General features: G+C 43.5%; 1 protein-coding gene and 1 long non-coding RNA gene across 2 annotated transcripts in view; both read right to left on the bottom strand.

Moving 5' to 3' along the window:
* Positions 1-993: 993 nt before the first annotated feature.
* Positions 994-16505, bottom strand: LOC143924108 (uncharacterized). Its single transcript, XR_013261821.1, has 4 exons — positions 16414-16505; positions 14609-14638; positions 3640-3850; positions 994-1085 (listed from the first exon to the last, which is right to left on the bottom strand). It is a non-coding gene; the product is annotated as an uncharacterized LOC143924108 (long non-coding RNA).
* Positions 16506-50466: 33961 nt separating this feature from the next.
* Positions 50467-60948, bottom strand: part of LOC143924107 (uncharacterized) — a 22956-nt gene continuing 12474 nt past the window's right edge. Inside the window, exons 3-4 of the mRNA XM_077448164.1 lie at positions 60170-60504; positions 50467-50765 (exon numbers count right to left, since the gene is read on the bottom strand). Of these exons, the coding sequence (XP_077304290.1) occupies positions 50730-50765; positions 60170-60504 (371 nt within the window). The 3' untranslated portion in view covers positions 50467-50729. The remainder of the gene's footprint in view (positions 50766-60169; positions 60505-60948) is intronic.

The following is a 60948-nucleotide window of genomic DNA, read 5'->3' as shown; positions in this document are numbered from 1 at the left end:
CAATAGATGGATTGAAATTCATCTAGTCCATGCAGACTTGGACAAATTTTGCTCCTTTATGGCCATTCCCATTAAGGAGAAGACAATCTAATGATTGACTTTTTTCAAGCCACCTTGTTGGAAAATTATTCTTCGATCTGCGCTGTATCCAATTGTTGTAGTGTTGATCAATGTATTCTGACAGGAGAGGAGTTCTCACTGTCAGAATACAGTAACACAGCGGAGAGGATTCCTCCATCCACCTTGATTGTATAGATGGGGGAATCCATTCAGTGTTTTCAATAAGCTTTCTGGCTAATCAAAAAAAAACTGATCCATTCATGGCCAGCTTTATTCTCCAGATGCAATAACTGTGTTGAGCAGATTAAAAATAATTCTTAAGCCCTGGTTCATGCCGTAGCGATTTGGCATGCGATTTGACATCGCATGCTGAATCGGCGGCCATTGCCAACAATGGCACAGTCTGAAACGGTGCAACGCCGACATTGACAAAAGTAGTTTTTGTAGTATTTTTGGAGACTTCGGGGTTGCGATTTCAATAGACAACTGTGCAGAAACCCATGTCTCTGAAATCGACCCCGAAGTCAGGACTAACAACATGTGGGTATGAAATCGATTTAATTCCCGCTGTCAATCTGAACCTAGGCTTAAAAAGAGTTGCATGTTTTTCTAAAACAAAAATTTCAGTTTCATCACATACAAGAATGCTGTTCTATAGTTTATAAGGGTATTTTGTCTTCCTCTTGATCAGCTAGGCCTTCAAAGCATGTACGTTATTTAAGTATTAGACTAGATGGATGCATGTTTTTTTTACCTATGTTGGTATGTTGACACTTCCCTGTGCATTGTTCATAAGACAGAATAATTAAAAAACACTAATAGACTGACCCACTCCTTATTGTTTTGTGGAAGAACCGGAGATATACATTTTTGTAGCACAATCTCAGCACTGGTGTCTTGGTGAAATGTAATAAGTCATTAGATGTTAAAAAATTTCAGTTTTTGATAGACTTTATTATTATATTTCAATAATTGAGTAAAATCATAATTGAAGGCGTCTTCATCATCTTGCTAGCATGGTTAACCTGTAATAAATTACAGAAAGGCTGGTCATATAAAGTAATAAATATTAATGGATTATTAAAAAAGGAAAATAATAAAAAATAAAAGTATATACATATATATATATAATTTATTCTTTATAAAGTTGCTGTAATCTTGAAAACTATTTTAGTATTCAAAATAATGATGAACACGTCCTCAACAAATCCCAACAACAAAGTGTGGGCTAGTAAACCCATGGTTCAAAATAAGTTTAAAAAGTCTGTAACTTAACCTCCCTGACAGTATAATTATGTCAGATTTTTAATGCTCAAAGCGGTACATTGTTTTGCATGGAAATTTTGCGTTTTATATTGTATGCCTGTAATTCTTAGGAATAACACACAATCTGTCCAAACAAGAGTCTAGTAGACATCCTGGGTATAGTAAAGTTTGAAAGATAAAACCATAAATTATAATATAATAAATAACTATAAATAATTATAACACATAATATGATAATAAATGTATTCAATAATGTAATCAAATCAAAAACACTGAAATTTGCTCAGTTGCAGAATGGTCGCTTTCGTTACTTTCAGTGTTGAGTAGTGGGGACAAGGTAAGTAACTTTGCCTGGATCCCAGGATGCGATCCCGAGTGTGGCTCAGTGTTACCACTTTTGGTACTGAAAATTCACCCTGAGCTACACTTGGGAATACCGCCAGTAATGCTATTAAATGAAACAGCAGGACTGATACAGAGTTCTAGGATTTCTGAAAACCAGGGCACTCTGACATGCAAATAGCGACCACCATCACTGGTACGGTTCACTTTTTTTTTTGCCAAACAAATGGTTCATCGCTGTGATATGCAGATTGACAGCCTCACTAACCAATACTAAAGCATTCATTATAGAAATTTTTATAGCGCTGACATGTTAATTCATATTAGTCCCTGCCCTCAAGAAGTTTGTAATCTAAGGTCCCTATTCCACATACACTACTGTGCAAATGTTTTAGACAGGAGTGAAAAATGCTGTAAATTAAGAATGTTTTCAGAAACAGAAGTGTTAATAGTTTACTTTTATCAATTAACAAAACAGAAAGTACTGTATATGAACAGACGAGAAATCCAATTCAAATCAATATTTGATGTGACCACCCTTGCCTTCAAAACAGCATGAATTTTTGCACACAGATATTGAAGGAACTGGGATGGTATATTGTTCCAAATATCCTGGAGAACTGACCACAGATCTTCTGTGCATGTAGGCTGCTTCAAACCTTCATGTAATCCCAGACATACAAGCTCATTATGCCTTTGTCTTGCAGGGTTTTTTTTTTGTCCCTCTCTCCTTTGCACTTCAAAGTATTCAAAACGCAAACATTGGCATTTGGAATGCTATTTTTTTTTTAAATTGGTGCCATTGGCAGCCCAATAAACCAGAAATGACGTTGTGACATCACTTCTGGGTTTTTACATTGGACACCTGATAAAAGCCATTTCTGGCTTCATTCGGGACACCACACAGCCGGCAGATGTGCCAGATGGTTGCTCCGGTCTCCCGTTGGGACAGGAGACCCGGGCTGAGTGGCGGAAGGCAGTGGGAGGGGGCTAGGATGTCCCCTCCCACTCCTTATGATAACGGCCAAGCGGTTCATTAACCACATCAGTTGTTATCATGAGAGAGCCAACCGCTAGCTCTAAAAACCGGTAACGGGGTGATGCCTGCAGCTGCATCACATTGCTCTAACCACTTCAAGCAAATGACGTACAGGTACGTGATTTTACATGAAGTTGTTGACCAGGCCATTTTTTTTTTATACTGCACTTTGTTACTTTAACTGACAATTGCACAGGAGTGTGACACTGAAACCAAATAAAATTTATGTCCTTTTTTTCCCACAAATAGAGATTTCTTTTGGTGGCATTTGATTACCTCTGCAGTTTTTATTTTTTGCACTATAAACAAAAAAAACTGTACATTTTGAAAAAAAAAACAAAAAAAAACAATATGTTTTACTTTCTGCTATAATACAGATCTGGAAAAAAAATGTATTAAAACAAATTTTTTCATCAATTTGGGCAAATATGTATTCGTCTACATATCTTTGGTAAAAAAATGCCAATAAGCGTATATTGATTGGTTTGCACAAAAGCTTTAGCATGTACAAACTACGGGATAGATTTATGGACTTTTAATTTATTTTCTTTTTTTACTAGCAATGACGCCAATCAGAGATTTTTAGCAGGACTGCGACATTGTGGCAGATAAATCTGACCCTAAGCGACTCTTTTTGGGGACCAGGGACACTAATACAGTGATCAGTGCTAAAGAAATTTGCACACTATTTATTGCACGAAATGGCATACTGGTATGTTGTTTCACACAATAGAGCCGCCCCGTCACAGTATATATACGGTGGGCAGTCTTTAAGTGGTTAAAAGCCCCAATCAAATAGAATGCAATAATGCTAGAGATGGTATTAAATCAAAATCCTTGAAGAAAATTAATTCCTTCTTTCCTTCCTTCCTTCCTTCCTTCCTTCCTTCCTTCCTTCCTTCCTTCCCCCATTTAGATATGGAAACACCCACCTGCACATTACAAAGGGTTAATGTTTTCCATGATGGTCATGGTGACCATGTGGGCCCGGTCCATGGTGGCCAGGAGGTTGGTGGTGAGGATCATGATGGCCATGATGTCCATGTGGAGGGGGATGATGGCCTCCATGAGGTGGTGCAACATGCCCTGGGTGGTGGTGTGGTCCAGGGTGTGGGTGACCTGGTGGATGACCATGGGGCGGTCCTGAAATAGAACATGGTATTTTTTTTGTTTTGCAGGTATCAAACACCTCTAATAATACATAATTTCTTGGACTTGTATGCATATTTTGCAGGCAATAACAAACACTGTGTTAATATCACTGTAACAATGTGAACTAACTAACTACTGCTAGTGCAAATTTACCTGTGCTTGAAGGATACCCACCAAAAAAAAAAGTATAGCATTTACAATTGTAACACAAGCCATATTGTAATTTATCGTTATTGAAAAAAATACCTTTCTTTTTTAATCTGCAATGCTGTAATTTTCTGTAAATGTCAAAGCAATATAGCAACTGGAGGCCTTCTGTACATAGTTGGTGAACAGAATTCCCCCAAAACTGTAATTTGCTGCTTGTGTGATTGGCTTACTGATTTTGCCAGAAGTCTACACTAAGAGACAGGTCACATTTTTAGCACCCTCTGCAACAAAAATACATTTTTTGGCGAGATACTCCCAAAGAGTTAAAGTATAACTAATGCCAAAACTGGTTTTTTCATTTTGTATAGAGTGGAGAGGGATTAGAACATCTGTCATGTTTTCAATGGCTACCTCTGCCTCCCATTAGGAACATTCACCTTCTCTATTTGTCCTGTTTACCATTATCATCATGGGATTTCACAACAATTGGAGATCTAGTCATATACATTACTGGGCTTTATACGGCAAAACAATTGTATAGAGTGCATCCAACTCTTAGGAGACAAACAAAATTAAAAAACAGCAATGGGAGGGCGCCAAGTGAGTGTGAGTTTAAAAGCAGTAACACTTTAACCACTTCCCGACCACCGCACGACGGTGTACGTCGGCAGAATGGCACGGGCAGGCAAATTGGCGTACAGGTACAGCCATTTGAAATTGCCGCCCTGCCATCGGGACCCCCGTGAGTCTGGTCGCGGGTCCCGTGGACTCGATCACCGCGGGGATATGCGCATTCGTCTCACGGGGAGGCTGAACGGGGAGATGCCGATGTAAACAGCATCTCCCCATTCCGCCTAGCAACAAGTGACACTGATCTCTGCTCCTTTGATTGGAGAAGAGATCAGTGTTCACTAACACACAGCCCAGTCCCCCACAGTTAGTTACACACCCCTAGGACACACTTAACCCCTACACTGCCACCCCCTGGTTAACCCCTTCACTGCCAGTGTCATTTACACAGGAATCAGTGCATTTGTATAGCACTGATTGCTGTATAAATAACAATGGTCCCAAAAATGTGTCAAAAATGTCTGATGTGTCTGCCATAATGTCGAAGTCACAATAAAAATCGCTGATCGCCGCCATTACTAGTAAAAAAAAAAAAATTATAATAAAAATGCCATAAAACTATCCCCTATTTTGTAAACGCATTTTGCACAAATCAATCAATAATCGCTTATTGCGTTTTTTTTAACCAAAAATATGTAGAAGAATACGTATCGGCCTAAACTGAGGAAAAAAATGTTTTTTTAATATATTTTTGGGGGATATTTATTATAGCAAAAAGTAAAAAATAATGCGTTTTTTTTAAATTGTCACTCTATTTTTGTTTCCTGACAGACTCCATGGCAGCAACGTGTGGGTTAAGTCCCGCCTCCACTACCCCATAGTACACTACTCCCATAAATCTTTGCTCCCTGCCCCTGGCCGTGTTCTTTTTTTGTCCTCCTCCGAAGGACCCAGAGGTGGTCTTTCTACCTGAAGATTTATCATCCCCACGATCGAGGTCGGCCAGTCTGAGACTCTGGGTCTGGAAAGTCGCATTACTCCGCTAAGCCCTAGCTATTAGCAGGGTATGGAGTGGGCAGTGGAAGAGGCACTGTGAAGAAGCCCATGTCCTGGCCACTGGCAGGCAGGCTGCGCATTGGTCGGATAGCCAGCTATTAGCAGGTGACCTGTTTTGCCCCCTGGAAAGTCCGGTGTCATCTTACCTTATCTTCGGCCGAGTGATCGATCGTGGTGGGAGTGGTGAGAGGTTCTATAAGTTCTTTATGGCAGCAGTTTTTGTATTTTTTATCTGTCTTCGTTTGTTTCTGTTTGTTTGTATGTGCAGGCATGGCGGCTGGTTCTTCCGCGCTCCAGCCGCCGTTCTACTTCCGGGTTTGCGTTTTCGGCCGTACTGCGCATGCGCGAACGCGGTTGAGATCGAGGCTTGGTTTCGCACATGCGCGATAGCGGCAAATTGCCGCTGTTTCGCGCATGCGCACAGGCACGGCGGTGACATCACAGGGGCGGGCTATTTAAACGGGGAATTAGTCTGCAAGCTTTGGGAATGCTTGCGGGCTGTTGCGGTGACTTCCCCCTGCCTCTGTGTTGCATCTACTGGTAAGTGGCATTCTGGGACAGGGTGGCTATCCCTTCCCTGTCCCTTGCACTGATTCCTTGTCATCTTTTCAGCGCGTATGGATATCGCTGAGGACATGGATTCTTTACCGCCTGTTTGTGGCCAGCCCTCTCACAAAAGGTATTTCTAATGTTCACCTGAAGGTTTGGTGGGGGAGGGGTATTTATCTGTTAGCTCTGTCCTGATGTCTTGTCTCTTGTGGTTTCTTGTCTTGTTCCTGTTTCAGCCCTTCCAGGTCAGAACAGCATCGCAGCTCTCATAGAGGGAGCGACTCCTCCAAGTCGCATCACCGGCACTCCTCTTCCAAATCTAAACATTATGGTTCCTCCTCAAGATCAGGACACCGTAGTGAAGAACGATCGCACTCCTCGAGGACTCAATCTAGTCACTCAGCTAGTGCCTGTTGGGGGTGCAGAGCTCTTGTACCGGCAGGAAAATCTTTATGCGATCCTTGCTACGCCAAGGCTTCCAATGAAAGGGGTGACGCGGATCAACAACTTAAAACCCTGGTGGAAAAAGTTGTTAAGGAGTCCCTCAGAAATATTGAGGGCCAGTCCTATGTTCCCCCGGCAGAGCCGCCACTTTCTCCAGGAAGGGAGACTCAGCTGCAGGATACTTGGGAATCCTCTGCGCATAGCCACCCCTCAGCTGCCATATCTGACAGTGACTCTGATGAAAGTGATCCCTGTGTGGGCTTTGATTTCGCTCTACTGCCTCCTCTGGTCAGAGCTGTTAGGCCGCGTACACACGCGGGGACTGTTCGCCCAACTTTGTCCGTCAAACAGTTTCGGCAAACAGTCCGCTCAAAATTAGCATGGACGGACATGGCCACACACGTCGAACGAACAGTTTGCTGAAACCGTGCGCGATGACGTGAACGGCACGTACGACGGGACGAAAAATACGACGTCCTATACACTGCATTATAACTTTCGGCGTGTAAATCCTTTCTGAGCATGCGCGGAACTTAGTTTGACGAACAAGCCTACAAACGAGGGGACTGTTCGCTGAAACAAAGTTTCAGCGGACAGTTTTTCGGAATTTCCGAAAAACCTTGTTCAGCGGACTGTTCGCTGAAACTGTCCGCTGAAAGCCCACACACGAGCGGACTGTTTGCCGAAACACTGTTCAGCGGACAAAGTTGGGCGAACAGTCCCCGCGTGTGTACGCGGCCTCAGAGAGACACTGAACTGGGAAGATTCTGTGGCTGCTCCTTCCAAACAAAGAAAATTCTTTAAGCAATTAAAGAAGGAACGGATTAATTTTCCTTTTATCTCTGAGCTAGGTGAAATTATCACAGATGAATGGGGCAAGGTGGAGAAGAAAAATTCCATGCTATCGAAGGTTTTGAAACTCTATCCTTTCAATGAAGAAGAGGTGAAGCATTTGGAGGCAGCGCCATTGGTAGACGCAGCAGTCATGAGGCTGGTGAAACATGTCACTCTTCCCTTAGAGGATACTGTGTCTTTTAAGGATGTTCTGGACAGACGGATTGATGCTGATTTGAAGAGAGTGTATCTCACAGCAGGAATGGCCTGTAAGCCAGCGCTAGCTCTGGCCGCTATGTCCAAAGCAATGGAGATATGGACAGATAGTGTAGATGAGACACTTAGGCCGCGTACACACGCGGGGACTGTTCGCCCAACTTTGTCCGCTGAACAGTGTTTCGGCGGACAGTCCGCCCGTGTGTGGGCTTTCAGCGGACAGTTTCAGCGAACAGTCTGCTGAACAAAGTTTTTCGGAAATTCCGAAAAACTGTCCGCTGAAACTTGGTTTCAGCGAACAGTCCCCTCGTGTGTAGGCTTGTTCGTCAAACTAAGTTCCGCGCATGCTCAGAAAGGATTTACACGCCGAAAGTTGTAATGCAGTGTATAGGACGTCGTATTTTCCGTCCCGTCGTACGTGCCGTTCACGTCATCGCGCATGGTTTCAGCAAACTGTTCGTTCGTCGTGTGTGGGCAAGTCCGTCCATGCTAATTTTGAGCGGACTGTTTGCTGAAACTGTTTGACGGACAAAGTTGAGCGAACAGTCCCCGCGTGTGTACGCGGCCTTAGAAATATCTCTGAAGATACAGCTAAGAGCTCGCCTATCCAAGAGCTTAGGCTGGCCTCCGCCTTTCTTGGGGAGGCCTCTATCGACATCATACGCCTGGTGGCTCGGGTGATGCTTTCTTCTGTTACGGCTAAACGGGCTCTTTGGCTCCGCCCTTGGCTGGCAGACCCAGCCTCAAAACAAGTATGGTGCCGCATCCCCTTTGAAGGGTCCTCCCTTTTCGGCAATAAGTTGGATGAGGCTATTACCCGAGCCACTGGTGGGAAGTCGGGGTTCCTCCCCCAGGTCCGGCGTTTGCAAGCCCAGAGAAGGTCTTTTCCAAAGAGACAGTACCAGGAACGAGCCAGGGAAGCTCGCAGTTACAGACCAGGCCGTGAATTTTCCAGGTCCTGGAAATCAAGACAATCCTCTTTTAAAAAATCTACAAAAAGTGATTTGAAGGGAGAGAGGGAACCAACTAAATCCTTTTGAGGTTGGGCCCGCTCAGACAGGGCAGGTGGGGGCTCGTCTTTTCCACTTTCGCCATGTCTGGGCGGCCTCGATCCAAGACTTCTGGACCGTCAAGACCGTCTCCTCAGGTCATGTTTGGACCTTCAAGGAATCTCCCAGACTCAGATGGGTCCCCACCTCTCTCCCGGCCTCAGACGAAAAAAGGCTAATTCTTCTAGCCTACGTGGAATCTTTGTTGGCTCAAGGCGCCATTATCCATGTTCCAGTCATTCAGCGAGGCATGGGAATCTACTCTCCTTTGTTTATGGTCCGGAAAAAGAGCGGGGCCTGGAGGCCGGTCATAGATCTAACCCACTTGAACAGTTTTATCAAAAAAGAAAAATTCAAGATGGAGTCATTATCCACAATTCAACAATCTGTCCAAGCAGGGGACTGGATGGTCTCCATAGACCTCAAGGACGCCTATTTTCATGTCCCAGTTGCAGAAAATTACCAGCAGTATCTCCGCTTCTCCGTGGGCGAAAGCCATTTTCAATTTACTTGCCTTCCCTTCGGGCTATCAACTTCTCCTCGTGTATTTTCAAAAGTACTGTTGGCAGTGGTAGCTCTTCTAAGAACCAAAGGGATTCGTCTACATCACTACCTAGACGACCTTCTGTTGTTGGCTCAAGACAAGGATCAACTTCTGGTACACAGAAAGCAGGTCATCTCCACCCTACAGGAATTCGGGTGGATCTTGAACTTGGAGAAGAGCCAGCTGGTCCCATCTCAGCGGCTGGTGTTCTTAGGGGCCCTATTCAACACTGTCAGAGGCACCATCTCATTACCAGAAGAGAAGTTGTCAGTGGTCAGGGACAGAATCCGTCCAGCCCTCTCTGCCTCTCATCTCCAGGCTCTCCAGTGCCTGAAAATTATAGGCACTATGGTAGCGACAATTCCGATGGTGAGGTGGGCACAGTGGAGGATGAGGCCCTTTCAGAAGGGTTTCCTTCATCAATGGTCAGGCAGCAAAACCCAGCTGATTCGGATCACCTTGTCCATGAGGAATTCCCTTCTGTGGTGGCTCCAACGGGAAAATCTCTGCAACTGCCATTCCATTCTCCCCATCTCATGGGTCACCATAACAACAGATGCCAGCAACAGGGGTTGGGGCGCCCACTGTCTGGCGGAAGTGGCTCAGGGCACCTGGATTCTCCCCTCCAGAGGGATGGTGTCGAACATCCTGGAGTTAAGGGCAGCCTTTCAAGCTCTGCTAGCCTTTCGGCATCTGATTTCAGGAGCCTCGGTCTCACTCAGGCTAGACAATACCACAGCAGTGGCATACATAAGAAGGCAAGGGGGTACCCGAAGTCTATCCCTTCTCCAGGAGGTGGAACCGATCATGACCTGGGCTCAGAGGAACCTGAAGGATCTGACAGCATCCTATGTCCCAGGGATTCAGAACGTTCAGGCAGACTTTCTTTCCCGGATACTTCTGGACAACAACGAGTGCTCTCTCCACGAGGAAGTGTTCAACTGGATCCTGACAATGGGGCTCTCCCCAGAAGTCGACCTGTTTGCCTCTCCTTGCAACAAAAAACTGGAGAGGTACTATTCAAGGTACAGGAATCCTCAAGCCTACGGGGTGGATGCCTTGACAGAGAAATGGTGGTTCCACAAGGCCTATGCCTTTCCCCCAACTCCTATTATTCATCAGTTCCTGAGGAGACTCAGGTCAGAGACTGCAGAAGTGATAGCCATAATCCCTTATTGGCCCAACAGACCCTGGTTTCCGCTTCCAATTCCTTTACCATCCAGGCCAGACCTTCTGTCCCAAGGGTCGAGATTACATCCTTGCCCGGATCACCTGCGCCTAAAGGCTTGGTTTTTGAAAGGGGACGGTTGAAGGCTTTAGGCTGTCCTGAAGAAGTCATTCCCACTCTTCTTAGTGCTCGAAGAAGCAGTACTAACCGGGTATATGAGAGAATTTGGGCGAAGTTTGCAGATCACTTGTCTTCAAGGTCCAGTTCCTGTAATACCCTGACAGTCCGGGACGTTTTAAGCTTCTTGCAATCAGGATTGGATATCTCCCTTTCGGTTAGTTCTCTCCGGGTCCAGGTATCAGCAATTTCAGCTTTTTCTGGAGTCGCATGGGCCAATCATCCCTTGGTCCAACAATTCTTCAAAGGAGCAGTCAGGCTTAGGCCACAAAGGAAGCCTAGATTCCCCAAATGGGACCTTCCATTGGTTCTAGATTTCTTCTCTCAACTTGACAAAACGCTCTCAATCAGAGAATTAACCCTTAAAACCTCTTTTCTGGTAGCCATAACTTCGGCAAAGAGAATCTCCGAAATTCAGAGCCTTTTCTCACCTTCTTTCCAGATAGGGTAGTCCTAATTCTGATGTTGGGGACAAATCCCAAGGTGACCTCTGTTTTCCATGAAAACCAGGAAATCACTCTTCCTACCTTCAATTCTGCTGGAAGTCAGGATCCACATCCACTCGATTTGGGAGTTACTCTAAAACAATATCTGGATATTACAGCTTCTTTTCGTCAATCTGACTTCCTCTTCGTGCTATTTAACGGGAAAAGTAGAGGCGCCAAGGCCTCCGTTAGATCCATCGCTGCTTGGGTGGTCCAGGCAATTCAATGGGCTTATAGAGAGAAGGGCTTGGCTCCTCCTGAGGCGGTTACAGCTCACTCTACCAGAAGTCTCTCAACCTCATGGGCGGCTTCGCGTCACGTTGCACCTGATGTAATCTGCAGAGCGGCCTCCTGGTCTTCAATTCATACTTTCATGTCTCACTATTGTGTTGAGCCAGCATCTTTATCCTCTGTTGATTTTGGTTTGAAAGTCCTGTCGGCCGACAGTGTTAAATAAATCTTTTGTTCAGCATTTTGCCCACCCGGGTGTGTTTGGCGAGTTTTTTCCCACACGTTGCTGCCATGGAGTCTGTCAGGAAAATGGAAAATTCCTATCAAAATACTTACCGTAATTTTCCTTTCCTGATGGACTCCATGGCAGCAGGAGTTCCCTCCCAAATGGCTGGAGTAGGCTAGTTACCGAACACGGCCAGGGGCAGGGAGCAAAGATTTATGGGAGTAGTGTCCTATGGGGTAGTGGAGGCGGGACTTAACCCACACGTTGCTGCCATGGAGTCCATCAGGAAAGGAAAATTACGGTAAGTATTTTGATAGGAATTTTCCATTTTATAGCGCAAAAAATAAAAACCGCAGGGGTGATCAAATACCACCAAAAGAAAGCTCTATTTGTGGGAAAAAAAAGGACGTCAATTTTGTTTGGGAGCCACGTCACACAACCACGCAATTTTCAGTTAAAGCGACGAAGTGCCGAATCGCAAAAAGTGTTCTGGTCTTAAGCCAGCAAACTGGTCCGGTCTGAAAGTGGTTAAAAACACTTACATCAAGGTGTCTTGTGAGCATCATACAGGGATAGTGAAGGTTGCCATGCAGGCAAGCAGCTGTCACGATCCGATGCAGGACCGCTGAAAACCAAGCTCAGACCCGCTGCTCGGGGATGCAACAGAGCCTGATGAAGCAGGCGGGGTCTTGGAAATGCGTTGCGGCCTGGCCCCTCACTCACTTGTGTGTGGGCTTGTGTTGGCTTTGTCAGTGGTGTGCAAGAGCTCCATACACTGCCGGTGTTACATCCCTGAGCGACGGGTCCGAGCTTGGTTTTCAGTGGTCCTCCATTGGATCGTGACAGGTGCTTGCCTGCATGGCAACCTGCACTATCCCTGTATGCTATTAATTAATTGTCACACATTCCAGCTCCTCCATAAGCGTTTCCTCATTGGCTGATGTTGTCAGGGCCGTGGCTAGACGCGCAATGCAGCTATTTATAAAGGTGATGACTTACGCAAACAGCGGCTACTGGCTGCCTTCCAGGGTACTAGAAATGCAACCACAGGCCCTGATGATGTCATCCCATGATGAAACGCAGAAATTGGAACGAATATTAGTCTTGAGTGATTGAGGCTATTTAATTCACATATTGTTGTGTATATACCAGTCATTTTTAGTTTGTTTCACTTTTTGTGTCATATACTTCAACACAGGGAATAGCGCACCATTTATATTATTGCTAGATTATCTTACCAGGTGGCATGGGAAAGGGACTGTCCATAGCCTCTGAGATAGAGGACTGGTGTAAATGGAACACGCAAATTCATAAAGGTGTTCTTAATGTTGCTTTGATTGAAGCAAGCTACAAAGTCCACGCCAGATGGTACTTAGCGCTGATGCCTCTGTCAAAGATGTACCCTGGGCACTTCAGCTTCCTGCTTCAGGGGTTGTGCCCATATAGGCTTTCCGCTACATATATGGTGGACATGTCCTAAAGTCCATCGTTTTTGGATAAGGGTTCACTCATTTATTTTCTCAATCACGATGGTTAATATCACTAAAGATGCATGTATCACTCTACTAAACAAGCCTGTTGAAATATCCCGTGACACACTCAGACCTTAATTTATTTCATGTTCCTAGTGACCAAAATTGCTATAGCGACAGCGTGGAAAAGCCCTGTTATAGCATTGCGCTAGTCAAAAGGAAACTCTTGTGAATTATGTTGAATGAAAAAATCATGAGTGTGTTACGGGATAACCAATCAATTTTTGACAAAATATGGTCCCCTTGGCTCACTTATTTACAGGTTCTGAATGAATGAAACTGACTTTATGGATGATCGATAGAGGATCCCCGGATGGACTTACCTTTTCTTTCTCCTCTTCTCTGTTCTATGACTCTTCTGATTCATACTAGCCTTGGCACTATGCTTCAATTACTTTTTTCCTTTTTCTTATTTTAGTTGGTCATGTTTGCACTTGGGGTTAGCTGGTCAATGGATAGTCTTCTGGAAGCTGTGGTCACTGGGGAAAGGCTTCCTAGATTTTTGGGGCCTTTTTACAGTGACTAAGCTTTAGTGAAATCATGATCTTAGGATCCGTATGTATCTTTTTTTCATACCCTGATTATCTGGATAATTGTCTGAATGGCTACCTCTCAATTTTTAGGACATTATTGATGTCTCATACTTAGTCTATAACTCATTGAAAGCTCTCTATGTTTATAGGTGCTTATGCTCATGTACCCACTTGTGGCCATGTGGAAGACCTAACCGAATACCAAATTCTTCTTTGGTCCCCCCCCCTTCCCATTTATGCCCCAATTTTGTTACATGTACAGAGCAAGTGAGGACTGTTCGCCACTCAGTTAAGGGATCATTCACTTCTTGTTTTCTTCAAAATATTAATAAAAATGATTGAAACAGAAAAGTATTTTATAACTCACTTATGTATAAGGGGTTATTGCTATCTGGTAAGCCTTTTACCCATCCGAAGAATATAGAGCACGGAGGTGGATACACTGTAGGACTTATTAGTACCGACTTTTTATTTTGTTAAAAGTTTTTTCACTGATAATTTCACTTGATTCACTATATGTTTGGATGATCACTTGCGTTAATTTTGTTTTTTTCTGATTATAGTATTATTTGAATGGATATTTACACAATATTGTTTGGCGATTTGTTTATAATATTTTAAATTAGTGCTGGTTTCTATCATTTTTAATCACCGCATTTAGATATTTTTTTTTTATTAAATAAGGCAGTCAGTATCTGACAGCATTTGACCTGGTATTTTACATTGTGATATGTTTTTGCTCACTCATTCTGAGCAGTTCTAAAGGCCATCTAATAAAAGTGCACAGGAATAGGAGAAATTTGTATGATAAACATGTCAGGAAAGAAAAGGTTTTTGTTAAACAAGAAATACAGATAATGGTATGAAGGAGTGGTTAGTTAATTAGTTGATTGACAAGAAGGAATTTAGGCAGTGTGTGAAAGGATCAGTACAGTCACACAACTTGTAACAGGGGTTACTCAAACTGGTTATTAGATGTCCTTACCATGATGTGAATGGTCCATGATGGCAAAACCTAATAAAAAGGACAGTTAATGGCATACATTGAATGTGTATTTTCATACGGACAATGAATACAGACTGAAAATACTGAAAGTAGTAAAAAATACATATATCAAAGATACTTCTTACTAATGTCGGGATATCAACCATACACAGTTATTTTAAAGAATCTGTACAATGTTGTAGTTTTAGATTTAGATTAGATTTAGATTTAGAGTAGGGAAGAGTTAAAACCCCTATTGAGTTATTCGCTTCTTGCCTTTGTCCCACTAGGGAAATTTTCCTTCATTCATTCATTCATTCCTTCTTTAGAAATGTTCATGTAAAGCAGAATATATATATACACACCCTTCCTGCCAAATATGACACCAAATGCTGCTTAATTGAAAAGGGATCACCGGAGGAGTTTTTGCATGAAACTAATCCCCAACATCAATACAGGACACAGTAGTGATGTAGTGTTCAGCAAGAGGAACCACAGAGTTCTGCAAGGTACATAGGAGATCATAATGGCTTGAAGTCTGCATTTCACAAAAAAACTCTCCTAGTGAATCAGTGGAGCTGTGTTTGGCAATGTTATTGGCAGTAGAGTACAGTGCTGGCCCTACCATGGGTCCCAGTGGGTCCATTGGACCCAGGCAGCACTTTGAGAAGGGCAGTAAATTGAACCATGGCCGCCTCTCCTTCTCTTCTATTTACCCAGTAAATTGACAACCTAGATTTTTTTTCCAGCAGTTTTGTGTGTCATGATGACAACTGCACCAGTGCCATTCTGCCTGCCTCAATACTACTCTAGCTTGCCCCTATACTGCCCTAGCCTGTCTATATACTACCCTAGCCTGTCTATATACTACCCTATACTGCCCAAGCCTGTCCATATTCTACCCTAGCTTGTCCATATGCTACCCTTGCTTGGCTATATACTACCATATCCTATCCATATACTACCCTAGCGTGCCCATTTACTACCCTAGCATGCCCATTTACTACCCTAGCCTGTCCATATGCTACCCTAGCTTGTCTATATATTGCCCTAGCTTGCCCCTATACTACCCTAGCCTGTCCATACACTACCCTAGCCTGCCCCTACACTACCCTAGCCTGCCCCTATACTACTCTATGCCCTATGCTACCCTACCTGTCCATATACTACCCTAGCCTGCCCCTTAGAATTGAGCATAATGGTATGTCATATCATTTTGCATATAGACAAGGTGCAGTTTGGAACAAAAAAAAAGACAAGGTGCGGTTGCAAATCTAACTTCCTGATAAATTACATTTTATCATAGACTATGATGGATGTGGGGGCCTTTCGGTGGGCTTGATTTTTTTTTGGGGGGGGGGGGGCAGCATTTTATTCTTGGACCCAGGCAGCACAATGTCATGGGCCAGCCCACGTATATATATTTGCTTTACAGATATATTTTTCAATGGGGACATTAAATTAAGCAACAAAATTGCTTTAAAATTGCTTTAAGCTCTGCTTTACATATAAATGCACAGGAACATTTTTATTAAGGCTAGTGAAATAAAAAATGAATATACTGAATACTGCAATTACATTGTATTGAACACATACAGTCATCATAAAACACTATTTTGGCAAAAATAATATTTAAATGTACAGTAAACCTTTCAATTTGTATAGTTAGACTGTACAAAAAACTACCCTTACAAGATTCTCCTATCACTATTCTTAACAATACAGATATAATGAAAATCTTAAAACCAGCGACTGAATATATGTTAATAATACAAAAGATGTACTTAAGTAACCCAAACACATACCTCTGAGGCGAATTGAACAGTCAAGATCTTATGACTGCGCTGTGAGATGAAATGTTTTATTTATAGGGGAAAAAAAGGGCATTGGGAGGAGCAATGTAAAATATCACATAGCAAGGAAACAGACCAAAACTGGTGACAGAGAAAGAGATTTCATTTACAACATTTTTTTTATATTATCAAAACAGCACACTCCCTTCAAATACAGATTCTAACTACAATCCCAGGTAGTCAAACTGCCAAGGAGAAAAATCAAATAGTCCGTTACCATGTACAAAGTTTAACAATTCAAGCATAGTAGCAGAATGCAGAAAATATTGCTTAGAGTTTAATCCAGTATCACACACACACACACACACACACACACACCCTTTTTTGTCGCTCGAATCAAGCAGATTTGGGCGTTTTTCTTCTTTTTACATTGGTGACCTTTTGCCCTGCACAAAATCGCGGCAAAACGCTGTAGAAAATGCAGCGAAATCGCGGTAAAAAACGCTGCACAATCGCGGTAAATTCGCGCGATTTTCTGCTTGAAAACGCTACGCTCAGGTGTGAATGCAGCCTTACAAAGACATAAGCTTTTAATGGTAGATATAAAAATAAAATTGTATCATTCACAACTTCCAGGAAAACTGAGATAGTGTTTGTTATGAGTTTGAAAGTATATCCACTTGAAGGGGCAAGAAAAAGAAACTGCGCTATGGTAAACAAAGAATTATGTACTAATTGTTCACAACAGAACCTTGTTCAGCTGCGGCTTAACTGTATCACATAACTACAGAAAAAACACATGAAAAATTATATAAGCCACGCTAAAACCATAAATACGACACAAAGTTTTAAAAGGTAAGAACCCAACGTGCATAAACTCAATAATGATGTACAAATAACAAATAGGCCTATTACACCCTATCTCATAGGAAATTAGGGAATACAGGATAAATAATAAACAGTGATCCAAAATAAACAATGTGATGAATACCCAATGGGTTGAAAATTATGTAAACGTGAAAAATTACAACAAAGTCTTTTTGAGTAAAAATATAGACGAATGAAGAATTATCAAATCTTCTACTGTGTGACTAGTGCTTGATCCACCACCATATAGCCAAAATCCCTTCTTACCAGAACTTCATGTCCCCCACTACAGAGGGTCACACAAAGCATATAAATATAGATTATCTCCCACTTCGGAAAGGATCCTAGCTGCTCTCCTCACTCCACCGTTGTCGTTACCAGGTTATTGGATGAGCATCCTCAACCATCTACCATGTATTAAAACATCTCGAGGGTATGCACCAATCACATGAAAATAAGATGAAGCTCCAATAGTGTAAAACCCTTTAATATGGATCCAAATATAAAAAATAAAAATGCACTTACAAAGCACAAAAGAAAGGTCAGCCTTAAGTCCGCTGCGCCGGTCGGACGCACAAGGACAAACCCGTCCTTCCTGGATACACACTCCTTCGCACGGGGTGACGTTAGCGCATCGCTCATCCCTACGCATTTTGTAAAAAGATTACGTCATCCAGGGGCACGCTGCGTCACCTCCATTTATACTGCCACTACCTCACCAAGCCTCGCTCTGGGCACTCGGCAATTCCCGCTCAAACCAAGCCTCATTTTCGGTAGCCAACCGGCTATTCAAACTTCCACTATAACAGCCCCTCCCATAATCCTCAATTCACCCAATCACTATGCTGGGCCATCGATAAGTTCCTCTTTACTCAAGCCTCGTTCCCACTTGAAGACCAGGCCTTTTCTGGCACTTTTTGTTAAAATCTGAATTTTTTGCAAGAAAATAACTTATAACCCCAAAACATTATATATACAGTATCTCACAAAAGTGAGTACACCCCTCACATTTTTGTAAATATTTTATTATATCTTTTCATGTAAAGTAGTGAGTGTACAGCTTGTATAAATGTGTAAATGTGTTGTCCCCTCTCTCTTCCACAGATAAGATGATTCAACTTCGATACCTTTACCAGATGTACTACACGCCAACTAGATTATGCCGAATGCATGAGAGAGACCCTGCAGTGTGTCGTAAATGTATGGGTGCGGAAGGGACTTTCATGGTATGGGAATTCCCTAGAATAAGACCTTTATGGTCTCAAGTGACTGAATTTACATCTGATAACTTTGACTTACCTAATATATGCTCTCCCCTACCCTGCCTCCTGGTGGTCTTTGACCAGGAGGAGATTAATGTTTACACTAAACTGTTCCTTAGGATTTTATACTTTGGAGTAAGAAAACGTATAGCCCGACGCTGTATCTATGGAGAACAGCTGACAGTAGGGATGTGGGTAAAAGTAGTGAATATGGATGTACTTTTATATAGGATGATGTATGAGGTCAGTGTGCCCCCAAGAAATTCAGGAAGGCATGGTTTAGATGGGTGGAATCCAAGAGCATACTGGAGGACGAAGGGGCCTAGAGTAGCAGCTATAACTAGGAGCATAATCCAAATGGCAGAGTTCCACCAGAGGGTGGGAGTATGAGCACAATGCACTGACTATACATATTGAAGTTAGAAGGATGTAGGGTATTTAAAGCTAAATCCCATTGCCCATGGTTTATAAAAATAAATGTTGGAACCCCTGGGGGAGGGGAGGGGGGTTCTGCCCTTAACAGAATAGGGGGTACCTCCTTCTCCTAAAGGACATTTTTTTTGTTTTTTTTTAAACTGTTTGGTTTCTACTGTTAGAACATAAAAAAGAAAGTGACTAGACTGAGTTACAGGGTAGGGCTGAGGATTCAGGACATTGTGGTCATAGACTGCTGATGGTTACATTATTATTATGAAATTTTGGAATTCATTGATGCCTATACATGATGTAATACCTACCTGATGTTTTGTATGTATAATTTTGGATATGCTAAATAAACAAAAATGTGTTGTCCCCTCAGAATAACTCAACACACAGCCATTAATGTCTAAATAGCTGACAAAAGTGAGTACACTCCAAAGGGAAAATATCCAAATTTGTCCCAATTAGCCATTTTCCCTCCCTGGTGTCATGCCACTTGTTAGTGTTACAAGGTCTCAGGTGTGAATGGGAAGCAGGTATGTTCAATTTGGTGTTATCGCTCTCACTCTCTCATACTGGTCTCTGTAAGTTCAACATGGCACCTCATGGCAAAGAACTCTCTGAGGATCTGAAAAAAAATTATTGTTCCTCTACATAAAGATGGCTAAGCTAAAAGAAGATTGCCAAGTCCCTGAAACTGAACTAAAGCACGGTGGCCAAGACCATACAGCGGTTTAACAGGACAGGTTCCATTCAGAACAGGACTCACCATGGTCGACCAAGGAAACTTAGAGCACAAGCTCAGCGTCATATCCAGAGGTTGTCTTTGTGAAATAGACATATGAGTGCTGCCAGCTCTGCTGCAGAGGTTGAAGGGGTGGGGGGTTAGCCTGTCAGGGCTCAGACCATACGCTGCACACTGCATCAAATTGGTCTGCAAGCCTCTTCTGAAGATAATGCACAAAAAAGCCCACAAACAGTTTGCTGAAGACAGGCAGACTAAAGATATGGATTACTGGAACCATGTCCTGTGGTCTGATGAGACCAAGATAAACGTATTTGATTCAGATGGTGTCAAGCGTGTCTGGCAGAAACCAGGTGAGGAGTACAAAAACAAGTGTGTCTTGCCTACAGTCAAGCATGGTGGTGGGAGTGTCATAGTCTGGGCCTGCATGAGTGCTACCAGCACTGGAGAGCTACAGTTCATTGAGGGAACCATGAATGCCAACATGTACTGTGACATACTGAAGCAGAGCATTATCCCCTCCCTTCAGAGATAGGGCAGTATTCAAACATGATAACGACCCCAAGCACACCTCCAAGAAACCACTGCCTTGCTAAAGAAGCTGAGTGTAAAGGTGATGGACTGGCCAAGCATGTTTGTGTGGGTCATGTGTGTATTTCTAAATGATTTGGCCTCAAAACACACCTACTTCGCGTGTACAGATTCACTTCTGGGCCAATTTATATTGTATCCTGCTTCAGTGTGTGTGTATATAAATATATATATCTATAGATATATCTATAGATATATATCTATAGATGTAGATTCTTCTATCCACCAGCAGAGAGAAGTTGGGTAGATGCCACACTCCCAATTCTGGAGGCATAGCAATAGTTTAGCACAGGGGTCTTCAAACTATGGCCCTCCAGTTCTGGAACTACAGTTCCCATCATGCCTAGTCATGTCTGTGAATGTCAGAGTTTTACAATGCCTCATGGCATGTGTAGTTCCACAACAGCTGGAGAGATTCCTGATCACTCTAGCATGTCTTGAAAAAAGGTGGTTTCTCGTGTGCCTTGTATAATCAGGGCCGTTTTTAAGGCAGGGAAAAAGGGGCAGCTGCCCTGGGCCCTGTCATTGTTGTGGGGCCCAAAGCAGCTGCCTCATACTTGGCAACTATCTCAGTTTAAATTCCTTGTCCCTTGAGGTTTTAGTCCCGTGCTGTGCCCTGATATATCAGTGTGAAGTTCTATTACTAATGCTGCCCAGATCTGCCCTATTGTTGTGTACAGATGACTCATCTGCAGACCCTGTGTTTATATGTAAATACTGACATTTATGTACATAGCGGTAGACCGGAAGGATTCACATGTAAATCGAGGCAGTATTCATATGTATATCATGCACCTCGAGGTCATTTCCACCATCACCTATAATGAATGCTGCCCACTGGGGAGGTAAAGGGGCACGCTTGAAAGTTCTGCCTACAACTGTGGTCATTAAAGAGGAAGTAAACCCTGATGAGTTTACTTCCTCTTTCATTCCCTGCAAAGGCAAAGCATAATGGACTACTATGCATCGCATAGTAGCCCATTATGTGTCACTTACCTGACACAGGAGCCAGCGAAGTCACCGCTGTCCCTTGTAGTTCCGAGCGTCCATCTTCTTGGTGGGTCTCCGTGGGTCTTGCTGCTCCGGCGCTGTGATTCGCCGGAGCAGCGATGACGTCACTCCCGCACATGGGCACAGGAGCCGAGACACACGGCATTGCGCGGCATCTTCGTCATCGACGATGCCAAGCTCAGTGCGCCTGTGCGCTGCTGCCTACGGCGCATGCGCCGTAGACAGTGGTGCCCGTCTTCAGGCAAATATCTCCTAAACCGTATAGGTTTGGGAGATATTTCTTGGACCTACAGGTAAGCCTTAATCTAGGCTTACCTGTAGGTCAAAGTGGTTTGTAAGGGTTTACAACCACTTTAAGCCTATCATCAGCCTGTTCTGCAAATGTAAGGTGGGTGCAAAGATGAGCAAAGGAGGCAGGTAGAGTTAAAGAAGGGGAGGGTAGGAGTGGAGAGGATGGGGGAGGTTTTGGGTGCAGAGGTTAGCATAGGTTTAAGGATGCAAAGGTGCACTGACAGGGTGGATAAAGATGTAGGTCATGTGTAGGGCAGCCCATTCATTTCAATGGGCTGCTCTATCTGCTACAAATGCAGAAGAAACTCCCAAACCCTTTTCCAAAATCAGTGAGCAGAATTGATGTACTGTAATCTCTAGCAACCAATCAACAAGCAAAAATTATAAAGAGAAAAATATAAAGTGCAGCGCTTGTTCAATAAATAATGGTTAAATAATCGCAAATGAAAAGTGCAAAAATGGTGACAATCCAAAACCAAAATAAAGTGGCATTCAAACGAAATCAATATTAACCACTTAAGGACCGCCGTATGCCAATGTACGTCATCAGAATGGCACGTACAGGCACAAGCACGTACATGTACGTGCTTGCCTTCCAGCGGGTGGGGGGTCCGATCGGACCCCCTCCCGCTGGATGTGGTGGTCCGTTTCGCTGCAGGAGCGATTCGGGATGAGGGGATGGCCGTTGGTTTCTGGCCATCCCCTCTCGATCGCTCCTGACGAATGAGAAGCTTCCTCCCCCTGTGTATAGTAAACACAGGCAGGGAGGAAGTGATGTCATTCTCCTCGGGCGGTCTTTTTGACCGGACTACGAGGGAAACACTGAAAGTAAGTGCACCAAACACTACACTAACATGTAGGCACACATAGGCACACAAATCCCCCCCCCCCCGATCCCCTAACCCTTTCGCCCCCTTTTGCCAGTGTCACTAAGTGATCGTTTTGCTGATCGCTGCATTAGTGTCACTGGTGCCGCTAAGTAGCTCGTTATTTTTTAGGTTCACCGCCAGGTTTTTATAGCGATCACCGTATAAGTGCCACTGGTGACGCTGGTTAGCCAGTTAGTTATTTAGGTTCCTCATCAGGTTTTTATATAGCGCCAGGGATCCCCATATACTACCTAATAAAGATTTTAACCCCCTGATTGCCCCTAGTTAACCCTTTCACCAGTGATCACCGTATAAGTGTTACGGGTGACTCTGGTTAGTTAGTTTGCTTTTTATAGCATCAGGGCACCCACCATTTATTACCCAATAAAGGTTTAACCCCCTGATCACCCGGCGGGTGATATCAATTAGGTTTTATGGTCAGGGTCTGCGTCGCCCCAGGCAGCGCTAGGTTAGTGCCAGTACCGCTAACACCCATGCGCAAAGCATACACCTCCCGTAGTGGTATAGAATCTGAACAGATCAATATCTGATCTTATCAGATATATACTAGCGTCCCCAGCAGTTTAGGGTTCCAAAAAAACGCATTGTTAGCGGGATCAGCCCAGATACCTGCTGGCACCTGCGTTTTGCCCCTCCACCCAAGTGCAGTATAGATCGATCACTGTCACTTACAAAACACTAAACACATAACTGCAGCGTTCACAGAGTCAGGCCTGATCTCTGCGATCGCTAACAGTTTTTTTTGGTAGCGTTTTATATTTAAATCCTGAAGGCGGTGCTTGGATTTCGGGGTCCTGTACGTGGCTAGACTCCCAAAAAGTCCCCCACATGTGGTATTCCCGTACTCGGGAGAAGCAGCAGAATTTATTTTGGGGTGTAATTTCACTTATCCCCATAGCATGTGTGAGCAATATATCATTTAGTGACAACTTTGTGCAAAAAAAAAAAAATTGTAATATTCCTGCAACTTGTGGCAAAATATAAAATATTTCATGGACTCAACATGCCTCTCAGTAAATAGCTTGGGGTGTCTACTTTCCAAAATGGGGTAATTTGGGGGGGGGGGGGGTTTGTGCTATTTTGGCATTTTATGGCCTTCGAAACTGTGATAGGTAGTGAGGAGTGAAATCAAAAATTTGCACCCTTAGAAATCCTGAAGGCAGTGATTGGTTTTCGGGGTGCCGTACGCGGCTAGACTCCGAAAAAGTTCCACATATGTGATATCCCTGTACTCAAGAGAAGCAGCGGAATATATTTTGTTGTGCAATTCCACATATAACTATGGCATGTGTGAGCAATATATCATTTTTTTTTTTTTTTTTTTTAGCAATATATCATTTAGTGACAACTTTTTGTAAACGTTTTTTTTTTTGTGTGTCATTATTCAATCACTTGGGACAAAAAAAAATATTCAATGGGCTCAACATGCCCCTCAGCAATTTCCTTGGGGTGTCTACTTTCCAAAATGGGGTCATTTGGGAGGGTTTTGTACTGCCCTGCCATTTTAGCACCTCAAGAAATTAAAAGCTGTGTAAATTCCAGAAAATGTACTCTAGTTTGTAGACGCTATAACTTTTGCGCAAACCAATAAATTTATGCTTATTGACATTTTTTTTACTAAAGACATGTGGCTGAATAAATTTTGCCCTAAATGTATGACTAAAATTGAACAAGCGCTGCACTTTATTTTTTTTCTTTGCATTTCTGTGCCCAGTATCTGGGTTATGGTGTTCAGCTGCTGTTAGTTGTTTAAATGTAACTGAGCGTGGATATTTACCTACTTACAAGCAGAAATTATGCACTGTAACCACTAGCAACAAGTCAGTGAGTGGTAATGATACACTGTAACCTCTGGCAACCAATCGCAATCGCTGTCTGATCTGATTCAGTAAACTGCATGGAGGGGGGGCCCAATCAATATTAAAGACGGCCCTGTGTATAATGCCCAATAAATATCGTTTGGAAAATACAAATGGGTCATGGCACATCTACATTCCAAATGTTGCACTTAAGATGGTCATGCACTATGCAATTTGATTTGTCAATCTCTGTACAACTCGATATTTGGGCATAATAGGTAACTTGAACAATTAATTAAAATGATAGGAAATCAAGGAAAACTAAGGCTCTTGCATTAAATTTAATTTATTTAAGATCTAACTGATTGCAGTGTATGGTCAACTTTAAAGATCAAGATCTAAAAATATTAATTTATTGGGTTTGTAATGTAATTGTTCTTTGTAATGTATTGAAAGATTTGGGTAAAAAAAAGAAAAAAAAACATATTTCAAAGATATATTAAAAGTGATAGGAATGAGATTAGCATCAAAAGGGTTAATTAACTGAGAACACCTACTAATTGCCTAACAAGACACATCCAATTAGATTAAATTAAATACTGTATTTATCGGCGTATAACACACACTTTTTTCCCCTTAAAATCAGGGGGACATCATGGGTGCGCGTTATATGCCGATCCTCCACTGACTGTGAGGGGAAGAGGAGCGAACGCCGCCGAGATACACATAGCCAAGTGTGCTGTGTACTCGGCTAGGCTCGGCTCCTCTCGGTTCCACTCGCAGTCACGCCCAGTCCCGCCATTGGACCTGCAAGCAGAGCCGAGAGGAGCCGAGCCTAGTCGAGTACACAGTACACTCGGCTATGTGTATCTCAGCGGCGCTAATTTTAAAAACGATTAGGCTGCAATGAGACAGGGCAAGGCTGGGTAAGGCTGGGCAAGGCTGTAATGAGACAGGGCAAGCCTGGGCAAGGCTGCAATGAGACAGGGCAAGGCTGGGCAAGGCTGCAATGAGACAGGGCAAGGCTGGGCAAGACTGCAATGAGACAGGGCAAGGCTGGGCAAGGCTGCATTGAGACAGGGCAAGGCTGGGCAAGGCTGCATTGAGACAGGGCAAGGCTGGGCAAGGCTGCAATGAGACAGGGCAAGCTTGAGCAAGGCTGCAATGAGACAGGGCAAGGCTGGGCAAGGCTGCATTGAGACAGGGCAAGGCTGGGCAAGGCTGCAATGAGACAGGGCAAGCTTGGGCAAGGCTGCAATGAGACAGGGCAAGGCTGGACAAGGCTGCAATGAGACAGGGCAAGGCTGGGCAAGGCTGCAATGAGAAAGGGCAAGGCTGCAATGAGACTGGGCAAGGCTGCAATGAGACTGACAATGATGGACAAGGCTGCAGATGGACACTGATAAGGCTGCATTGATGGGTATTTAAATGTAAGTTTTTTCCTTAAAATTCCCTCCTAAACATGGGGTGCGTGTTATACGCTGGCACATGTTATACGCCTGCGCGTGTTATACGCCGATAAATATGGTAATTGTATTGGGCGAGCGCTATTATCAATGAGAAAACTGCAGTTACCCTATTGCAAGTTGCAGTTTACATATGCGGGTATTTATTATCGCTATTTGCGCTTCAATGTGCGCCTGTTCGTATGTTCGATTAATTACTTTTCCAGCGCACCAATTAATGTATGAACTGGTACAGTGCCTTCTTCTATTCTGACGGAAAGTGTACACGCCATAAGGGTTCTTGCACACAGGCAGGCTCAGCCCATTCAGCATAATTGCCAGCATATTTCCTCCACCCAGGCAGCCAAGGTACAATAAAATGCATACTTATTTCACTGCCATTGATCCAACTAATTTCTTATGTAAGGAAGTAGGGATGTGGTTTTGTCTCACACCTACCATGGGTTCAAGGTGGACTCTGCCTGTTCAAATATTGAAGTCCCGATGGATCATTGCAGAAATTCACCAGACTGAATTATGTGCACCCATAAGTCACTGCCCGGCCTTTGACCAAATATCAACTCATTAGTGCCAATAAGGGGGCTTATGGATAAGCCCATCCTCTCACTCAAAAGGGTGAGGTCACCGGCGCAGTCATATTAAGAATGTGCTTTAATGGTGATACAGAATTAATAGGGAGTGCTGTTGACATACTGCATAAGGAGATTTTGTCAGGTCTATTAAAACAGATGTAAACCCTTGCTGAATATCATATAGTTAGCAAAATGCTGTGTATCTTAGAGAATGGGGGGGGGGGGGGGTGTAATGCTGCTGAAACCATAATGCTGCTGAAATCCTCCAGTCTATCTGCAGCATGCACTACAATAATAACAGACTGCATGTGTTTTTTCACTGGGCATATTCCCTAATTGTTGCTTGTCATAACTTGTTTCTTCACAGACCCTCTTTTTAAATAGTGACAACAGTGACATATGTCTGGGCAAAGTGCATTGGCACAGCAGCTAATATTTAACTTTACAAGAGCATATGACAAGAAGATTTACTGGCAGAGGATAGATGCAGAGCATTGTAATCTCGTAACACAAGTGTTCAAACAAGGACCTTTATATACAGTAAGCATCACCAACTGTTGTTTTCATGAAGGCTAGCAATTAAAATCACGTTAAAGCTTTTATGAAATTTTAGTGGTTGAGTTTACATCTACTTTAACAAATTATGTTTGGGCTCTTTGAATTCCAGTGCTGGGGTAATTTACTTTCAATGTGAACATTTTAGATACTTTTTACATATTTTTTTCAGTTTTTCTCTTCTTTTAGATTTTAACTTTTAGCTTGGGGTGATTGAAACCCATCTAGCAATTGCTGTTAATGGTCTGTGCAAAGGCTGCCTTTTTTCAAAACACCTCACTTAACCTTTGCGTATCGCTACCGCCACAGGAGCTGCTGGTGACTGGAGTATCTCCCACCTTGCACAGCCAGGCACACAGAAATTTCCACAGCACACTGGAGTCAAGAAGCAGTCCTTTCAGCTGTATTTTTATATTTTATTTTTTATTTTATTAAGGGTATTGAACTATGATAGGGATTAGGATATTATGGGATACCCACTTGATCAATGTAGCAGAACTCTTCAGGAACACAACTATATACCGTCTGTATATACACTTTCCTTCTACCTTCAGGACCAGCTGGCACTGTATGAATGGTATGACAAGAGCGCAATCAGACCAGTAGCAAATGCCATTTACAGGCAGGGACCGCGGGCCCCTTTGGTAGTGTAGCAAAAAGTCCTAGTGCCCAGCTGTCCTCCTCCCATGGCTACTAATCCCAGCACCAACTCTTTAGGCACTGTCAGCCCACCTGGCTGCTGCTGCCCCTTTTACTAGCCCTCCTGGCTAAGACTCCACAGTTCTCCCAGACTGACTCTGCATCCATCCCAGACTACTTGCACCCAGTCCTCTCAGGCATGCCTTTCAGTCCTCTTGACTGTAACATTAACCAGCCCACCTGGTCAGGACACCTCTGTGTGTGTCATAAAAAAAGTCCCTTTCGCACCAGAGCCCAGGCCCGAGGTAAACCTCCAGACTTTGGGGCCACCAACAGCCTAACACTCTATATCCAGCTTCCACCCAAACTCCACTACCCCAGCTGGGCTGACCCTGAGTATTTAAGGGGGCCTGCCCCCTGCCAACCCACCTGCTGGGGATTGGTCAGGGCCCTTAGAATACTCCAGGAAGCTCCTTCTCACCTCTACTCACATTCTTCTGGACTCTTCTGTAAGTTTCCAGAAGTAGGGGAAGGTGTCAGAGATGCTGCCTGTGATTCATCCAGCCCTCCCTGAGTCACTCAAACCCTGATCCAGAAAAACACACAGGCTTGGCACCCAAGCCTGAAAGATTTACCTACTCTAACAAAAATCTACATCTAGCACACTAGAGGGTGCTACATTTGAAAAAATATTAAAACACTGTGCACCCAAAACACTGCACACCCTCACCCCAGGTGCACCGCAACCCCCTGCCATATCCCCATATGTCTCTTTTTTTTTTTTAAATACTAACGTCCTTAGATGTTGCTTGCTACGAATGGGTCAGCTCCTGGACTGTAAATAAATATGACCAGGTAGAATAGACTAAAATGAGACACACAATAGACCAGCAACAGGGCAGTTATGTAAGCAGACTGAAGAGGGAAAAGGCTTAGACATAAGGCAGATGTTTAATTACACAAAAAATAAAAGTGTCCCAATTCAGAGAAAGTTGACCAGCAGCAATATGGCAATTTAATGTATCAAGGTAGAATATTACAAACTGTAGACACAAAAATTGCAGAGATGAAAGAGTATATAAGTTGCTTAAATAGGCCAAAATGTATAAACACAAGGCAGGTATTTTGGTCAGCATTTCTATGCTCCCAGTCTGCCAGTTTAAGTTTGTGTAGGGCCTGCAACCTGGGAGCCATTCAGCAGCAATTTTCATCAGTTCTTGCCAGATGCACTAGTGAATATCAGGGGGCTCCTTAGGCTCAGCGCCTCAGGTCATGGCAACTGGCACCAAATTTTTAAGATTATAAGCACAGGCCACATGTAGAGACACAGGGCAGTGAGAACAGGGCCAAATGTTGGGCACAATAAGCACAAAGAGTTCCTTTCTAAAAAAGAATATATATAATAGATTATTTTTTTTTGGAAAAGGGAAAGAGGGGTAGGGAAATGAGGAGAGGTGTCAGGAGGTGGAAGTATTGGCAACAGTGCTAGAGACAGAGAACAACAGGAAAGGTGTTTGGTCTTTTTTTAGTTAAGTGTATTGTAAAAATAAAATTTATAGTCAAATCTGTAGTAGGTTTTTGGTAGTCCTCTGTAATTCAGGCCTGACTCATTTTATAAAAGGCAGTTTCCCAATCACAAACCCAACAAAAAAAAAATAACAAAAATAATTGTAAATAATGAAAAAGAAATAAAGAAACTCCTTGTGAGACATCCCTTCCTGTCACTTGAGACCACAGATGATGCAGGAGGAGAATATTTTGGAGGAAAAGAGATACAGAAAGTGAGGAAAGAGGAGGAGGAGGGGTGCAGGCCTTTTGCTGCTGATGTGTCCACTTCAGGTGCTGCTCCCACTGAGCCATGTGGTTCAGAGTAATGTGTCGGCTCTTACATGTGATACCCAAATAGCTGTACTCTACCATAGCTAATACACTATAGGCAAAGGCTGCAGACCACAATAGTGATTCTGGCAGCAGATAGTTTTAAAAGGGCCCACACTGCAGAGCTTTGTGGCCCAGTTCTTGGGATAGTAGTGACTAGCACCAGTGGGGCAGCAACGCCAGATGGATTAGGATGGCTACTTCCTCTCTTCCTCTAAAAGCTGTCCCTGTCCCTGGACAACATTCTTGCTGTTGTTCTAACTCTTTCACAGAACTTTTCTGTTTCCCAAGCAGTGGCAACCATAGACAGTGTGCCACTTCATCATCCACGCCCTCCTCATCACTGGAGCCCACTTTACAGGAAGCTCCAGCTGCTGGAACATTACCGCCTCTTGCTGCTCCCTGCCTGATGTCCTCTGACAGTTGAGTGGCTGAACCCTCCTGTCAATCTATTGTCATGGTGCTGTTTTTCTCACCCTAAATATCTGAATGGAGAAATGCTTGCACATGACCAAGATCATCCTCCTGCAACATGTCAGTAATCAAATAATTCAGTCAACTCCTCAAAACCAGTTTGTTGGGCTATGTCACGATCTGGAGTCAGGCTCAGAGACCAATAGCTATAGCAGCAGAGCAGATATTCACACAGGTCACCCTGGCTGATGGCACGGGTTCACCTGAGGTGCGGGGTCTAAGCACTAACCGGTATTCACCAGAGCTCTCAAAGGTGGAGATGGGCTTGGCTGCGTGTTAGTGCCAGGTCGCGGTCCTCAGGATAGCCCCACCAGGAGGTGAGCAAGCCGGGGTTCAGTAGCGGATGAACAGGTAAGGATCAAACTAGAGCGTGGTCAGTAAGCAAGCCAAAAAGGTCGGTAACGAGTTGTTGCAGATTGGGATCAGGCAGAAGCGTAGTCGTGGAACAAGCCAAGGGTCGATAACAAGCAGTAGTAAATATAAGCGGCAGCAGCGAAGACGGGAACGAGATACAGGCTGGAGATGGCACAATATTCTGGCAAGGAGCAAGTGCAGAGACATGGCTTATATAGGAAGTTCATGGGAGGAGCAAAGGGTTCAAGGTTCAAGGCAAACAAGATTCAAGACAAGATCACTAAAGGAGCTGTCCAAGGAGCTGTCCAAGGAGCTGTCCAAGGAGCTGTCCAGCATTCCAGGTGGCTCAGTAAGCAGAGTCACTGCCAGACACACCAGAGGTCCCAGGTTCAAGCCCAGGTCCTAACAGTACTCTTCTCCTCCTCCCAAGACGTCCACTGGACGTCTTAGGGCCCGGTTTGTGAGGGAACCTCTGGTGGAATTCTCTTGTTAATCTAGGTGCATTAACATTCTATTTCCTTTGGGCTTTATTAGTTTTAGAAGTTCCAGTTGTTGATACTTTCATCGCTCGCAAGGCTCTTTCGAAAGTCTTCAGGTCCTGCTTACGGACTATGGTGCCATTTGAGGCATAGGTACAGTCAGGAGGTAGCGGGGTCACTGGCACAGGAACTTCAAGTGGGGTCACCGGCACAGGAACTTCAAGCGGGGTCACCGGCACAGGAACTTCAAGCGGGGTCACCGGCACAGGAACTTCAAGCGGGGTCACCGGCACAGGAACTTCAAGCGGGGTCAACGGCACAGGAACTTCAAGCGGGGTCAACGGCACAGGAACTTCAAGCGGGGTCAACGGCACTGGAACTGCGACTGGGGACACAGACACTGGAACTGCGACTGGGGACACCGACACTGGAACTGCGACTGGGGACACCGACACTGGAACTGCGACTGGGGACACCGACACTGGAACTGCGACTGGGGACACCGACACTGGAACTTCGAGCTGGATAGCAGGCAGAGATTCAGGGACAGCAGGAAGGATCCTAGAAGTACCCACTTGGAGAACCTTTGGCCGAGGTGGGCGAATTGGACAGAGAGAGATAAGATGCCCTCTCCCCCCACAGTAAAAACAAAGTCCACAGTCTCTCCTCCGCTCTCTTTCACCTTGAGATAGCTTGGGCCGGATGGCCCCGATCTCCATGGGTTCCACGTCTCCCAGGGAAGGTGTGCGTGTGACATTAGGAGCGTCTAGGCTTTGTGAGGTAAGGACTTCAGCTTCATGTCTTGGAACATACTGTGATGGCATGGAGCCATATCTGTACCAGGTACTCCTGTCCCTGGATGCCCGCAGGCCACGTGAGCAAAGAGCAGACTTGGGAACTCTGGTTTTCTTAGAAACAGGAATGTAAGAGTCCAGAGCAAACATGAATGCCTCCCAGCTATCCAAGACTGGACTCCTTTCCTGTAAAAGCTGATGAGCCCATGTTTTGCATTGTCCAGTGAGCAGGTTGATGGAAGCACGAATCTTAATATAGTCAGTGGCATAGGTTCTAGGCTTAAGGGAAAACAAAAGCTCACAATCCATCTTAAAACAAAAGAAGGATGCACGATTACCATCAAACTTCTCAGGCATCAAGACAAACGGTTCTGGAAATACCGGTTCCGGGGTTGGGTGTACTGTGCCTCTAAACAAGCGGATTTCTTGCTGCAGCTCAGCAATTTGCTGCCTGAACGGAGCCACGGCATTTGCTATAGCGGCCTCCATGTTTTTGGCCAGAATATTATGTCACGATCTGGAGTCAGGCTCAGAGACCAATAGCTATAGCAGCAGAGCAGATATTCACACAGGTCACCCTGGCTGATGGCACGGGTTCACCTGAGGTGCGGGGTCTAAGCACTAACCGGTATTCACCAGAGCTCTCAAAGGTGGAGATGGGCTTGGCTGCGTGTTAGTGCCAGGTCGCGGTCCTCAGGATAGCCCCACCAGGAGGTGAGCAAGCCGGGGTTCAGTAGCGGATGAACAGGTAAGGATCAAACTAGAGCGTGGTCAGTAAGCAAGCCAAAAAGGTCGGTAACGAGTTGTTGCAGATTGGGATCAGGCAGAAGCGTAGTCGTGGAACAAGCCAAGGGTCGATAACAAGCAGTAGTAAATATAAGCGGCAGCAGCGAAGACGGGAACGAGATACAGGCTGGAGATGGCACAATATTCTGGCAAGGAGGAAGTGCAGAGACATGGCTTATATAGGAAGTTCATGGGAGGAGCAAAGGGTTCAAGGTTCAAGGCAAACAAGATTCAAGACAAGATCACTAAAGGAGCTGTCCAAGGAGCTGTCCAAGGAGCTGTCCAGCATTCCAGGTGGCTCAGTAAGCAGAGTCACTGCCAGACACACCAGAGGTCCCAGGTTCAAGCCCAGGTCCTAACAGGCTATGGCAGGAAAGTAGGAGGTAAAGGCCCCATTAGCAACCCCTGCTTTGCATCTGGGATGAGAAAGAAGAGGAAGGCTGTGTCAGACACTTCATTACCTCCACCATCTATGGCAGTTATGGCAGTAGGGGATATATACATTCATTTGAAAAAGTAAGTACACTCTATGGAAATGGTAGACTTGTTCTACATATCTGGACAGGCAGACATTAGATCTTAAAGGAGAAGTATGGCCAAAGCTGACTTCACAGAGCTAGTCCTAGCTCTGAAAAGATCCCGACCGTATGGTCGGTATCCCCCCAGATGCCTGGATCGACACCTGGCTCAGCCTCTCAGCAAGCCACTGAGAGCCTGAGCCAGCCCTTCTCACCCCCTCCACAGTCCAACACTCCAGTGAATGCTGGAGAGGAGAGCAGAGAATCACTGACTGACAGTCATGGCTCTCTGCTTAGAGTGAAAGGGGAGAACTGAGCGATCAGTGGTGTTTAGTCACTCAGTTCTCACTACAGAGCCAGCGGGGGACAGATGCAGCATCAGATCGATGCTGCATCCACCTAGGAGAGTATAAATGTTTGTTTTTTTTTCAAATTCCTGAACTTCTCTTTTTATTGAAACAATGCCTACAGATAAAGGTGGAATACGGCAAATAAAACATAAGGAAACTTTACCTTTTCAATCAGTTTTTAAACCAAAACATAAATAGATGTAATGGTGTTCTGTGGATAAAACAAATATACTTTAAGCCTCAGAAGCTGATATTGTCTCTTTAGCAGAAATAATTTTTTTGGGACATTTTGCATAACTGCGTACATGTCTTTGATATTGACATTGATATTTTTGACCACTTATCTATACAAAATTCCTTCAGTTGAAAGATGGTTGTTTTCTTGAATAAACCTCCCATTTTGAATTCCCCAACAACATTTCAATGGGATTTAAACCACGGCTTTTAGAAGGCCAATGTATATCTCTTGATTTCTTCCTTTTGAGCCATTCCTTTGATTTGTTAGTGTGCTTTGGATCATTATTTTTTTGAAAGATGTATTTTTCTGTTAAACTTTTGGACAAATGGCATCACATTTTCATTTTGGTGAACACACTTTCAAATGATGCAGAATTCAGAGTTGACTCAATGACTACAAGCGGTCCAGGCAAGAGTTATACGCAGATCCCTTACTTATATTTTTGGGTTCTTGAAGACTTCTTTTAGCATCTGTCAACTTTTGAGGTCTGGGAGGTCCCAGGTAAACTAGAAGCTGTTTGAAATTTATGCCACTTGTTGGTTATTTTTCTAACAATGGAACAGTTCATTTAAAATAATGTGGTAATTTTTTTCAGATCCCTTGAAAGACCTGGGCATCCACAACCTTAGTTCTGCTTTTAAGAAGCAACATGTCCTTTGAATACTGATTCTAAATGGGAGGAACTGGTTAATTGCAATTACCGGGTGCACTTTTGGGGGGGGTGACTAAACAGATGCACAGAAACTAGTGCAGCTGTGCATAGTAACCTATCAGCTTATAACTTTAGCTTGTTCAATTAAACTTTGACAATAAAAACTAGAAGCTGATTACTATTCACAGCTGCACCAGATTTTGTGCACACCAGTTTTAGTAAATCACTCCACAGTGTTCTGAGGAGAAAAGCTGCAGTGTCTGTATTCCTTTAGAAGTTTACCCTTAATCTCACCAAAACCCAAATGTCTACTGCAGGGGATGCCTAAACTTTTTCATTGGATCTTAGTGCAGACATCTGGAAAAATCAGTAAGTCAATCAACACAGAGGAAACTACATTTTTGCAGGGGTTCTGTGCATCAACCGTGTACGAAAGGCCTCCAGGTTGTCATATTGCATTGAATTTTACAGAAAATTACAGCGGGAAGGCAGGGACGTACAGGTACGCCCATATGCCTGCCCGTGCCATTCTGTCGACGTACATCGCCGTGCGGCGGTCGGCAAGTGGTTAAAGTGGTTGTAAACCCTTACAACACACTTTGACCTACAGGTAAGCCTAGATTAAGGCTTACTTGTAGGTCCAAGAAATATCTCCTAAACCTACACGGTTTAGGAGATATTTGCCGAAAGACAGGCACCGCTGTCTACGGCGCATGCGGCACGCAGGCACACTGAGCGCGGCACCATCAACGCCGATATGCCACGTGTGGTGGCTCCCGTGCGCATGCGCGGGAGTGACGTCATCGCGGCTTCGGCGAATGACAGCGGCGGAGCAGCGAGACCCACCGAGAAGATGGATGCGCCGGACTACAGGGGACAGCGGTGACATTGCTGGCTCCTGTGTCATAGTAGTCCATTATGCTTTACCTTTGCAGGGAATGAAAGAGGAAGTAAACTCATCAGGGTTTACTTCCTCTTTAATGTCATTTCAGGCTGGGTCCACGCTATTGGATGGGGTGTGAGTGTGCCTGGCATGTTCTACTGTGAAGTGTCGTGTTGGTGCAACTCACCGATCCTCTCTCCTCGGTGCCGGAACGAAAAATACCGACACGGAGGAGAGATTACATCACTTCCACTCCTGTGTTTACATTACAGGAGAGGAAGTGATGTCACAAAGGATTTCCATTCGTCGGGAGCGATCGCGAGGGGGTGGCCATGAATGAATGGCCGCCCCCTCATCCCGGATCGCTCCCGAACGAATACCGACCGCCGCAGGCACCTGGGGGGGGCCCGATCGGGCCCCCCACCTGCGGGAAGGCAGGGACGTACAGGTACGCCCATATGCCTGCCCGTGCCATTCTGTCGACGTACATCGTCGTGCGGCGGTCGGCAAGTGGTTAAAGTGGTTGTAAACCCTTACAACACACTTTGACCTACAGGTAAGCCTAGATTAAGGCTTACTTGTAGGTCCAAGAAATATCTCCTAAACCTACACGGTTTAGGAGATATTTGCCGAAAGACAGGCACCGCTGTCTACGGCGCATGCGGCACGCAGGCACACTGAGCGCGGCACCGTCAACGCCGATATGCCACGTGTGGCGGCTCCCGTGCGCATGCGCGGGAGTGACGTCATCGCGGCTTCGGCGAATGACAGCGGCGGAGCAGCGAGACCCACCGAGAAGATGGATGCGCCGGACTACAGGGGACAGCGGTGACATTGCTGGCTCCTGTGTCATAGTAGTCCATTATGCTTTACCTTTGCAGGGAATGAAAGAGGAAGTAAACTCATCAGGGTTTACTTCCTCTTTAATGTAATTTCAGGCTGGGTCCACGCTATTGGATGTGGGTTTTCACCGCAATTCTCTCTTGACTGTGCTCCTGATTTTCAATCCTGTCACACGCTTCACTACAGGCAGTTGTACCAAAACACACCACGCAGGCATGCTCCCCACCACTATCACTATCCAGAGCAATGGTGGGCAACTGATGCTGGAGAATGTGCATGTCAACAGGAAGTGACATATACTTTAACAACCAGGCTAGTAAAGTGATCAGGAAGCATGGGTAGGGTGATTGATGTAGCCTACCATTCGAATAGGGCAACTCCAATTTATTTGGTAGGCTTTTGCAGCAGACTTTGAAGGTTTGAACAGTGGTTCCTGCAGCTAGACTTCACCTGATACACATGATACAGTATATAAGACCTATAAGGCCATGCATTAACTCTGAGTGCTTCTTAGACAGTAAACATTTAAAAAATTTGCACTTCCTGAGAGGCAAGGGTCATTTGCCCCTTGTTAGCAGATCTCAAGCCACCAAACTAAATAATTATTTGTCAACAAATACATATATGGCTCCCATAGTATACGCAATACAAAAAATATTGCAGAATAAATAGACTCATAACTGAAACATGAAAATGGCTCTTTAATTCAACTTCACCTTGAGCTATCGAGCTTGGAAAACAGACTTTTTTTTAGCATAGCAGTTAAGAATAGCCTGGTATACATTTGAGAGTGGGCCTAAAGCTATACCTGGTTTGTTGTAAGTTCAGAGCCAGCCTGGGAAATTATCAAAGCAATTGCAGTGCCTATTTTGACCCATCTATATTTATTATATACGGAGTGTTTTTTCGCTAACGTCTTTTTATATTAATATATTCATATTTACAGTCTTTATATATCAGTCTTTCTGTAAACTGCTGGTATATTTTTGTTTCACATTAGTGCAGACTTGAGTTTATTTTCATTCTATCTGGTATATGTGCAGGACTTACATTGGAAGGTGCAATTCACCAAGCAAGCGTAGAAACAGAGCTGCCAGCAAGAGTTGCAGAGTGTCTTATGACAATTAGTAGTCCATTAAATTACTCTTCTGTTTTTGGTACTGACAGTTTAAAGCATAAGGGTATATGCATAGGCGATTAGAGAAGGAAATAAATAGACACTAAAGAAAAGAAAATTGTGTGCGTGGGTGCTGCCCCCACTTACCTTATGACATATTATATGGCTGTACCTTCATAGGGTAAATTGGCAGTGCAGATGGTGTAACTCACATTCTGGTTATATTATTCACTGTAGCAACCTGTGTTTATGTTTGAGGGTGACTCCCTTGATACAATCATCAGGGTTGGCAATAATACCATAAAATGAAGGAGCATTATCATGTAAAATTTAATGACAGAATTCTTGACTTCTTGGCATCCAATAAAAGATAATCGGTTGTCAGAGATGGAAATCAAAGACACTAACCTGCGAAATGGGATATTTGTCATTGCATATGATAGTAATTAATGAATACAAAATGAAGAGCATCCTTAATGTGATTATCACTTCATGTAGTCAAGAATGGTAATCACAGCCTTGATGAGTGAACCAATGAATCAGTCTTTCCCTATCTGTCATCCAGATCATGCCCTGTGTGGTAACGTGGTAGATTATGCCAGAAGACCCAATTTATCAGGCTACAGTATATTTGGGTTCAAGTTGTCTTTTCAGTCTTCATCAATAATTGTTTTTTAAGTTCAACCTTTACATGTTCTGTACTTCAGCCACAATTTTTTTTCAAAGTAAGAATCAGGACCTGTTTTACACTAAATTGTCAACTCTTATGGGAAGGCTGTCCACAAGGTTTAGGAGTGTGTCTATGGGAATGTCTATATAAAAATAAATATAGCGCTCACAAACACAATGAATAAATATCCCAATGTTCATTAAACCAAATAATGTCCAAACAAAAAGTGACAAAAAGTGCTCCAATCCGAAGGTAAGCAGTGCAAAAGGCTTCAGAATTATTCAGGTGTGTAACACCCCACTTTAAAGCTGGCCCAGTTCTCTGGAGATCCTTTGATGATGCCCTGTGGGAGGGCGAAACGTTACGCAATTTCCAGTAGTACTGACTCCACTTCCGGTCCCGTGGAATTCACGCCACAAACAATCTTTTCGCATGTTCGGATCTATATTTGAAGCCTGTTTGATCATATTTTTTGTAAGTACCCACTGCCCTGTACAAATAAATTTGTTTTAATGGTACTTCACTATCAGTTCCATTTTATCTTCTCTTTTGTTCTGCTGAGAAATTTTTTAAAGAAACGAATTTGAAGATCTGATACCACTTCTATAATTCCTGGACACCATTACAAAGCTCTAAGTGACCCACCAGACTGAAAAGCTGGGGGTTTGTCGCAATCCGGTGAGTGGGGACACATGAGGGGGTTTTTGCACTGCTTACCTTGGGATTGGAGCACTTTTTGTCACTTTTCGTTTGGACATTATTTGGTTTAATATACATCGGTATTTTTATTCATTGTGTTTGGGAGCGCTATATTTATTTTTATATATTTTTCTAGTGATTAGCACTTTGTGTGTACAGCTGCATTTTTATTTTACTTATTTACTTTTTTACGCCATACGGTGCAAGTTTATATATTCAGTTTATATATTTTTTCACATATGAGAATGTCTAGTCTAAATCATTGTGGGGGGGGGGGGGATTATGGTATGGGGTTGTTTTTCATGGGTTGGGCTTGGCCCCTTAGCTCCAGTGAAGGGAGCTCTTAAAGTTTCAGCATACCAAGTCATTTTGGACAATTTCATGCTTGTAACTTTGTGGGAACCGTCTTGGATTGGCCCCTTCCTGTTCCAACATGACTGCGCACCAGTGCACAAAGCAAGGTCCATAAAGACATGGATGAGCGAGTTTGGGGTAGAGGAATTTGACTATTCTGCACAGAGTCCTGACCTCATCCCAATAGAATACCTTTGGGATGAATTAGAGCAGAAACTTTGAGCCAGACCTTCTTGTCCAACATCAGTGCCTGACCTCACAAATTTGCTTCTGGAAGAATAGTCAAACATCCCCGTAGACACACTCCTAAACTTTGTGGAATGCACAGGTGTTCTGTGCAGGCAGCCTGTTCAAGTCAATAACAGGCAGTTGGCTGTATGGACCCACAGATTGACAGAGAGAAGAGCTTATAATTGTGTTGCTTCTCCTTTCCCTGTCCAGTCACAGGGTGGGGAAAAGACCCGTCAGTGAAAGTTAAACTGCAGCTAGAAAAATCAGCTCCCCTGCCCTGCTAGACAGGGTTGTACTGGTAGCAGAGATGTGTAATCAGTCAAGAACCTGAATACATAGTAGCCTAAATAGGTGTGAGAAACTTTGAGCCAGACCTTCTTGTCCAACATCAGTGCCTGACCTCACAAATTTGCTTCTGGAAGAATAGTCAAACATCCCCGTAGACACACTCCTAAACTTTGTGGAATGCACAGGTGTTCTGTGCAGGCAGCCTGTTCAAGTCAATAACAGGCAGTTGGCTGTATGGACCCACAGATTGACAGAGAGAAGAGCTTATAATTGTGTTGCTTCTCCTTTCCCTGTCCAGTCACAGGGTGGGGAAAAGACCCGGCAGTGAAAGTTAAACTGCAGCTAGAAAAATCAGCTCCCCTGCCCTGCTAGACAGGGTTGTACTGGTAGCAGAGATGTGTAATCAGTCAAGAACCTGAATACATAGTAGCCTAAATAGGTGTGAGAGGTATAGATTACAACTGGAGAGAAGCAGTGTGAGCTGATTCCATTGCCCTCTGTCTTGTGAGTGTAAGCAGCACAAGCTAGCTTGTAAAAGAATTATCTAATTTGAGAAGCTGATGTATCTCATATTATCCTCCTGTTGTAGGTATGACGTTGTTGATACGTTTTTAAGTAACAAGATCTTCCCCCAATCCCCCTTACCTGTTCAACCCAATAGATAAAATATTTTAAAAAGTACAATATAAATATACACCAGTTTTCAAAGTTTTAAAATAAAGAGGACTTGCTCTCCTATAAAAAAAAAGTTAAAGTAGAATTCCAGCTTTACTCTAACCATTCTTTAACTGTCCCCTCCTCCCTCTTAACACTTATGTTTACTAACCTATGTAGGAAAGATGTATATAATTATCTACTTTCAGGATGTTCCGGTCCGACCATGTGCTTCCGCTCCTTTGTGTCAGCCAGTGTGGCTGCAGGGGAGAGGAGGGAACACTGACAACAGAAGGGCTATTGAAGCCTATGGGTGATCTCACCATTCAAGACTTTACTAGCCTTTGTCAAATCACTCTCTCTTCTCTCCCCAGCAGCTGCCACCGACTGACACAAGGGAAATCACGTGACCAGACCGGAGCAGGTTGAAAATAGGTAATAGGTAAGATTGTATATAAAGTGCAGGTAGTGCTGCGCTATGAACCTAAATACTGTGCGTAATAAAGTGTAAGGTGCTCAATGAAAGATATGGTTGAAAGAGGCAATGTACAAAGGTCAATATATATCCAATAATAAGCAGTATAAAAACTTGTCGCATACCCTGCGATTTCTTCGGATAAAACAATAAAAGTGTATCAATGATTCTTCATAGAAGAGTGATAGGAAATATATCCATATGGTGTGCAAATGCAGTGAAAAAAAACTGTGCTTGAAAGAAGGTGCACTACAATTGCAATAAATCCTGAAGGAATAGGTAAAATCCTAAACGGCATATAAAAGCATACAAAAAGGTTTCCTCCATATAGGTATATCCTGCAAATGTTCTTTTAGGGGAAGACAAAAAAGATAAGTTGTGTCCATATAAAGTGCAAGGTAGGTAAGTGGCTGTATATTAGTAGTGTCAGCATAAAATGACAAAGTGCTGGTGACAATCCTCTGGCATAAAGTGCTGACGATAGGTGACTTCCTGGTTCCTGTGCAGAGTAATGTATAGATGTACCCTTAAACGAACATATTTGGTAGGGGAACATCATTGTATTATATGATAGGTAAGTTTGGGTTAAGCTGGAATTCCACTTTAAGAAAAAATTGTAGTCATATTGATTAAATGGGCTGGTGACAATTGGCCTCCTAGTAAGCCCCCGTTCTCTTTTCTTCTCTCCCCTTCCTCTCCTCCCCCCTCTCCCCCCATTCCCCCCTTTTATTTCACATGTGGGGCTCAGAGCCATTCTAGTTTTTAGTATTACTATGTATCTCCTGTTTTCTTACTGCTATTGCTACCATCTTGAATTACTCCCACTCCTGCTACCAGGGTGCTTTTGACATATGCATTTATGGTTGGTGCCTGGACTTTTGTGACTCTGTATAAGTGTTATGGTTATGGTTTAGGTACTATGAATGTATACTTTGTTTCCTTGTTATATATTTTTGAATATTGATTTGTTTGTTTTACATTTTTAGCCCCCTGTACCTCCTGAAGAAGCGGGATGTTCCCACGAAACATGTCAAGGAACTAAGCAACTGTCTGCCCACGATGGACGCCCATCTTGTAATAGTGAACCTCATATACAATTTTTTTGTTAATTATGAGTTGGTGTCATGAGAGGCTTTCAAGGGAGGTCTACTAAATATACTTGGTGTCATGATACTGTTTTAAAAAATAGGGTTTTATGTATTTTGTTATAAAAAAATGTGGTATCTTTTATACATTGTTGCCTCATCAATGGATACCACAGTTTGCCAAAGTAATGCTGGTATTGACAGATACAGATTGTTAAATGACACATTAGAATAATTTATAGTTCTAATGAATGTATACAATGATGTTGCTAGTTATATTAGTAGTAGTCATGATCACAGATGTATTATCCTGGAAGATGAGACAAAATTATGATAATAGGACATGATTGCATCTCACAGACATGATGGAATGGTAATGGGGTTTCAGTATTATTCATTATTTTCAACTGTAATGTAGCATCTTGTTATCACATAATTCACATGCCTTTATGGTTATATTGAATTTATTAGATGGCATTACAGATGGCATTGTAATATGTTTATAGCAAAACTACCGTATAAGCCCCAGTAGCACAGCAGAATAATTATTGCTCAGTCTTTGATAGACTAATGAAGATACATTGCCCACTTGCTAGAACATTAGGGTGGGAAGTATATTGAGCAGTCCATAGAAAGCCAATGGAATTAAGAATTAATATCTGGTCCTAGATGGGCAATTTACTTCCCTGGCCGAACTGAGCAAGATGTGTTACCAACTCCACAGTGCCATAGGCAAATCTATTTCCAGCCTGTGACTGTCCGTTATCACTACTGTTGGTTATTGCTCTGCTCTGTTTAATAAAAAGGTAGCCTGTTTTCCTTTGCTATTGCCGTTGCACTTTGCTGTAGAAAGATGTATTACTAGACCACTTCTGATGTACACTCAATTATTATTTTTCTGTACTTGGTCTTTTCAGCCTTTATATTACACATGACTTGTGTAGCGCTACTTCCTTTACAGCCACAGGTATTTTGTCCAGGCTTCCCAAAAATTCACAGCCAGGCACACAACAGGCTCATCCACACTTTCTTCAAGGACCAGTCTAGGGGTGCTGTTTTTGTGGTTTTTATGTTTGGAGAACTTGGATAGGGATAAGCCAAGTGGTGGGATATTCCAAAAACAGGAACTATGTACAACTTTAGAATTTGGTATTCCTTTCTGAGCAAATTATAATGAAGTCTGGGCTTGAAACAGTAGAATTCAGCTTAAGTAGTAGCAATTAGAGCCTCAAGAGCATAGTTTCTTTAAGTAGGAGATTATCTGGACAGAGCTCTTCAGGATACAAGCTGGTGTCCCCTTTAACAGACCCACATCTGACTATATGGCACCATAGGGGTAGATAAAGCTCAAGGTCCCTAAGATCTTTTAGTGTCTTTAGTATGCACAAGGCCCAAGGTAGCCTCCTTCCAATCTTCCAAGAGATACCTTCCAGTGATACCAGACAGATCTTTGTCAGACAGCTTCCTTTCAGTCTGCTTCTCCTTAGCACCTTGGTCTCATCATTCCTCCCCTCAGGTTGCCCACCTGAGGCCTCGCCAACATAAGCTTTCTCCTGGGAGAGCAGTGTGCACCCCAGGCTGGGCTAATCCTCTCTGGGAAAAAACCCTGAGTTCTGTGTGCTCTCAGAATATATGCAGTCTCCCAGCATGCTATAAGAGCCTGCCTCTCTGGGATAGGCCAGGACTGTATCTATAATCATGCTGCCATCTGCATAGCTCCACACCTATGATTCAGAAACTTCTCAAGTTACCTGGATACAGATGGAGCTATCAGGCAGGCTGACAGCAGCAGAGCAAATGGAGCAGACCTAGTTAAACAATCACAGCTTCAAGAAGGGAAGGGTAACCCCTGGAAGTTCCCCATGACCAAGCTTCTGGGGGGGGGGGGGGGAGCGGAGTGAAATGCATTGGGGGCGTGGCCTGGTCGGAGTCAAAGCTGAAGTTGTCACTCCATTCATTGCATTAGGACACCAAAGATGTGCAATTTTCAGAGGTTAACCTTACTTTCTTGAACCTTTGCAGGAACCAGGATGGGCTCCATATCCTGTTAGCACGCTAGCAGCAGCTGCAGATGCACTGTCCACATACCCCCTCCCTATCGAGCCTCAGCGGCCCACACACTTTTCCCAGTAAACAATCACAGCTCACTGAGTACGGTGAGCCAAACTATGCTTTTACCTTACCCAAAATTACAGCCAAATTGAGTACAGTGTGGCAACTACATTTTTTCAAAAACACACTAACCTAACTATTCTATCACTTACCACGAGGGTGCTACACTTGTATGACATGACAGTATACTCTTCTGTGATTTTATTCTGTTATTTATAATTATTACTACAAAACTATCATGATCTGGATATGTGAGAATTTTACATAACATCTTGGAAGGATAAAATATTTTTTAAAAAAGTTCAGCGCTATAGAACTAGAATGTGTATAGAATCATTTTAAGTCCAGTCGTAAGCCAAGCCTTTGTGAACTCAATCAAATTGTGAACTTTCAGTATAGAATGGTTTACTCAACCCCAACTTTTTGACCATTCTGCATGCCAAAATTATTTTCACATTTTCTTTTTGCCACATATTATTATTATTATTATTATTGATTTATATAGCGCCAACAGTTTACGCAGCGCTTTACAATGTATAGGGGAGACAACACAATTACAGTACAATACAAAAGGTACAAGAGGGCCCTGCTCATAGAGCTTACATTCTAAAGGGAGGGGGTGGTGGTACAAAAGGTAATAGCTGCAGAGAATGATTTGATGGGGGCGGCTCGGGGACAGTTAGGTGGGTGTGGGGTAGGCTTCCCTGAATAAATGAGTTTTCAGGGAACTCTTAAAGGTGGACAGGGTAGGGGCTGAGCGGACAGACTGGGGCACGGAGTTCCAGAGGATGGGAGTGGCTCTGGAGAAGTCTTGAAGGCGAACATGAGAGGAGGTAACAAGGGAGCTAGAAAGCAGGAGGTCATCGGAGGAGCAGAGGGGACGATTTGGGTGATATCTGCAGATGAGGTTGGTGATGTAGATGGGAGCGAGGTTGTGGATTGGTTGTGGATTGCTTTGTATGTTATGGTTAGCATTTTGAATTTTACACAGTGGGGTAGGGGAAGCCAGTGAAGGGATTGGCAGAGAGGGGTGGCAGTCACAGAACGATTAGTGAGGTGTATTAGTCTAGCAGCAGCATTCATAATAGACTGAATATATATGAATACATATGGGGCCTTCATTTAGCAGTTTGTTTTCTAAATATTAAGAAATTTGTGTTATATTAGCAGATAAATAGAAACAAAAAATGTTGTTTATGGTGTATTTTGTAATTAACTTGTAATTGATCTCTGGAAGATTTACCCCCCCCCCCCTTCATGACCAGGCCATTTTTTGTGATACGGTACTGCGTTATTTTAACTGACAATTGTGTGGTCATGCAACGCTGTACCTGAATAAAATTTATATAATTTTTTTTCCACAAATAGAGCTTTCTTTTGGTGGTATTTGACAACAACTGCAATTTTGAAAAAAATATAAATATTTTTTACTTTCTGCTATAAAACATATCTAATAAAACATGTAAAAATCTTATTCCTTAATACATTTAGGCCAATATATATTTTGCTACATATTTTTGGTAAAAAAAAATCCCAATAAACGTATATATAGATTGGTTTGTGCAAAAGTTTTAGCATCTACAAACTATGGTATATTTACTGGAATTTTTATTTAATTTTTTTATTTGTGTCTTTACATGTTTAAATGCATCTATATGCAAATATTTTTGTGATTATTAGGAACTTGTCTCCTAGAAAAGACAACTGATAACATCAGTGACATTTTTACAGCCCTGTTACCTTTTTGTGACCTCTAGTGGTAAAAAACTAGAATGCAGCTCTACAATAGTGCTATAGTAAAATATCATTCTAAACCTTTTGTTGTAATGATACTCTTTTAACCGGTTCCTGCCTGGCCCATTGTACAATGATGGCTGGGCAGGACCGCTCTTGTTCTAGGAGGTCTTGACGTGCACCGCGAGTCCTGCTGACCATGAAAGCATCCGGTGGATAGATATGAGTTAACATGGAGGAGAAGAAGGGTATATAGGTCTGTAGATATTCACCAGCCCACCATGGATGGTCAATTTTATCCAAAACGATTTTTTATTAAAGAAAGATCACATCACAAAAACGGTGTAATGCAACCTTTCAGAGCCACTCAGGACCTTCACATGCCTGACAAAGGCGCCCTGCGTGGCTCCGAGACGTTGCACTACACCATTTTTGTGATGTGATCCTTCTTTAGTAAAAAAACATTTTGAACAAAATTGATGATTCGGTGTGCTGGCGAATATCTACATATTGTATAGGTTCCAGTGTCCAGCTGGAGGGTGATACAGCACTCAGTACCTTAACCACTTTCTTACTGGGCACTTAAACCCCCCTCCTGCCCAGACCAATTTTCAGCTTTCAGCGTTGATGCACTTTGAATGACAATTGCGCGGTCATACAACACTGTACCCAAATGAAATTTTTATCATTTTTTCCCACAAATAGAGCTTTCTTTTGGTGGTATTTAATTACAGCTGGGAGTTTTATTTTTTAGTAAACAAACAAAAAAAGATGCAAAAAAAATCATGTTTAATAGTTTGTTATAAAATTTTGCAAACAGGTAATTTTTCTCCTTCATTGAAATGCGCTGATGAGGCGGCGCTGGTGGGCACTGATAGGCACAGTTAAGGTGGTACTAATAGGCACAGTTAAGGTGGCACCGATGGGCACAGATAAGACAGTACTGATGGGCACAGATAAGGCGGCACTGATGGGCAAAGATGGGCACAGATAAGATGGCGCGGATGGGTGGCATGGATGAGTGGCATGGATGGGTGGCATGGATGGCACTGATGGGTACCACTGATAGATGGGACTGATGGGCACTGATAGGTGGCACTGCTGGGCACTGATGGGCGGCACTGCTGGGCACTGATGGGCGGCATTGATGGGCACTGGTAGATGACACTGATGGGCACGGATATGTGGCACTGGGGTGCAGCACTGTTTTTGCAGCAGATTGTGGGCACTGATAGGTGGCACTGTGGGCACTGATAGGTGGCACTGTGGGCACTAATGGGTGGCACTGTGGGCACTAATGGGTGGCACTGATAAGTTTCACTTTTTCCCCTAATTAGGTGGCACTGGCAGGGGGCAGGAGGGCACTGATGATCTGGCCGTGATCGGGACTGAAGTCCCTCTCACAGCTGCCGGTGATCGGCTTTTTTTTATAGCCGATTACCGGCTCTGTTGCGATCACATGATCAGCTGTCATTGGCTGACAGCTGATCACGTGGTAAGGGGTTGGGATCGACCCCTTGCTCCGATCTATGATCAGGCAAGTCTCATAGACTCGCTGATCACAGAGCGCGCCGCGCGCTCCCCTCAGGGGGCTGCAGGCCGCTCGTGCACGGGACGACTTCAATAGACGTAGTCCCGGCAAAGCAGGTCCGCGCTGTAGCCGTCATTCGGCTATAGCGCGGATCTCTAGAGGTTAAAAGCTTATTCCAGCAACGTGTACAGTGGGAATATGGAATGTGGGGTATATAGGTTTGGTTGCCGTGTAGCCAGTTTATGTGATGAAATCAGAAAGATGAAACGCGTCTAGCATTGGCTATGTGGTAACCAGAAGTGACTTTAGAGCTGGAAACCGAAAGTGACGTTGTGGAGGTGCCCAATGTTTCCGGAGGTGGTGAGACACTGAGAGACCACTGTACATTATTGCCTGACACCACTATGTATTATTGATGAGCACAATTGATGCTTTTAATTTGTGAGTGTTTTTTTTATTAATAAATAGATTGTGGATTGGTTTATTGCACCATTGGAGGCTGTTCCTTTTTCTTCCATATGATTTGTTGTGATATACAAGCCGGATGGAGGAGTGACTCAGTGGCAAGATATCCAGGTGTTTGTGTGTAATTTTTATACAAAGCTAGTTATGCCAGTCATGAGAATGGGTGGCATTGAGCCCCGGGGAGTTTCTTCCTCTAGGGGGGGACCTAAAGTGCACAAGTGGTATGTGGTGGAAAGGTTGGGTGGGAACGCGGAACGTTTCTTTGCACAAGTTTATGGACTTTTTGCGGACTTTATATAAAATGCGATAATTTATGCACTTTACTGATTAATAACGGTGTAAATATGATCACAGTGCCACTTTGAAGTTGGGGTGTTTTGAGCGAACACACTCTTATTTCAAATGTGATTATTCCAATATGTATTCTTAATTCAAAATGTACCTTATAAAAACCTTCAGCCTGTAGAATCACTTTAAATTGACCCTCTGACTTCAGCATTTTCTGAATCCCTGAACGGGAACAACTAAGCAGATTGTGAAAATTGGAGAAAAGTCAAGTCCTTTTCTGCTTATTTGTTCTAGCTTAGTAACTCTAAGCCCTTGTACACACGGTCGGACATTCCGACAACCAAATCCGTCGGATTTTGTCCGACAGATTTTGTCCGAAACTGTTGCATACACACGGTCGGACAAAGTTGTCGGAAAATCCGATCGTTCAGAACGTGATGACGTTATTTCGTTACGACGGGACTACGTTCAGGCTAGTAGCCAATAGCTTTGGTGTAGGAATTTGATCTGAGCATGCGTGGCACTTTGTCCGATCGGATCATGTTGTCGGAAAATTTTACCGACAAGTTGGAAAACTTGGTCCGTCGGATACTCCGACGGAAACAGTGCGATGGAGACCACACACAGTCGCATTATCCGACAAAACGGTCCGATCGGACACATTCCGTCGGAATCTCCGACCGTGTGTACAAGGGCTAAGGCCAGCCATAGACAGTTTGAATCGTGTGTGGGCAGGCTGAATATACCGAGCTGATCGGTTAACTTGGGTACAACAAGCCTGCCAGATTAATTTGCAATTATCCACTATAGTCACTAGAAATAATCATTGTCTTCTCCCGGCATGGATGGCTTACCCTGGCTGCCTCCGCCCCCCACTGGGAGCAGACAATAGCTTGACAGGAGGGTTTCCCCTGTCAGCACGGTCTGTGTTGATGAGGTAATCGTGCAAATTTCTTTCCTGCAACTTGTGGTCTATGGACAATCTCTTAGTGTTGAAGTCAGCATTACTGACAGGCAACTAGTATTTTGAGAAGGTATATAGGGTGCCTGCATATTTCATTTGCCATCTATGTGTCTGGACAGCCTTTAACTGTCCAAAATACAGTGTATATCATTTTATTTTACCAAATTGAATATAGATAACTCAGTCAAAAGGTAAAACATTTTTACCATCTAAAGCTGATCTCTGTAATGTGATCATTCTTCATGTTAAAGTGGGGTACCCCCTAAAAAAAAAAAATTAAAAGTCAGCAGCTACAAATACTGCAGCTGCTGGCTTTTAATAATCGGACACTTACCTGCCCCAGGGTCCAGCGATGCGGGGGAACGAAGCCCCCCCCCCTCGCTCCCCGCTCCGCTCGCAGCGCTTCACAGCCGGGCACCCACTGCGCATGCGCGAGCGGCGCAGGGCGCCGTGATATGCCGTACAGTCACCTGGGACACATGACAGGTCCCAGGTGAATGTGCGGCGCGAGGGGAAGTGATGTCACCAGCCTGGGCAATGAGGAAGGCAGATTACGAGGGACCCCCTAGCAACCGGTATTTAGAGGTGAGTAAAAAATTTTTTTTTTGCCAATTATTTTTTTTTTATTTTTTTTACGAATTTTAAGCACTTTTAATTTTTTGGTGGCAACACCACTTTAAGTATAGCAGCCCATATATGAGTCAGTTAAACAAAAAAAAAACTTACTTGCTGGATGTGGATGGGGGAATCCTCCCTGCCGAGCTATATTGTATTCTGACAGCGGGGAGACTTCCCATCCTCAGAATACACAGATCAGTGTTGTGGTCTATATTTTGCAGCGCTGATCAAGTGGGGAAAATCCACCAGGACAGTTGTACAGAAGTTGATTTGTAGATCGACTTCTGCACAACCTCAGTGTCCCTACATGGATCAAAATGTGGCTGGTCCCTGCTGAACCGGCAGAATTCCGATTCATGTACAGCCTGCTTATGACTAAAGTGATCTTATGAAATATTAAAACCACAAAATGTTGACGAGTGCAGTATTTGAGTGTACAGCCCACAGACTGAACACCCACGTGTAATGGATGTTTGCTTTTGCTATGTAGTTCAGACCACTCACAGCTGAGAGGAGAAGAATTGTGCAACCTTTTCTAATCATTTATAGGAAGCTTAAAGAAAACCACCTGTCATAGAAAATGAAGCCTGCCATTTCTGCCCTTTTTTTGAAAATTGTAGTTCTCTGACTGCCATGCCTCAGTACATTAAAGCCCAGCTGAAGTCAAAAAATTATATATTCAGTTAGGCAGACTAAACTAACAAGCTTGGATTTCCTAGCCAACAGTCAGCAAAGTTTGGCAGTACATTAATATTTAGAAAAAAAACACATATAGGAGGCATTTGAAAGCACAATGCATTAAAAATAAAAACATATGGTGGGGTATAAAGAGAAGAGTTGTGTCTTCAGACTAAAGTTTCTCTGTTATGAGAAAAGTAGTGGGCTGCCGGCTGGCATTGTTGGGCCTCTTTTGAAAATGCTAGCTGCCTGCTATTATATATATATATGACTGCAATACTTTTGAGTCACAGACCAGGAGCAAGCATGCTGTAAATGAGTGTGTAAAATACCTTCCTCTATAGTTGTTCTGGGCCAAAGATTCCAAATGCATTGAGGCAAAGCATGAAAGCATGACAGGCAGGAAATGTGCATTCTCAAATGAGAGGTTGGCAATGGCAGCCCCCATATCTTTCCCATGACTTTAGGGCACGGACTGGAACATGTATGCATATAAGGACTTCTGACTTCACTACAACTTCTTTGATCAGCATACATATTTCAGGTCAGTGACTCAATATACTGGATCTAGTGGCTCAGCATAACAGCCAAGCAACTAGCATTTTCAGAAGAATTAGGTCAGCAGGGGCAACTCCCTATTCGTCTCATGTCAGGTTGGCTTTAATATGAAACTGCTCTCAAAAAGCTAGCTACAGTCACAATGTGGTCAGAATTAGATTTAATATACACCCGAATAACACAAAGATATACTGGAATAGCTTTATTGGAATATTGCTTGTAGGTTGTCCATCAGCAAGAGATTTAAGAGATTTACAGCAAAATCCATGTGAGACACATAGATTCGTGTTTTTATAATCTCACAGCATTCACAAAAAATATACTCATTCTGAAACATGTACATATTGTATTGAATACATTGAATTTAATTTTTTTCCATTGTTTCAGCACTAAATCAATATTAAAAAACAACAGATCTAGTTTCAAATAAGGATCCAATCTTGGTGCCTTTCAGTCTGAGTCTGAACTGCTGCTAGACCCACCATGCTGCAAAAGAGAAAGGAAATATTTTAGCTTTAGAGGTGAACTTCACTTTAGCCTTATGTTTAATTTCATAGAACATACAAAAATATAAAAAAAAACAATATATATATTCATATATATATATATATATATATATATATATATATATATATATATATATATATATATATATATATATATATATATATATATATAGGGCCCCAGAAACGATTTCAACAAAAAAACTGTTCTGGTTGCAATACTCGAAACATGTAACGTGTAAAAAATGTTACAGCGTCGCCTATGGAGATTTTTAAGTACTGATGTTTGGCGCCATTCCACAAGTGTGCGCAATATTAAAGCATAACATGTTAGGTATCTATTTACTTGGCGTATCATCATCTCTCACATTGTACAAGAAAATCAGGCTACCTCTAGTGGGGTTTTTTATTTTTTATTCATGAAACAGTTAATTGCTAATATATATGTATATATATATATATATATATATATATATATATATATATATATTGGAGGTTCTGAGTAATTTTCTAGCAAAATTTTTTTGATTTTTACATGTAGGGGAATGTCAGAATTGGCCTGGGTGGCAAGGGGTTAATTACCATAAGTAAGTGCAAATAATTATTATATATTGTTTTTAAGGTACAGTAATGTACTATATTTTCAAAAACTGTACTCACGCAGGTGTCTTAACGCACAAATTACTGAAGTTTGAAGTTATAACTTCCCATCAGTAATTTAACAGTAAATAGATAAATAATAAATTATGTTATAACATATAGCATATAAATGTATGATTTAGCTTGATTAAAACAGTACCTTTTCAGCAGCAGATTCTCATTTTCCCTCTTAACTTGTGTGAGAAAAACATGGGATTGTGGGTAAATCTTATGCACATAAACCCATGTTTTTGGGGGCTGGGCTGGAAGGGATTATTTGTCTTTTAGACACATGCCTCCTTCTATGACACTGCAGTGAGTGGCATGCCTCCACTGCAGCATTTTTATTGGACAGCTTGGGCCAATGGCCAGTGGTACTTTACCATTGGTCCAAGACTCCAAGCTGTCCATTGAGATCAGTGTCTCTGACAAGAAGTGAGAGGTACTGTGAGCTCATCCTCTCAGTCTGCTGCAGTGTGCCAGCTTGTATTTAAACTGGCCCCTCTGTATGTAGCTTCTGACAGGCTGCATAAGGAGCCCCGTATGTACAAAACCATAGGTCATAGGAGCCCCAAATTTAGACCAATGGTGGAGTAGGACCTACCCCCCCCCCCCATCTACCAACCCCCCCCCCCCCATCTACCAACCCCCCCAGGTTTGCCGAGCTACGACCCTCAAAACTCGTAATTTTTTTTTTTTTTTAGTTCATGGCACTGCCTCATCTGCCTCCCCTGACTGCACGTCCCTGCTGTACTCACATACAATGATGTGGAGAATGGCACAGATATATTCATGTTAGTTCTCTACATCACTGAGGACCCCCATTGTCAGAGTAAAAATAAAGAGGATCCTGCACAAAACACGATCAGCCTCAAGAGGTAAGTCTAAAAAAAAAAACTAAAATACTACTCGGGGCCCTTCAGGGCATTATGGAGAGCTCGGATCTTGAAGTTGGGTTTAAGGTAATCAAAAAATAACTTATTTCGATTGCCAGATTGAATTCTCTGAGTTTCCATACCTTCTTGTTCTCGGCTCACTACTTTCCCCAAACGTTTGCTCAGAGTGTGTGCTACCATTTCAGGAATTCAAAGCTCTGCTCTTAGATTTATTGCAATGAATCTTCCACTAGATCAGGCGGTTAAACTGACTATACAATCTCCCTTAATTTTACCATCAATTATGTAAAGCAAGGGCCTTCCTGAGTGGATACAAATGAAACAGATTGTTTAGGTTTGCCCCCATGCTACATAGTTTTGGTGACTCTAAAACTGACAATAGACTATCCAATCTTGTTGTATATTCTCCTTAAGATATACCAACAATTATGCAATGTAAAGGCATTTGTGATTGCATAGAAATATATTGGATTGTATAGGTCTGTCCCCATATTACATAGTTTTGGTAAATTTAAATTAGATTTCACAGATATTGTACAATATGATTGAATAATGTATGGACAGCTTTAAGGGGATGCCAGGGGTACATTTTTTTCTGAACAGGTCATGTGATCAAAGCAGTAGCCCTTCCAACTTAAAACTCAATGGAAGAACTTAAAGTGGAACTCTAATTACTTTTATTTATTTTTTTCTTCTTCTTAATTTACAGTTTTGCAGTATAGGACTCTGAAGATCTGTATGGGATGTCCTGTAGCTCCAACTATCCACTGATCGGTAGAATAGTGGTAGTTCCACTTTAATGTCCTGTTTTACTACTTGCACTAGGAATAATATAGTGCCTTGAAAAAGTATTCATACCTCTTGAAACTTTCCACATTTTGTCATGTTACAACCAAAAACATAAATGTATTTTATTGGTATTTCATGTGATACAGGCATGTACTGGCCATCGGGACTACCGGGAGTTTCCTGATGTAAGGGGGCACTGATGGGACACTCTGATGTAAGGGGGCGCTGATGTGACATTCTGATGTAAAGGGGCTGGTAATGGGACACTCTGTTGTAAGGGGGCTGGTGATGGGACATTCTGATGTAAGGGAGTGCTGATGGGACACTCAAAATGTAAGTGGGCCGGTCCAGGGCCAAATTTCTGTCCCAGTCCAGCCCTGATGTGATAGACCAGGGGTAGGCAACCTTTTGAGAACAGTGTGCCGAAAAATGTTTTCAAAGAAACTGAGCGTGACGATTTTATAACCGAAAAATGTAAATTTCATACTCTCAATCTCGAAAGGGATTTTTTATAAAGTAAATGCTGTAAACTACTTTACTAGTGAGAAATTAACACCCTGCACTCTCACGCCTCAGATCAGCCCCAATTAATGCACCTTCACACCTCAGATCACTGTCCCTCCTGCAAATCTGCTTCACCACTGTAACCCCTGCACATCTGCCCCACCACTGTACTACCCTGCACATTTGCCCCACCATTGTACTACCCTGCACATCTGCCCCACCACTGTAACCCCCTGCTCTTCTGTCCCACCACTATAACCCCCTGCACATCTGCCCCACCACTGTACCTCCCTGCACATCTGCTCCACCGCCATACCCCCTGCTCTTCTGCCCCACCACTGTAACCCCCATGCTCACGTGTCCCACAGATGTACCTTCTTTCTCCTCTGCACCCCTCTGAACATGTGCCCCAAATCTGTACCCCCTGCTCCTCTGCCCCACTGCTGTAACCCTCTGCTCAACTGTCCCACCGCTGTAACCCTCTGCTCAACTGTCCCACCAATGTACTTCCTTTCTCCTCTGCCCCAACAGTGGACCCCCCTGCTCATCTTTCCCACCACTGTAACCCCCTTCCCATCTGGCCCAACACTGAACCCCCTGCTCCTCTGTCCTACCACTGTAGCCCCCTGCTCTTATGCTCCATCACTATACCCACCTGCTTTTCTGTCCCACCACTAAACCCCTTTCACATCCCTCCCACCACTATACCTCCTGCACATCTGCCCCATCACTGTAACCCCTTTTCTCATCTGCCCTACCACTGTACCTCACTGCACATCTGCTTCACCGCCATATCTCCATGCTCTTCTGTCTCAGTACTGAATCTCCTTCTCATCTGTCCTAACACTGAACCCATCTGCCCATCTGCCCCACCACTGTAACCCGCTTTCTCATCTGCCCCACCAATGTACCTCCTGCACATCTGTCTCACCTTTGTACCCCCCTGCTCTTCTGCCACACCTCTGTTCCCCCTAATCTCCTCTCCCATCAATACACTTTCTTTCACATCTGCCCCACTGCTCTACCCCCTTGCTTTTCTGTCCCACCACTGAACCCCCCTTCTCTTATGGCCCAACACTAAACCCCCCTGATCATCTGGCCCAACACTGAACCCCCCTGCTAATCTGGCCCAACACTGAACCCCCTGCTCTTCTGTCCCACTGCTGAACCCCCTTCTCATGTCTTCCACCACAGTACCTCCCTGCTCATCTTTCCCACCTCTGAACTCCTCCTGCTCATTTTCCCCACCGCTGTACCCTCTTCTCATCTATGATATGCAGAGTGGTGAAAGGAAGCAGAGATGAGACACATCTACCTGTCCTGGCACACTCAGCCTGCTGATCTACCTCCCGGATCCAGCCCCCATGCTTGTATGTGATGTCACATAAAAACATATGGAATGGATGCGCAATGATGAGCTCAGGTCAGGGGCATTTTCTGAAAGCAGTGGGCCTGTGTGCAGGATCATAAGTTGGGCCCTGGCAGCTGAGAATAAGTGCGGCGCTCTGCGCCACAAAAGTTGGGTGTGATTTTCATTGCGCTGAATACTGGCTGTGGCTTAAAGGTTCACAGAGTGTAGGGGTTCAGTAGTAAGTGACACAAAGGTTCAGGAATAATTTCAACAAAGTTCCCAGAAGCTCAACAGCAATTTCACAAACTGTCACCTGATTGTGATTTCCTCAATCACAGTGAAATCCCTTCTTTCTGAGATTGGTAGTGGCAACCAAGCGAGTCATCTTCCTCCAGATGGTGAATGGGGCTAGAAAGACTGTGATTGGCTTTAGCAGTAGCCAGTGAAAGTCCTTCTCCTACTGTAAACCAAACAGGGACAGACCCCCCCAGGAGAACTGCACCCAATCTCTTCCCCATCACAAAAGCCGTTGATCACATCTACCGCAAAGTTAGAGAACCAAACAATGTTTCCCATCTTTTACAGTGTGTGGGGGCACAGTGCCTCCCCTTCAGTGCAGGTGCGGGGTGGGGAACTCTGAAATTGGAATGCATTAGTGCCTCACTGACACTTCCCTGCACTGCTCTGCTGATGGGGAGGGAGTCGAGTGCTGGCAAAAGAGGCTTAGAGTGCCACATAATTTTGAAGTGGAAGGAAAATAAATAGTTTTCAATTTTTTTTACAAATAAATATATGAAAAGTGTGGCGTGCATTTTGTATTCAACCCTCCCTGAGTGAATACTTTGTAGAACCACCTTTCGCTGCAATTACAGCTGCAAGTCTTTTTGGGGATGTCTCTACCAGCTTGCACATCTAGAGAGTGACATTTTTGCCCATTCTTCTTTGTAAAATAGCTAAAGCTCTGGCAGATTGGATGGAGAGTGTCTGTGAACAGCAATTTTCAAGTCTTGCCACAAATTCTCAATTGGATTCAGGTCTGGACTTGGCCATTCTAACACATGAATATGCTTTGATCTAAACCATTCCATTGTAGCTCTGGCTGTATGTGTAGGGTGGTTGTCTTACTGGAAGGTGAACCTCCACCCTAGTTTCAAGTCTTTTGCAGAATCTAACAGGTTTTCTTCTAAGATTGCCGTATATTTGGCTCCATCCATCTTCCCATCAACTCTGACCAGCTTCCCTGTCCCTACTGAAGGAAAGCATCCCCACAATATGAAGCTAGACCAGAGCACCTTCTTCCACATGTTTGCTGTGTCCCCCACATGGCTTCTCGCCAACTCCAAATGGAACTTCTTATGGCTTTCTTTCACCAATGACTTTCTTCTCGCCACTATTTCATAAAGACCAGATTTGTGGAGTGCACAACTAATAGTTGTCCTGTGGACAGATTCTCCCACCTGAGCTGTGGATCTCTGCAGCTCCTCTATAGTTACCATGGGCATCTTGGCTGATTCTCTGATTAATGTTCTCCTTGCTCGCATTGTCAGTTTAGGTGGACGGCCATGACTTGGTAGATTTGCAGTTGTGCCATACTCTTTCCATTTTTATATGATGGATTAAACAGTGCTCTAGTAGATGTTCAAATCTTGTGATATTTTTTTTAGAACCTAACCCTGCTTTAAACTTCTCCACAACTTTATCCCTGACCTGCCTGACATGTTCCTTGGCCTTCATGATGCTGTTTGTTTACTAAGGTTCTCTAACAAACCTCTGAGGGTTTCACAGAATAGCTGTATTTATAATAAATTACACACGGGTGATTGGTTCCACTAGATTTTAGTTAGGGGTATCAGAGTAAAGGGGGCTGTATACAAATGCACGCCACACTTTTCAGATATTTATTTGTAAAAAATGTGGAAAACCATTTATCAATTTCCTTCCACTTCACAATTATGTACCACTTTGTGTTGGTATATCACTTAAAATACATTTATAGTTTTGGTTGTAACATGACCAAATGTGGAAAATTTCAAGGGATATGAATACTTTTTCAAGGCACTGTAGATAGAACTGCTCATAAAATAGGTCTCTTTCAGATGGGGGGTGGTAAAAACAAGAGACCGAACAAGAATTTTTAACTTGGGGTAACTAAAGAGGCACCGGTTGTCAAACTCACCCACTAGGTCCAATAGGTCTGTGCTGCAACTGTGTGCAATACACCACTGCATTGTAGTTGTGCAGCATTATAGGGTTCAATCAGGCAAAGTGATAGAACACCTCCTCTCTCTCTCTGTCAAATGCCCTCTGAAAATAACTGACAGGAAGGAGAGACCGGTGCAGCTGGGATTTCTGCAAATCCTGACCTGGAATGAAGATCAGGTGCATGGTCCCTAGTGTTTGCAGTGTGTAGGCGCTAACACTGAAAAAGCTTGGTCAGGTAGAGGAGTGGCGGCACTGGCGGGAGAGCCTAGGCAAATCTTTCCCACCAGATCTGAGCCTCCCCACTATACTGATCAGCTCTTCAGGATCTCACCTTCCAGTACTTGCAGCTCTCCACCCAGGGCCGCCATCAGGGGGGTACAGCCAGAACACATGTAAGGGGCCTGCACGTCCGAGGGGCCCGTACCACGAGTCCCAACCCAGGCCTTCTTTAACATGAAGCAGCTGCCATCATGTATGTGCAGCCTATGACACTGCCTTCCACCTGTCCTGCTCCCTGCCCACCTGTGACACTGCCTCCCACCTGTCCCACTGCCCCTCACCTGTGACACTGCCTCCCATCTGTCCCGCTGCCCCGACCTGTGACACTGCCTCCCACCTGTCTCGCTGCCCCTCACCTGTGACACTGCCTCCCATCTGTTCCGCTGCCCCGACCTGTGACGCTGCCTCTCACCTGTCCCACTGCCCCATCTGCGACACTGTCTCCCACCTGTCCTGCTGGCCCTCACCTGTGACACTGCCTCCCACCTGTCCCGCTGCCCCCCACCTGTGACACTGCTCCCCACCTGTCCCACTGCCCCCTACCTGTGACACTGCCTCTCACCTGCTCCATCATTCCCTACTTGAGACACTGCCTCTAATCTGTGTTGCTGCCCCCCCCCACCTTTTCCGCTACCCCATCTGTCCCACTGCCCCGCTTCCGTGACACTTCCCCCTCCTGTCCTGCTGCCCTCTCCTGTGACGCTGACCTCCTCCCATGACACTTCCCCCTCCAGTTCCACTGCCCACCCTCTGCGCTCTCACAGTTTTCTAGTCTTCAGTTAGGATTGAACACAGTGAGTGAATGTGTTCACTGTGTTCAGTTAGAAAAGAAAGGGGCTGGTAAATTACATATTGATTAGCTCCTTCCCCCACTTTCCATCCTATAACATCCCCGCAGCAGCTGGAGGGGGGGGGGAGGGAAGCCAGAAGCACTGCGGTGGGGGGGTGCAACACAAGGGGCAGTAGGGGGAAATCGGCATCATACATAGTGCTTGGAGTGTGCCCAGGCACACCTGACACACCCCTGCATACGCTTATTCTCCCCACAAAACATTTATGAGGATACCTCTCTGAGCCTGTTGGTTTCCTCAGTGAGGAAGAGAAGCATGCTGACAGTGCAGGCATCAAGGGCTGGAAAGAGACAGCTAAAGGGCTGGATGTGGCCCTGGGGTTTCATTTTGCCCAGGTCTGATCTAAACGAAATTTGGGGTAAAATAGATCCTGCCTTCGCACTGTAGATCATACATTTTATTTTGTAGAGGGACAAATAATATTAGTAATGTGTATCTATTAATGCTATAGAACTATGTACATTGAGGTTATCAATATCAGAAAGTTAAACCAGTGCTGAAGGTGAAGCCAATAAAGGCTCATTTAGAACAAAAAAATGGGTAGATAATTACATGAAGTGGCAGTCAAAGGAGTTAAGGGGTTTTTCTACACTTTTTATGGGATCCTCGGCTACTGGACTGATGATCCCTCATCCCCGCCAAAAGTATCTGTTATTGATGTCATAGGGTTTAAACTGATTACTAAGAAGTCCGTGTTTTGCCTTGGCAGATTTTGAAACCACGATGGAGGGGTTGCAGTCTGATTAACGAGCTGGAATCTATTCTATAAATTCCTGAACCATACCGATATTTATCACAAGTTTGTAATGTTTGCACAATAAGGGCAATGATTTGATAACTCAGATTTGTTATTGTGGTTTATAAACATTCTGCATTATCTCCGCAATGTAATTCCTGAATTGCTAAACAGATCTCATTCCCAAGTACAGATATACGAATATTACAATAAATAGAGAGATATTATATGGTATCGGGCATGCTTGGGATTAAACAGATTTGTATAAAGCCTAAAATGTGTGGTAAACAATATTCTCTCTGATTGACATTAATCTACTGGCTTTATTTTCTTTGTACGTACTTGTAATTGGTTCCTCACACAAATTAAGCTATTGTTAAGTGTTTTAAAAACTCAGCCATTTATTTATTTTGTTTTTAAGGGAACACTAACCTTTTTTACTATTTTAGATCTATACTAGCAAAAGTGTCTGTTCATAAACAGAGTGCAATTGGGAAGACTAAATGGTATGAATACCTTCTATAGGACAGTACTGTGATAATTAGTGGTGTAAATTGTAAAGTATACAGCACAGCATTCAGAGCATTATAACATGAATTATGACTAAGGCCTTGTAGGCTGAAACGCGTCAACTGACCTTATCTGCGTTTTTGGATAAATAACAAGACTTTTAGAGCAACATCTGGTTATGCGATCATCTTTATGGATTGCCTTGCTCAGACGAGCGACTATGGATCAAGCAACTCTAGCTCTATTAACAAAGTATTGTATGGGTAGTAGCACATAACCTTTTTGTTTGCATTATTTGAACCATGCAATGTGCCATTCGGAATGCGGCCATCTCTAGTATACTGCAGAAACATTTTTATTTTTGATGCTTGCCCATCAAGAACAATTGTACACTTGTAATAGTTTTAGTTGCGGTGAGAGTTTTCTGTGTATTTGGGGACAAGATCAGCATTATACTGGAATTGCTAGGATGTTGCGCTATATGCAATAGGGATAAAAATGGGTGTTGGCTGAATGTAGTCACTTGGCTTTTTCTATAAGTTAACTAGTATGCATAAATAAAATGTTAGCTTTTATATTACATTATGGAATAAATCACATTATAGTCTCATGTAAGATGAAAATACCTACCTTTCCATGCCCGTGGCCATGATGACCATGTCCATGTCCATGCCCATGTCCATGTTGCTTATGCTTTTTGTGCTTATCAGGATGATGCCCTCCATGTGGGTTACAACCACCTGGATATCCTGTAGGGTACTGAGGAGGGCATCCAGGGGCTCCATACCCATATTGTCCTGGTTGACATGGAGGAGGAGCGTACCCTCCGGGATATCCACCAGGTGGAGGAGGCTGAGCAGGTCCAGGGTATCCCGGATTTACACCAGCAGGATATTGACCTGGATAAGGCCCTTGTTGGGGAGGACAGCCGGGGGCTGGATATCCAGGCTGCCCATATGGTGTTCCTAAAACAGAAAATAGGAAAACCTTATCAGTTGGCACCTACAACACAAGCTCTCCAGTCTCAGTCAGAAGACTGGCAGCAGATGCAAATAGTGGAGAAACCCACCATGTTCCTGTATAAATGCAAAATGTTTTCAGTCTGTCAAAACAACTTTAACATTTTGTGATCCTTCATTGAATATGGCTAAACAACATAATATGGTGAACGTCTATAATACAATGAGAACTGAAAGAATATTCATCATTGTTTGCCACCTGGAACACCTTTGCCATCACAGTATCCCACAACGCAATTGTGAACAGTGGTGGCACATAAATCACCACAAATGTATAGGGGGTATTATCTATAATGAGGATCACTATTATAAACCATCCAAAGGGGTCCATTACACACTAGTAAGGATTTTGTAACCAAGACGGAAAAAACTCCCCTTGCATAATTAGAG

Source organism: Lithobates pipiens, unplaced genomic scaffold, assembly GCF_037356315.1.
Source record: "Lithobates pipiens isolate NorthernLeopardFrog02 unplaced genomic scaffold, aLitPip1_a1.2 Scaffold_22, whole genome shotgun sequence".
In the NCBI taxonomy this organism is placed as follows: domain Eukaryota; kingdom Metazoa; phylum Chordata; class Amphibia; order Anura; family Ranidae; genus Lithobates; species Lithobates pipiens.
The sequence above is the reverse complement of the archived record's forward strand: the minus strand, read 5'-3'. Positions and strand labels throughout refer to the sequence as shown.